The sequence below is a fragment of the Ambystoma mexicanum genome, chromosome 3p, assembly GCF_040938575.1.
Source record: "Ambystoma mexicanum isolate Mex_15411 chromosome 3p, UKY_AmexF1_1, whole genome shotgun sequence".
NCBI classification, from domain to species: Eukaryota; Metazoa; Chordata; class Amphibia; order Caudata; family Ambystomatidae; genus Ambystoma; species Ambystoma mexicanum.
The window spans coordinates 15272458-15344546 of record NC_090925.1 but is presented as its reverse complement, the minus strand read 5'-3'; the positions used below and the strand labels follow the sequence as shown (position 1 = coordinate 15344546).

At 51.2% G+C, this 72089-nt stretch overlaps 1 long non-coding RNA gene across 1 annotated transcript; it reads right to left on the bottom strand.

The window, feature by feature from the left end:
- Positions 1–34076: 34076 nt before the first annotated feature.
- On the bottom strand, positions 34077–48572 carry LOC138580077 (uncharacterized). Its single transcript, XR_011304170.1, has 2 exons — positions 48450–48572; positions 34077–36775 (listed from the first exon to the last, which is right to left on the bottom strand). It is a non-coding gene; the product is annotated as an uncharacterized lncRNA (long non-coding RNA).
- Between the last annotated feature and the right edge of the window lie 23517 nt (positions 48573–72089).

Here is a 72089-nt window from a genome sequence, read left to right as displayed (position 1 = left end):
CCTCCCGTCAGCTACCTGTAGTCATTACTCTCTGGACAGCAGTTCAAGAGGGCGCACAATTTGGTCAGGCAGTATCTGGAAAATGTCATCCATCAGTGGCGTAGGTTCTTCCTCCCTGGGTAGATGGAGGCTTTCTACGGTGGAAAGGGGACGGGATGTAGGAGTAAGGAAACACTACTGTAATCTGAGATTGAAGTCTCCTCTCCTCTATACACCCTCCTTCCATTCTCCTAAAATATGTGGTTAGTCCTCCCGCTCCTCTCAGCAGGTTAGGTTCCTCCTCCCTGGGTAGATGGAGGCTTTCTACTCTCACATAGGTATGGTGGAAAGGGGATGGGATGTAGGAGTAAGGAAACACTACTGTAATCTGAGATTGAAGTCTCCTCTCCTCCATACACCCTCCTTCCATTCTACTAAAATATGTGGTTAGTCCTCCCGCTCCTCTCAGCAGGTTAGGTTCCTCCTTCCTGGGTAGATGGAGGCTTTCTATGGTGGAAAGGGGACGGGATGTAGGAGTAAGGAAACACGACTGTAATCTGAGATTGAAGTCTCCTCTCCTCCATACACCCTCCTTCCATCCTCCTAAAATATGTGGTTAGTTCTCCCGCTCCTCTCAGCGGTGAAGGTCCCTCCTCCTTGTGTAGATGGAGGCTTTCTACTCTCCCATAAGTATGGTGGAAAGGGGACGGGATGTAGGAGTAAAGAAACACTACTGTAATCTGAGATTGAAATCTCCTCTCCTCCATACACCTTCCTTCCATTCTCTGAAGATATGTGGCTAGTCCTCCCGCTCCTCTCAGCGGTGAAGGGACTTGGGGAAAGGAGCATGAGGGGTGGAGTTGAGGGTTTTACCATGCTGGGTGGCCCGCTCTGAATGAAAATGTTTAAAGAGGGAGCATGCGCTTTGCTGGCACCGGTCCTGTCTTTGCCTGGCAGGAACTCCCATAACTATAGAAAAAAGGGGACTTCGGACTAGGACTACAGTAATCACTACAGTGACTAACTTTTCCTTTGCACAATCAAACAATCGCAATTATTAAGTACGTAGCACATTTATTACTTGAAGTGATTCGTTTTTTATGAGGTTAGAGCCACCACTTCCAACAAAACAGTGAGCATCTAACAACAAATAGTTATTATTACTGTATTTATTGAGTGCGGATCTGGCTTCCAAAAGCAGCGGAGCGCTTTACAGAGGTATACAACAATCCAAATACACAACAGAGCACTTTACACAGGTTTACAACAATCCAGATACATAACAGAGCGCTTTTAGAGGTATACAACAGTACAAATGCATAACTGTTGATTTGCAGAGATAACAACAGAACCGATATACAGCGAGGGTAGGACGGGTGGCAGGGAGGAGAGGGTCGGGCGGTCTCTTATTTTATGTTATTTTAGATTGATTGACGTGTATAAAGCATACTTCTGCCCCTGTATGTCCATGTAGTGGTGTGGGTTGGTGTCTGTTATGATATGATATGATATGGCATTTGTAACGCGCCTATACACAGGTGTTTCAAGGCGCGACGAGGCAGGGAGGGGAGGAACAAGGGGAGACAGACAACGATCCTACTAGGCCAGGTGTCATTCAGATCGCGCAAGTGCAGGGGTGTGGGAGGGGGAAAAGTGCAAGGGGAAGGGGAGGGGGGGAAGTGCAGTACAAGGTAGGTGGCGTAAAGTAATAAATAAATAGGGCCAGCTGGTGGCAAGTGCAAGGTAAGTGCAGAACAAGTGCTGGAAAAGGGGGGGGGGGCTGTAGGGATACAGAGACAGTCCCGCAGTGCAGAGGGGTTCCAGGGCATCAGTGCAAGTGGAGAGTGACTGGGCCCAGGACCGAGGCTGTTAAGAGTGGTCCAGTTGCAGAATCAGTGCAGTTTCAGTGAAGAATATTAGATGTTCAGCAGGGGAGAGGGAGAGAGAAAGCAGAAGCAAAGAGGAAGGTTTTGAGGTGCTTCCGGAACCAGAGATGGTTCTCCTCAAGTTTCAGGGCGGCAGGAAGGCTGTTCTAGAGGGAGGCCCCTGCCGCGGAGAGAGATCTACCCCCAGCTCGTTGCTTCGAGAAGCGGCTGACCCTGAGGGAGTTGGAGGCGGATGAGCGAAGGGCTCGGGAAGGAAGATATTTGGGAAGAGAGAGTTGAAGGTATTTAGGACCCAGGCCCCAGAAGGCCTTGTGGACAATGCAGAGGGTTTTGAACTTTATCCTCGCAGCCACTGGGAGCCAGTGTAGAGATTTCAGTCCTGGAGAGATACGGTCCCTGGGCTTGAGGCCAAGGACAAGTCTCGCAGTTCTGTTCTGGATGAGTTGCAGGGGGCGGAGAGTGGAGGCAGGCAGATTAAGATAGAGGCTGTTACAGTAATCCAGCTTCGAGAGAACCAGGGCTCGGGAGACAGTGAGCTTCTGGGGGAAGGAGAGGAAGGGAAGAATACCTCTGAGGAGGTGCAGCTGGTAGTGTGACTTCTTAGCGACGTCAGAAATATGAGGAGAGAAGGAGAGTGTGTAGTCGAAGATGACCCCAAGGTTTTTTGCATTGCAGGTAGGAGCAGGGAGGGGGCCAAGGGAGGCAGGCCAGAGAGCTGCAGGGAAGGAGGGAGTGGGTGTACCGATGAGTAGAATCTCAGTCTTACTGGCATTAAGGCAGAGGTCATTGGCGGCACACCATTCCTGGATAGCAGACAGACAGTCAGAGATGAGGGAAGGAGAGGGGGAGGCTGAGGGTAGCCTGAAAATGAGCTGGGTATCGTCCGCATAGCACTGGAAATTAGGGCAGAGAGCGGCGATGCGGTGGGCAAGGAGTGCCAGATACTGGTTGAACAGCCAGGGAGAAAGATTAGATCCCTGGGGGACACCACAGGTGGAGAAAAAGATGTCGGAGAGGAAGGACCCCAGTTGGACCTGGGAGGGTCGATTTGAAAGGAAAGAGGTCAGCCACGCCAGAGCTTGACCAGTGATACCAAGGTTTTCACGGAGACGGTTGAGCAGGATGGCATGGTTGACAGTGTCAAAGGCAGAGGAGAGATCGAGCAGAATGAGAACACACGGAGTGTTGGAATCGAGGTTCAAGAGCAGGTCTTCACGGATGTTCAGGAGAGCAGTTTCCGTGCTTCTGGCAGCTCTGAAACCAGATTGATGGTCATGAAGACTACCAACAGATTCAGCATGGAGGTTAAGCTGGGAGATGGCCAGTTTCTCCAGGAGCTTGCCCAGGAAGGGAGTGATGGAGATAGGGCGATAGTTAGCCGGGCAGGTGGGGTCGGAAGAGGGTTTCTTGAGAAGAGGGTGCACAAGGGAGTGCTTGAGGGGGGAAGGGAAGACTCCAGAGGCGAAGGAGTGGTTGCAAAAGTCAGCCAGGGCAGGAGCCAGGGAGTCGATGTGGTCCTTGATAGTTTTGGAGGAACAGGGGTGAACCTGTTTAGACGAGACTTTCATAGATCGGACTTGTCTGGAAACCTCGTCAGCAGAGAAAAGTGGAAAGGCAGAGAAAGAGGGAGGAGGAGTGACTGCAGAAGGGCCAGAGGAAGAGCCGGGAAGGGAGGGAGGGAGGTGAGAGGAGGAGAGCGAGGACAGGATGTCCTGAGTTTTAGAGATGAAGTGAGAGGCCATTGCAGTGCAGAGGGCCTGGGAGGGGACAGGAGAGGTAGAGACTGCAGCAGGGTTGGCCAGCTCCTTGCAGATTTTAAAGAGTTCGGCAGAGTTGTTAGATGCCGCAGAGATGCGGGCTTGGATAAGGGCTCTCTTCTTGGTGAGAACGGAGAGCCGGTACTGCCTTTGGAGCAGGCGGCAGGCCAGTTTGTCAGAGGATGAACATGAAGCACGCCATTTCCTCTCTGCAACCCTGCACTTGCGTTTTAGGGTGGCGAGATCCGAGTCATACCAGGAGTTACATTTGGCTTTGGGCTTCAGGCGGATTCTCATGACGGGGGCAAGGATATCAAGAGTAACAGATATAGCAGAGTGGAGCATGGAGAGGGCTGTGTCAGGGTGGGAGTCAGCCGAAGGGGCAGGGGGGGGCGAGAAGGTAGCAGCGAAAGCCTCAACTGACACAAGCTTCATGGGACGGATGACCGAGAAGGTGGGTGGCAGTGAAGAGGGTGGCTTTGCCTGTGGGGTAGGGAGGGTGAGGTGGGAGGATAGGAGAAAGTGATCACTCCAGGAGAGAGGAGTGGAGAGAGGGACGGAGAGGGGAAGGTCAGAAGAGATCAGAGCATCAAGAGTGTGCCCAGCAGAGTGAGTAGGCCCAGACGGGAGAATAGAGAGTGAGAGAGAGTCGCAGAGGTCACGAAAGAGAGCAGTGGGGGGACTGGAGGCATCAAGGTGGATGTTGAAGTCGCCCAGAAAGAGGAGTTGGGTGGTTGAGGACAGGAGTGAGGAGGAGAGGTCAGCCCACTCAGAGAGGAAGGAGGAAATTTGACCAGGTGGCCGATAGATAGTAGCCACGGTAAGGGAATGGCTAGGAGAGAGAGAGAGTCGGCAGACAAGACATTCAAAAGAGGAGTAGGTCTGCGTAGGAGTGACAATGGCAGGAATCCACTCAGGGAAGATAAGGTCTGTTGGTCTTGTAGTTGGGAACCGTGGTCTTTGTTGGCAGGAATCCCCCAGGCTTAGAATGCGTTTTCCTAAGTCCAGCCTAGACAAGCGAATACAGATAGTGTACCTGTGAAGGAGATTCTGGGCACTTCCAATGGGGTGAACAAGGACACGGATTGCCTTTTCAAGCTCCCCGATAAGGCTGGGGTGGTTTTGGGTCATCTACTGGTCACCCATACAGGCAACAGTCACAGAGAAGTCTACAATTACCTTGGCTTTTCAAAGCCACATCCCAGAAGCACCCTGGCGCAAGAAGAGCAGCACTTCACCACTGTACAGCTCCCCTGTTATCTGAGCACCACGCACTCCCTTTCTTTCCCAAAGCACCATTTTATTTTTTTTTTTAGTTTTTTTTTTTAGTTTTTGTAGAGCGCCGGTAGCCCACGGGCATCAGGGCGTTTAAACATACGCAACAGATACTACGTGACATACGACATTTAAAAGGGTCTACTAACCACCAGAAGGCCTCTGAGAGACATCGTCACCCGATTTCTCATCTGAAAAGGTGAGTCTTCAGCACCTTCCTAAAGGTGGAGTGATTAGTTTCCAACCTCAGGGGTTCAGGGATGCTGTTCCACAATTTGGGAGCCAGTACAAGAAAAGATCTGCCCAGCCCGGTTTTCAGCTTAAACTTGGGCACGATCAATAGGCATTTGCCCCCTGATCATAGATTTCTCCTGGGATTGTAGGGCACTACACTCGTTTTCAGGTAGGCGGGCGCTGTGCCATAGAGGCACTTGTGAACCAGGCAGCGAGCCTTGAACTTTATACGTTCTTCTACTCTCAGCCAGTGTAAAGAGAGCCTCTCTTCCGTAACATGATCTTTCCTCTTCAAATTTTTCACTAACCTGACCGCCTTGTTTTGGATCACCTGAAAGCTGGAAAGATCCTTGGAAGAGGCCCCCAACAGCAGGGCATTCCCGTAGTCGAGTCTAGAGAGGATGATGGCTCTGGCTATCGTTGCCCTATTTCCCTCATTCAGCAGTGGTTTGATGGCTTTCATCAGCCTGAGATAATAAGCTGTGTTTTTCTGGAGGAAACTGGTCTGGGCATGCGAGTCGACCGCAGCATCGACCATCATCCCTAGTGTCTTCACCTTAGGGACCACCTGAATTGTGGCGTTCTTGATTTGGAAGGTGTTATACTCTGCCCCCAATTTTTCCAGCTGACGACTGAAGCCAAACAACATCAGTTCAGTTTTGGAGTCGTTCAAGCACATCCAGTTTACCTGCATCCAGTCGTCAATGATCTTATAAACCCTGGTGATCACTTCACTGTCTGTGGTGTGATTCCTACCCCCTAACTCCAGTATGAGTTGGGTGTCATCTGCGTAGTTTGTAAACGACACTCCGGCTTTCACCAATAGGCTACACAAGGTGCGCATATAGATGTTGAACAACATTGGTGATAAGCTGGCCCCTTGAGGTACTCCGAATAGGATATCACAAGTGTCGGAGAAACTGTTACCCCAGTGTACTCTCGCTTGGCGGTTGGAAAGAAAGGACAGAAGCCAATTAATGGCCCCCTCCGAGCAACCAACATTCTCTCTGAGAGCCTTGATAAGGAGGGGGTGATCCACCAGATCAAATGCGGCGCTAAGGTCTAGCAGCATCAACATCCCCAACTTGTTGTCATCCAGCATAGTCAACATCCGATTCTGCAAATCCAGCATGGCTGTTTCGGTGCTGTGGAATGCTCTGAAGCCAGATTGTTGCTGGTGCAGGGTTTCCTGGTTCTCTACGAATTGTTGGAGTTGCTGAGTGGCTGCCTTATCCAACAGTTTACGAATGAAGTTTGAATTGGTTATGGTGCGGAGGTTCCCGGGATCTTTGGGATCTAGGCCCACTCTTTTAACCAGTGGAGAAATAGTGACTTTCTTCAGATCTTTAGGCACCATGCCCTCTTGAAATGAAGCATTTACTATTCTCCGGAGGTGAGAGCAAAGATATCCTTGTGTTGGAGAATGATGCCGGGGGGCAGATTGTTTTCAGCGCAAGTGGTGGGTTTCATGTTGTTTAGCACCTCCAACATGCCTGCCTCTGAGATGGGGTCGAAATTGAAGAGCTGCTCTCTGGCAGTAGTCTTAACTTTTATGGGGCAGTTCTCCTGTTTAGGAGAAGTTCTGGCTTTGATAATGTTTTGTCTCGCCTTTTCCGTTTTTGCTTGGAATGCATTTAGCACCGTATTACAGTCCTCCTCAGAAGGTGCGAAAGGGGGAGTAAGAGATACAGGCTTTTCAATATTCTTCAAGATATTGAAGAGTTTACTTGTGTTGTTGTCAGCTTGCCCGATTTCTGTGTTAAAGAAATTAGCCTTAGCTGCCTTAATTTTGTCTTTATATTCCTTATCCTTCCCTTTCCAGCTCGCTTTACTCTCTGCCGATTTATCTGTGATCCATTTCCTTTCCAAAGTCCGTTTTTCCTTCTTCAGTGCAAGAAGCTCTGGAGTATACCATTTTTGGCTATTGCTGATTCTCCTAGTTAGCTTAGTGGTAAGCGGTGCCACGGATTCTACTAACTCAGATAAATGCTTATTATATTTGTCAAGCAGATCAATACAAGAGTCGTGATCCTGAAAGGAGCACAGAATTTTGTCTAAGCAGGGCTTGAGCTGCCGCTCATTTACATTTTTAAAGTTTCTAATTGATACCTTGATATGGGGGTTATGCTTATGAGCATAACAGGGCAGTTTTAGGTTGGCCGAGATCAGGTGATGGTCACTCCAGATGCAGGGAGTTGTATTGCATTTTTGTATTATAATGTTGTGACCACACAGCCAGTCTAACTGGTTACCCTGAGGGGTGGTGGAGTCTTTATTAAAAACTGTGAAGTCGAGGTTATTCAGAGCTTTTTCCAGTGCTATGGCCCCTTTGTCCTTCTTATTGCCTCGCCAGAGGTTCCAATCTCCCATAACGACTGTTGACACATTTTCGGATCTCAGTGTGCTTAGGTGAGAGCAAAGTCCCAGAGAGAAGTCTGAGACCAATGATGGTGGTCTGTAGATAACTATCAAGTTAAGGCAATTGTTGGGGGAAAAATCAGTTTCAGGTGCAATGCTTCACACCCGCTGAATCCTACAGATACCTTGAAGAGTTTAAGGCTGTTCTTGGCAATAATAGCTACCCCGCCTCCCCTTCCCTGCACTCTATTATCATAGTAAATAGTGTAGTTTTCTGGAATGGCCTGCTCACATGTAGGCCCCACTGGGTCTTTGAGCCAGGTTTCAGTTATACACAGTATATCAAAATCGTGAGAGGATATCATGTCATTTATGTTGATAGCATGCTTAGTTAGGGAGCGTGTGTTAAGAAGCCCAATGTTCAGGCTTATCCACTTCTCCATCTCCTCCCACCGAGTATCGGTAAATGAGACCCCCTCCCCCTTGTGACTAGTGGCCTCCTCCCCCTCCCTCGGGCTTACTTGTGATTCTATGATTTGCGCCTGCATATCCATATCCCTGTTTACCTAGTCACAGGGTGCGCCGAGAGACCCTGAGAAACCCGTAGAGCAGGGTGGAAACAAAGGTCCCTGCTCCGAGTAACACCAAACGTCCACACGTCCGGCCACGGACCGGCACAGACCGGCTTGCCCCTTTCGCGCCGGCGCGTTCGCGCCGGGTTTGAACTAATGAGGCAGACAGAAACTACAAAGCTGCTGGGAAGTGTAGTTCCACTGCCCAGACAGCACAAGTAGGGAAGTTGCAGTCAAATTGTGCAGAGTAAAATACAATTCAGTAATCACGTTATCAGCTTAACTAAGCTAACAATGGTGCAAGCAGTCTAAAATGATTTCAATTTAAGTGCAAGTGAGAATAAAATGAATGGCAATAATAACTATTAAAAAACAGTGTTAAAATTACCAGAAGCGGCAAAATACACTGTCCCTTTAAGGAATGGACACTGAGCAGTCCCAGTGACGTTCAGGTAGGGTTTCTTTAAAAAAAAAAAAAAACTGTATTTATTGTTGGCATAACAACTGAAAGCGCGTGGTAGGATATGGCATACGAAAACAGCGGGTACACATTAACATTTATAATAACAGACGTTTACAGTAGCAATTATGATTCAATTATATTCATCTGCCCGGTCTACAGTCTGGTTGCTGCCTCCTGCAGCAGCTTCTGCAATATCGCAGAGGTATTTCCCGAGGGGGCCCCATATGTCTTTCGGTCTGGAGGTAGTTTGAATGCCATGGGTGTAGGTTTCTTTGCATTCTTGGTCATTGATCAAGTCTCGCAGCCATTCCTGAAGGGTGGGAGGATTCCTAGATTTCCACTTCTTGAGAATACACCGTTTGGCCACAGCTCCTGCCACTGCAAAGAGCCTGCTTACTTTCGGCGGGGCCTTCCCTATGTCTCCCAGTAGATATTTCTGCGGCATAGCCGGAATTCGAATGTCTAGTATATCACCCATGGTTCCGGAGACTTCCTCCCAGAATTGCCTGGTTGGTGGGCAGTGCCAGTACATATGTATAGCATCTGCTACAGGTGTGCCGCACTTGGGACATTTTGCTTGCTTGGAAGGGTCGAATTTGGTAAGTTTGTTAGGGGTGATATGTAGTTAATTTAAAATTTTGAATTGGATCAATCGGAGATTAGCGTTCAGCGAGACGGATTTTGTGTATCTGCAGTAATTTGTCCAGTGTTGTTCATCTATGTCGATGTTCAGATCTTTCTCCCATTTGGTCTTCATCTAATTTTTGGACAGAGAGTGTGTCTGTACCGCTCTGTATAATGTGGAAATGCTGCCTTTAAAGCCATCTTGTGTCAGGACCTCCATCAGGAATGTATGTACAGGCGGCTCCTCCGGGAATGACGGCCAAGTCTTCCTGCAGGTTGCCTTCAACTGGTGGTATTGCATTGCAGAGAACAGACCGGGTCCTACTTTGCTTTGGACTTCAGCCATCGTTACGAACCTTCCCCCTGGGAATAGGTCTCCCAATTTGGCTTCCTCCTCTGAGTCCCATCTCCTCTGTAACATTGGGTCTTTTGTGGGTTCGAGGTTGGGGTAACGCCACAGGGGGTAATGGGGCCAGTATGGGACTTCGCATCCCACCTTCATGAGAATCTTTGACCAGGCACGTACTGTGGTCGAGAGAGGGTCCGCCAGTAACCTCTCCTCTTTAATCCTGGCGACCATCATGAATGTTCACGGGATTAGCAGCAAACTCCTCGGCTCGGACATGCGTATATTGCTCCGAGGTACTGGACCAGTATTTCGCAAAGTGCGCCTGAACGGCATGATAGTTTAGAAGGAAGTCTGGGGCTGCGAGGCCTCCGGTGTCATGGTTTTCACAGAGTTTGGGCCAGCTGATTCTTGCAATGCCTCCACCCCAAACAAAATTTGTCGCTAGCCTCTGTAATATGTAGAAGAAGTTCTTGCCCGGCCAGATGGGGATGCCGCAGAACAAATATAGCAGGTTAGGGACCACTAGCATCTACACTAGGGATATCCGGCCGTACATGGATATTGGTAGTCTGATCCAGATACCGAGTTTACTTTTCAATTGATTCAAGAGCGGCTCGTAGTTGTTAAGATATACAGTGTGTTTGTCCATCGCTAAGATGATACCAAGGTACCGAGCTGTGTTGGGGGACCAGGGGAATTGGGTAGTGGCGTCCGACTGTTTCGTAGCCTTGGTCCGGAGGACTATTTCGGATTTGGACTGGTTATTTTGGACCCAGAGTATTTCGTGAATTCCGCTATGTCCTGCATCATTGGGGGCAAGTTGACGTCCGGGTCACGAATATAAAGCATGGTGTCGTCTGCATATAGTGAAATAAATTGAGGTGATCCCATGATGCGGATCCCCCTCCAGGCGTGTCTGTGTCGTAGGGCCACTGCCTTGCCCTCTATTGTAAGAGCAAAAATCAATGGGGACAGGGGGCATCCCTTTCTAGTGCCCTTCAGTAGATCAAAGCTAGGTGAGATGGTCCCGTCGGTACGGGCTGTGGGGTTGTGGTATAGCAATTGTATAGCTCGCATAATGCCTGGACCGAAACCCATCTTCTTCAGTATAGCGTACATGAACTCCCATGAGATAGAGTCAAAAGCCTTTTCGGCATCCTGCGTGATTGCCACTGTTTTGGCCTCAGGATTCAGTTGAGAGGAAATGGCAAAAAACCTTCGCAGCTTCAGGGCAGTAGAGCGAGATGGTATGAATCCAGACTGATCTGGTTGGACTAGATAGTTCATGTATGTTTTCAGTCTATTGGCAATGGCTTTGGTGAACATTTTTGTGTCATCATTAATGAGGGACAGAGGTCTGTATGATGCTGGTTCATGTGGGGGTTTATGTGGCTTTAGCAGGACCGTGATGATCGCCTCCCTTGAGATGTCGGCAGGGACCCAGACTCCAAGGACACCTCCCACACCTCTAGCAGCTTGGGGGCAACTCTGTTATGAATGCTTTATAAAAGTCTACTGGTATGCCGCCCGATCAAGGCCTCTTGCCCGCCTTGAGGTCTTTAATTGCTTAATTAATTTCTTTGAGGGTCATAGGAAGATCCAGGTTGATTTCCTGCTCTGAAGTTAGGGTGGGGAGCAGAAAGGAATTTAAGTATATACGGAGTTCTTCATCTGACACTTGATCTGAATTTGTATACAGATGAGTATAGAATTTAAGGAAGACTTCGCTCACCTTGCTGCGATCTGTTTGTGTCACGCCCTTGTCGTCTAAGATACTGGTGATGGGCCTATGCCCCTGTTCAGCCTTGATGAGTTGAGCCAGCATTTTGCCTGTCTTGTTGCCTTCTCCGTATCTCCTGGCTTTGATGGGTTGTGGCATATACCAAACCTCCTTTTCTGCCCATGTGTCGAACATTGTCATGGCGTTTTATAGCGGGGCCAATGTGAGCGGCCCTGGTGCATTGATGTAGGCTACCTCTGTTGTTTGGACATTGGCCTTGGCTAGGGACAGTTCTGTGCGTATTTCTCGCAGTGTGCCATGAACCTTGGAGATCATGTGATCTCTCAGCCACACCTTGAAGGTCTCCCATACCGTTTTACAGGAGCTGACGGACCCATCATTGCGTTCGAAGAACTCGGTCAGCTCAATTCTCAATGGTTCTATCAGGGTGTCGTCTCGGAGCAGGCCAGGTGGCATTCTCCATGAGCGGGGCACCAGGGAGGGAATACCCAGATGAATTTCCAGTAGCACCGGTGAGTGGTCTGATAGGGTTCGAGACAATATGGTGCATTCGTTGATCCCCGAGACGCTGTCCGCAGAGCACAGCCAGTAATCTATCCTAGAGCTTGAGGAGTGAATGTATGAATGGAACGTGTAGTCTCTCTGAAAGGGATGTACATCTCCTCTGCGTAGCGAAGGATCGGTCGAGTGTTGGATCTAGAATGTTATTGAGGTCACACCCACATAACAATTTCGGCTCCCCCACCGGCATAATTAGAGCTAGGATTTGTTGGTAAAATTCTGGACTGTCAATGTTGGGGCCGTATGTGTTAATGATAATCATCTCTTGTTCTTGGAGGGTACCCCATACAATAACAAATCTACCCTCCGCATCGATCTTGGATTTAGATGTCCAGAAACCTATCCTACGGTGAATGACCATTACCACCCCTCTGGATTGAGATGAGGAGTCTGTGGTAAATATCTGTTGCCCCCAGGCATGTGCGAAGTTAACAGACATTCTCTCTGTGGCATGTGTCTCTTGAAGTAAAAGGATGTCTGTTCTATGTAAAGTGGCATAGGCCAGGATCTTCCTAGCTTTAATCAGGTTTGCTGACATTTCAGGTTAAAAGTCTGGTACCCTTAGTGCTGTGCCCCACTGCCATGTGAGCTGCCCGATATTGGGTGTATTTTGTCAATGCTACTGTGGCGAGTCCCGCTATTTTGGTCTAAAGCCAGGCTTTTATAATAAACTAACTCCCCAACTCCCCTCCCACCCCCCAACCATTAACAACAATCATGTATTCACGTGGGCCGGTAGTATTGACTATCGCCCCATACAGGCAACATGCCTGTCTTGCCTCCCCCCACACCCTCACCATCCCCCCAATCGGGTGGTGTACCCCATCTAACTAACTGCAATTTTGCAACAATGGAGGTGGCATGTTCCGTCGCCACGCCCGGAGTGGTAGAGTCTAAAAATGTTGGAGCCTCTATGGTGTATTTCTCCCTATGAGGTTTATATGTGAGTTTATCTGAATGGCTGGGTCTTCACTGTGTGGGGTAGCGGTCAAGTTTTCCCGGCAGTGGCAGGGATATTTGTTTCGACATACGTCATAGCATCCTCCAGTGTTTCAAAGAAATGGGTCCTGCCAGCATGCTGGATGCAGAGTTTAGCAGGAAACAACATGGCATAAACAACTTTTCTCTCTCATAATAGTCTCTTCACGTTGTCGAATGAGCGTCTGGCCGACTGTACCCCTGTCGAGAAGTCCGGATATATGTGGATACGATTAGAATCGTATGACAAGGAGCCCTTTGCACACGCAAGCCTCAGGATAAGGTTCCGATCTCGATAATTGAGCAAGCACGCTTTAATTGTTCGGACCAGTGCACCTGGTTTCGGATAGGGAGCCAGCGCTCTGTGAGCCCTTTCGACTAGGAATTGGCTTGAGAATTTGTTGTCAGGAAACAGCGTGCAAAGTACCTCCTCAAGGAATTGCTCCATAGGAATGTTGAGTTTGGATTCTGCAATCCCGACCACACGTACATTGTTGCATCGTGGCGTCGTGATCGGGATTCTAGGTCCTCGCATTTTGCCCTGTGGGTTTTAATGTCTTTGTGAATGTCCACAATTGCCTTGCTCTGTGAAGTGAACGTGTCCTCTAGAGGGCTTACTCTGTCTTCTGCCTCGGAAACCCTGGCGTTCACCTTCCATATGTCAGATCGTATGGAAGCTATGTTATCTCCGATATCGTCAAGCTTATTGTATATGGATGAATCCACCCTGCTACAATACAGGGGATCCCGATCAGGAGGTTAGGGGCTGCTCTGCCAAAGGAGCTTATGACTCCGGTGGTTTCAGGCGTTCCGAGTGTCCTTGTTGTAATGAAGTTGCACAGTTATACACGGATATCCAGCATGGTATCTCCTGATGAGTCTGGGGATCACAAATGTTACCTGCACCTCCAGAGCGGGCAATGGTAGATCATGTGTGGGCTCTGTGCAGCTCAGCCAGATACTGAAGTTTGCCTCCCACATGTTAGATGAGCCGTGGCATAATATGGTGGAGTTTGCAATACGCCTGGTCCCGTTCTGCGAGGCGCCCCGCCCCCCCGGTGATGAGCTTCCCCAGAGTGGGGGGGTCAGCTGCAGTGTGTTATGCAGCGAGGGGAGGGGGGGGGGGCTATGCCCAATCAGGGTGAGAGTCCTTAGCTATGGGTACGGCGGTGCTATGGCTGCCCGCTGGTCTTGTGCATACATGCCGAGGGTTTCTATATGGGCACGTACCTCACAGGTGTTACGGCTTCCCCTGTGGGGTGTAAACTGGCTGCAGCAGCTTGGGGGTCTGGCGCAGGGCCGCGGACGCCGCGTGGTCAGCTGGCACCTAGATGTTCAGCTGGCTAGGAGCGCATATGTTTCCGGGGAGCGGACTAGTGTGGGCGTAGTCCTTGCGCTCAGCCCCACGGTTTTCCAGCACCTGCTGCCACCCGGAATGGAGTTTGCTGGCTCTCCGAACAGGGTTGTGTCCAGTGTGTGGGTGCAGCTGCTGGTCTCTTCGCAGGGATCGCGAGCTGAGCTGGATGGTGTATGACCACCACAAGCGGAGTGCAGGGCTCTTGTCGTAGGGTGTCTGAAGATTGGCACGCAGCCCTCCGACCGTTTGTTTCCACTGCCAAAGATCAGGAGGGCGTTTTCTGAGGATCGGGGGCACGTTTCAGTCGGAAAGTCAGACAGGCTGCTCACAGAGGTTTCCGATCCCCTTTACTGCGAAAAAAGCTTATCACTGCAGAGGTGGTCCGCAGGATTTATGTGGTCAGGAGTTCGTAGGCTACGGAGCTCACAGGTCAGGTGGCCATTTTCTATGGCGCACAACTAGGTGGTTTTTTTAGTTAGCGGTCGTTCATGCATTGTAGCAGAAGCAGGTATTAGTTGCTGTCAGTTACTAGGGCTCTTTGTGTTTTCTGCTCTTGATGCATTATCTGGTTTGGACAGGGATGGCAGCAGGGCTTCCTGAGGCTAGGGATTTATGGGGACTTGTGACTCCACTGATCCTGTTGGCTTAGGGACGATGCAGTACCTCAGCAACTTCGCCTCTCTGTTATGACCATGCTTAGGACAGTCCATAGTAGGCAGATTTTGTAGATTCTGATAGAGACCCTTCATGATGAGTCTTCTGGTTGGTGTCTTGCTCAGTGCTTCAGACTCCTCCCTGGGTATTTGTGTAAGAGAGCAGACCCTGCACTTTTAAGGTACATTGTGGCTGGGGGTGGAACCCATGTGCCAATCTGAGTTACATCCAACAAACACATTCTGAGGGCACCCAATCACGGGGGCCACCAAATTCAACTTCTGCCGGCCACTTTCCAGGCCCTGGCTATCTGATGTAGGCAGTGGCCATGACTCCATATTCCAGGCCCTGGCTATCTGATGTAGGCAGTAGCCATGACCCCATATTCCAGGCCCTGGCTATCTGATGTAGGCAGTAGCCATGACCCCATATTCCAGGCCCTGGCTATCTGATGTAGGCAGTAGCCATGACCCCATATTCCAGGCCCTGGCTATCTGATGTAGGCCGTAGCCATGACCCCATATTCCAGGCCCTGGCCATCTGATGTACGCAGTAGCCATGACCCCATATTCCAGGCCCTGGCCATCTGATGTATGCAGTAGCCATGACCCCATATTCCAGACCCTGGCTATCTGATGTAGGCAGTAGCCATGACCCCATATTCCAGGCCCTGGCCATCTGATGTACGCAGTAGCCATGACACCATATTCCAGGCTCTGGCCATCTGATGTACGCAGTAGCCATGACCCCATATTCCAGGCCCTGGCTATCTGATGTAGGCAGTAGCCATGACCCCATATTCCAGGCCCTGGCTATCTGATGTAGGCAGTAGCCATGACCCCATATTCCAGGCCCTGGCCATCTGATGTAGGCAGTAGCCATGACCCCATATGTCCAGATCTTTATTCCAATCCCTCACTGTTAGGAATAATGTCTGGGCATTGGGTTTCATAGTGGATTGGAAGGGATCCTGGCAAGGACACCTTCAGGAGGCTGGAGCTCACTAGAATCACAAAATGGTTGTGCATTCAAACTGGGTAACTGAAGGACCCTGATCCCGAGGGGCGTATGGTTCCTCACATGGCTCGAATAGTGGTTGTGTCTCTTATTAGGCCTTCCACAAAGTAGTGTGGGATCAACAACACACAAATGCTTATTAAAATTATTGTCACAAGTATTTCTTCAGTATCTCCCACTTTAATCGGGAAAAAAGATCCCGACGGGCCACCTTTCCCGAAAGGAAGATCCCTGAATTTGTGCATGTTGGCGCGGATACAAAAGATTTAATGGCGGACCGTCAATATTAGGAGGGAGGTGGGCAGTAGGTGTAAAAACTAGAGCTGGGTATCTGTATTACTACCCGCTATATGATTGGGGTAGAGGCACAGAAGCACCCCAGCCAAGGCTCTCAATTGGCAGCATCAGGTAAGCAGCCAAGGCTGAGACTCAAGGAAGGTGATGCAGGCTGGCTATTAGTTACAGTGAATACCCAAGCCCCCCATAAGGGACTGTCCACGCACTACGTTATGTGCTAGCCAAATAAAGTCAGCTGGGTATATACAAATAAATAAGACTCACTTTGTACTGAGAAATCTAATCGAATACGTAACTCAATATATGCAGTTCCACGTGGTAGCACGTTCTAGGTGGAAAAGTCTTTTCACCATAAAACTGATTTAGAAAGACCGCTCTGTGACCGCACAAAGCAGTCTTTCTAAATGGAACTGCCACGCTCCTGCCGCACACGAGTGCGGCAGGGGCTGACAGGCTCACCGGGACCCAGAAGCACAGGACGAGGAGAATGGGTAAGTGTGTGGGGTGCGTGTGTGTTGTGTGTATGTATATGTTTTGGTTGTGGTGTAGGGTGGGGGGAGAGGGCTGGGGGTGAAATTTCCCAGGAGAGGGTGGGGAGGGGGCAAAACAGGGGGGCACAATGGGTGGCTCAGGGGGGTGAAACTCCCCAAATATTTTTTTATTTAAAATGCATTTTAAAGGTCTCGAGAGAAAGAGAAAAATACCTTAACAATGCTGTGTTTAAGATTAAAAAAACATCAGGCTTTGTAAATTAGTCTTTCTCTCTTGAGACCTTCAAAATTATGTCTTTTCACATAGAACCCAGTAGCACAGTTACCTTTAGATTCAGTTTTAATGCACCAACTGCTGACAGTTATTAAAAAGCATTACAATTATTAGGCAATTGTTAACCTCATAGACATTAACGTAGATATGTAGGCATTACTTATAACATTTTCAGAATGCTTTATTTGAGAATAAAAAGGTAATACTGTGTGAGGATCCCTCCACCTGGTCACTCTGGAAAAGGTATGTTACACTTTGCTTTTAAAACAATGCCCAGTCCTGATTATGCTGAGTAATTGTCTGCTTTTGTTTCCTCAGATTCTACCATTCTAACGTACCTGGGAAGCCACAGGAGAACAGGACCCAAAATGAATCTGGACCCTTGGATGAACCCCGAGGATGGAAGATGCTCTTCCTGATCACAGTACCTTGGGTGCCATGAGGGCGAAGTGGTGGAGTTTCTCGGTTTTACTCAGTAATGCCCCTGCAGGATGGAGCCCCTCTGGAAAGAGTTGCTCGGACGTCGGTGTCGAGCAGGAAAAGGGCACCAAGCAGTGTCAGAAAGTCAGCAGTAACAGCCTGTTGCAGTGGTCTCCTCGATGAAGTTACGCCGGCTGTGGATGTCCCAAGAAGGTGAAACTTTCTGTGGACCTCGACAAGGCTCGGGAGGTGAGGATAAGTTCTTTGGTTTCTGTGAATGACCTTCCATGGCAGCAGTTGCAGAAGTAGGTGTCTTGTTTCTTCAGTTCACCGTTTGGTTCTTTGGTGCTGCCACCACAGCACAGATCGCAGGATGGCTTCTGGCAACTTGGACTCAAGCACTGGACTTCTCTGCGGGCCACCACCAAGTTTGGACCCTCAGGGACTCGATCTTCAGTTCAGAATGGCGGGAAACCCACTGGCAGGCATGTCTTTGGCTCAAGATGTCTGGACATTCCTCTTCACGACCCACAAAGATATTGAAGCAGGATGGCAGGTACACAGGACTGGCTTCCAGGACACTTCCGATGAAGAGCAGCAGTTGCACAATGTCCCCTCTGTGCAACGGGAAGAGGTTGCCTGTCCAGGTCCTCACTAGTTCAGTCTTTGAATGAGCACAGCAGCCTTTGGATTTGTTGAAGAGTTGCAAACCCCTATGCCCGATCCAATGGAGCGAGAAGGAACAAGTTACTTACCTGTAACTGTTGTTCTCCAGCATGGGTCTGGCATGGATTTACATGCTCATGAATATTCCCCGTCGTCAGGCTGGGAATCCTCGGTATAGAAAAGAATCAGTATCAGTTTTGAAGGTTCATTCATACGTTCGTGTTCCATTTCATGGTTTGACACCAGACCATGAATACTGTGAATTCAGGTGGAGAAACCACTGATGTCAGTTGTTTCATTACTCAATCATGCACTTGTCTTGCCTGTTTCAGTCAATTGTCAAAAGCTTAACATGACTTTGTGTTCCTTGGGAGTCACTACTTGTTGCTTGTGGAATGAAGGTCAAAGTTAATGTTGAGGACCCAAGGGAATGCTACTAGGCTCTAGAGTTGTATTTGATGTGCATTTATAGACCATGCTACATGTGTAGGAGGTCGGGATGTTTACGGGTCACACAGGTAGGTCACGATAGTAGTAGGTCAGGTTGCCGGAACATGTGTGGCAAGGTATTAAGGTGTCTTTCCCTAAACTCCCCCTACCTATCCAATCCTGCTACCCTAACACTCTTTCCTGTTCCCCTTCTTCTCCTTTCCTATCCACAACCTCTCCCTAATCCCTCTCCCCCCCCCCATTGGCTGCCACGTGGTCACCTGTAACACCAACATCAGGAACCCGTGCCAACCACAGTGGGAGGGCGGAATCCATTTGGCTTCTGTGGTTCGGGAGAGGGTGCCGATATCCTTCCATTTTCTGGTTGTGACATCCTCACTGCAGCACACCACACTGTCTAGAGGGGAGATAGCGTGTTATTCCTAGTCACCGATTCCTCCAATGCTTTTAATAAAACTGAGGAAAATATTTTGCTTGTGGTGTCTACGAATGATATGATATGGCATTTATAACGTGAATGCAATAAGCCAATAGCTTTGGGGATCTTTGCTTCTACCTTTTATTTAAAATAAATAGGGATACATGTTACCTTCGTCTGTGACTCTGGAAGTATATGGGTGTTTACAATATTGAGCGTCATTAGTGGCAACATTGGGTAGACTGTCCACGCACAGAACTCGGGATAGTTAGTCCCAGCTATCTGCAGAATCCCAGATCTCAAAACATCTACTGGCCCTTTTTAAATGTGGTCCACATATGTATTCTTAATTGTAACGTCGATTACGTCAAACCTCCCACAAATATAAGCTTCCCATTCATAGGCCAGCATCTGATTGATCTGATCTTTAAGGTCATTGCCATTTGCCAGATGTCAAGTTTGTCTTTTGTGTCTTTTGTTGATGTAGACCATTTCAGGCCATTGCTGTACAGTGTTCGTGTTGTACCTTTCCAGAAAATGTGTGTATGCAATTCTCCTTTATGCAAAACAAAAACACCTTTCTTAAGTGCACCTTTACATCTTCTAAATTAACGCAATGTGATGCTCTTAAAATTCTGATTTGTCATTTTACATGACTTCATCTCATAGTCCCCTTCCTTGATGGTGGTAGCAGTAATTAACAAGTATGCCGCAAATCCAGGCATATTTGAGCAGTTGTTCAAAAGATTCTTAACCCACTGAGAGAATGGCCAAGGGTGTGTAACCGGTTATTCATAAACGATCCGTTCGTATAATGAATTTTTAAGAGCTAAAATGCTCCTTCATTTTCTCTTTTCTGTCCACTTAATACAGTTGCCCTTGACATTAAGATCTGTCCCACAGGAGCTTTTCAGCTCTGGGATCTCATTGCAACAGTTGTCATTCTCATTTTGGGCACACAGAGAGCCCTGGGGTCAGAGTGATCGACAGACAAGTGTATCTGCTTTATGCTTACACAAGAAACAAATACATAAACAAGTCAGGCCTTTGTGCTTTGCTGGCTACGGGTAACCTTCCCTGGATGGTTCCAATCAATTCTGCCATTCAACATTAACAAATTGAATTATATAGAAAATCGCACCACAATCTCCCCTACATTCTCACAACCTTTTGTCTCAGACTTACTTCCTGAATCGGACAATTAGGATCAGGACTTCCCTCTTTGAAGTTTGTTAGCAAGAAAGGATATTTCACATTCAAATCCCCTGCGAGAATAACAAGTGCTAATTTGAATTCAGTAGCCCAACATTATAGAATTTCCTTGATCATATTTCTAATTTGTGTTGTCAATTCATAACCGAGGGATCACGTGTTGTTAATACTAATACGTCCTGTGCACCAAGCACTTTGCGCACTGAAATTCTGATTGGTTATACATAATCAGAAAATGGGCATAATAGATAATTTTACGTGAAAGATCCTGTAATTGCTGTTAGTAGCCCTCCACTGGGTCTACCGGGCTTGAAGAAGACTTTAATACCATCCATATATATAGATTTACATTGCCACATTTCCTATAATAATACAATGCCATGCTTATTGTATTAGGTCCTTGGGAAAACACATAATGTTGACCTCTTGAGATCCATGACAATAGAAGGACCTTCTTCTCTGATTTGCTATTGGGGACTCAAACACATTTCTGATTTTACTTTGGCAGGCCACAATCTCCTATCATCGTTGGGTGTAGAGCCTCTCATGCTTTTTTTCTAATACACTGCCACATAGAGTTTGCGTTGCGCCCTTAACCCAGCTTATTCTCAAAGAATCCCCAGATCTCGCGTCTGCTTCAGCACCTGTGTAAGCCATCTTTGCCCCTCCCTGATTACAATTGTGTTGCGTACATAGGTTTGTTATATGGGTCATAGGAACCATATCATCTCCTACTTGTAAAATAATGATCAATTTGTTTTACCATTAATGTTGCGCTATCTACAGATATTGACAGGCTATGAAAAGTGTATGATTAAGTTGTGGAGAATCAGGTTAACTTTGACCCTCAAAATGTTGCGCAGAAGGCTATACCATTATATTTGGTATTTATCGATCTAAAGGCAGCCTTCGAAAACATCGACCGTAACCTTCTATGGGGAGCTTTGAATAAACTCAGGCTCCCACCACAGTTGGTAAATTGCATTAAGGCACTTTACACACACAATTCTGCTGTTGTGAGATGGGGCAGCAAGACAAGGCAGTGTAATGACACCCTATTTATTCCCCTTATTTATTAATGACCTTGCTAAACTAGTACTAGCGACCACGGCAGACGCCCCTTTAATAAACAAAGAGCGCAATAATATCCACTCTTTAATTACCTACCACACCACAAGGCTTGAAAACGTTTTTTCTGAATTTGTCCAGAAATGTAACAAAAAATACAACTGGTGGTAAACGATTAATAAACAAAAATTATAATCTACCATAAGAAGAAACTCCCCCCAATAGCTGGGCGGAGTTACCATTGGACATGTTGATCATTACAGCTATCTGGGGGTTCAGTTTGATAATAAAGGAGATTGGAATTTCCAACTGCAAAAGAGTAATTTGATATTGAATAGACAAGCTTCTCCAAAAACTAGAGGGCGCTGCAATTGATGATACCATATGTGAATAAGGCACAAACTCAAATAGTAGTATTGTATGTGGGCGAGCTCTGAGGGAATTTTCAAATTGCAAAAATGAAAGCCAGTAAAAATATGTTTTTCAAAACGTTATATGGGTTACCTATGGGTACCCATGGTACTGCGGTCAGAATGGAGTTAGGTCAGACCGGCATTGATTATCACGTACAACTGAAACCAATATTATGTGTTAAACTGTGGACTAGCAATGCAGTTATCTTGGGATGCCTCCGTCAATACCCTTTTTCTTTGGAGCTAGGCGGTCCAACTTCACCTTTCTGAGTATTGCTTGGGACTGGGCCCGTCAGAAATATATATATATATGTAGGGTTGCTTTATACCTTGGTATAAAGTTGATGGAGTGCACTCCAAAAAGCAGTTCAGCGAGGCTGTTCCACACCGAACCCAGAGTTCAAAAAACCAAGAAACTCCAAGCATCAAAAAATATACTTTAATAGATAAATGTCATAGACAAAAGAAAAGTGCACGAAAACAACGCGTTTCGCGGCAGACTGGCCGCTTGGTCAAGTTATATATACATAATATGTAGAGCCTCACCTCCTCCTTGATGCAATTATTTGTTCTTCTTTATGCAGTTTTTCTTGGGACTGTGCCTGTCTGTCTCTCCCTGCACCTGTTTCAGTTGATGCTGCGGTGCGCTCTTGAAACCACTAGGTGGCGTGCCGTAATTTCATTCCTCTGTGATCAGAGGAAACATATGATGGACAATAGGAGCTCTCCGCTTGATCAATTAGTTATAATATGCCCCTCAGTGCACTCCATGCGTAATTACAACCTCTCACTCTGTCCACGGAGGTTCGCAATGGCGCCGGAACCTCTGAGATCCCGGCGCGAACTTCCGTGGAGCACTACCTCCTACCGAGGCTTAGAACGCCGAAGCTTTCGCACGTCTCGTTCCACAATGCGGATAAGCTCCACCAAACAGTATCTGCGCTGCACAGTTGACGTCGCGCTGCGCTTCCTACACAGTTTCAATCTTTAATTATCTATATAATCACAATCACGCATAAAGAAATTGAAAATGTCACTTTGCTCAGCTGCTCGAGCAACAAAGAAAGAGGAGGAATTCAGGAAGTTGATGGTGTTTATGGTGGACTGTGGAACGTGATTGGATTAGAGGGATCACATGAAGGAATGAATTTATGGAGAACAAACTACAGATTCACTCATGTTATCATGGTCTATGTAGTTCATGGTCAGTTTGTTGTTCATTCAGTTTTATTTTTGGCTGCTTGAGAAGTAAAGAGTAGAACTGAGCATAATCCTTCGCCTCCGAATCTTGACATAGAATTACATCATCTCACCTGTAGCACAAAACTACCACTCTCTTTTGAATTAATCGTTCACAATTGCTTTGATAAGCTCCACCCATAGGACACACATTGTTATTGTTATTGTTATTTTGCATTTATATAGCGCCTTATATACCATTGGTATGGTCTGAAGGCGCTGGTAGGTTGAACGCCCTCGGGAACCGAAGTTCAGGTCAGTATAGAGAGTAGAGGGAGTCCAAAAGTGCGTGTGCGCACTAGGTATGTGTGCAGCTGGTGCGGAAATCGAGTGGTAGCTGCTTCTTAGTTGTAGGTGTGGTGGTTGAGAGGTCAGGAGTATGTGTTTGCTCTGGTCGGTTTTACCCAGAACGAGTGTGGCTGCGTTAGGCCTGAGGAGAACGCCTGACTGGGGGGTGTGAATCCAGCAATGATTACTTAGAGTGATGTGGAGTAAGAGGGAGATGTGGATATGAGAACAGTTATACCGAATGGTGTCATAGTATCTCTGTGTTCTAGATGAGTGGTGGTGTAAGAGGGAGAGTAAGCGTGGGGTGTGGTAATGATGTATGTTTTCAATTGCACATATTCGTCCGTTCCTCATATTCGTCCGCTCCACACATTCGTTCAGTCATTATCATCGTCTAGTTCACACCCTCGTACACTTCTAAACGCTGCTGGGAACAGTTCTGAATTCAACTTTCACAGAGAGGCTATTGGGTGCAACTTTCAAGTGTAACTGGGTATACTTCTAAAATGCTATTGGGTAAACTTCTAAATGCAGGTGGGAACCGTTTTACAATCAGCTTTCAGATAGGCTATTGGGTGCAGCTTCTAAATGCAATTGGGTATATTTCTAAAATGCTGTTGGATACACTTCTAATTGCAAGAGGGTACAATTCTAATTCAACTTTCTCTGAGGAGGTGCGGGGTACAGTTCTAGTTGCAAGGGGGAACAGTTCTTAATTCAACTTTCACAGAGAGGCTATTGGGTGCAAACTTTCAGGTGCAACTGGGTACACTTCTAAATGCAAGTGGGAACAGTTCTAAATTTCAGCTTTCACAGAGAGGCTATTGGGTGCAGCTTCTGAATGCAATTGGGTACACTTCTAAATGCCGTTGGGTACATTTCTACATGTAAGAGAGAACAGTTCTAAATCAACTTTCTCACAGAGGCTAACCGGCGCAACTTCCAACTCTAATTAGATACACTTCCAGGAGCAGGTGTGAGCGGTTCTAATGCGGGTGGTAACGGATTTAAATTCAACTTTCGCAGAAAGGCTATTGGGCGCAGCTTCTAAATGCAATTGGGTACAATTCTAATGCAGGTGAGGACAATTCTAAATTCGACTTTCTCAGAGAGGCTATTGGGTGCAGCTTCTAAATGCAATTGGGTAGACTTCTAAATGCCGTTGGGTACACTTCTACATGCAAGAGGGAACAATTCTAATTCAACTTTCTCAGAGAGGCTATCCGGCGCAACTTCCAACTGCAATTGGGTACACTTCTAAATGGAGGTGGGAGCAGTTCTAATGTGGGTGGTAACAGATCTAAATTCAACTTTCACAGAGGCTATTGGGCGCAGCCTCTAAATGCGACTGAGTACACTTCTAAATGCAGGTGGGAACAATTTTAAATTCAACTCACAGAGAGGCTAATTGGGGACAGCTTCTAAATGCAAATTCTAGTGTATCTTTCTCAGAGGGCTATCCGGCGTACTTCTAAATGCTAACATTCACAATTCCATCTAAGAGTGGACTTGCTAACATTCACAATTCCATCTAAGAGTGGACATGCTAACATTCACAATTCCATCTAAGAGTGGACATGCTAACATTCACAATTCCATCTAAGAGTGGACATGCTAACATTCACAGTTCCATCAAGGAGTGGACATGCTAACATTCACAATTCCATCTAAGAGTGGACATGCTAACATTCACAGTTCCATCTAAGAGTGGACATGCTAACATTCACAATTCCATCTAAGAGTGGACATGCTAACATTCACAGTTCCATCTAAGAGTGGACATGCTAATATTCACAATTCCATCCAAGAGTGGACATGCTAATATTCACAGTTCCATCTAAGAGTGGACATGCTAACATTCACAATTCCATCCAAGAGTGGACATGCTAACATTCACAATTCCATCCAAGAGTGGACATGCTAACATTCACAATTCCATCTAAGAGTGGACATGCTAACAACATGCTAACATTCACAATTCCATCTAAGAGTGGACATGCTAACATTCACAATTCCATCTAAGAACATGCTAACATTCACAATTCCATCTAAGAACATGCTAACATTCACAATTCCATCAAAGAGTGGACATGCTAACATTCACAATTCCATCTAAGAGTGGACATGCTAACATTCACAATTCCATCCAAGAGTGGACATGCTAATACTCACAATTCCATCCAAGAGTGGACATGCTAACATTCACAATTCCATCTAAGAGTGGACATGCTAACATTCACAATTCCATCAAGGAGTGGACATGCTAACATTCACAATTCCATCAAGGAGTGGACATGCTAACATTCACAATTCCATCTAAGAACATGCTAACATTCACAATTCCATCTAAGAGTGGACATGCTAACATTCACAATTCCATCTAAGAGTGGACATGCTAATACTCACAATTCCATCCAAGAGTGGACATGCTAATACTCACAATTCCATCCAAGAGTGGACATGCTAACATTCACAATTCCATCTAAGAACATGCTAACATTCACAATTCCATCTAAGAGTGGACATGCTAACATTCACAATTCCATCTAAGAGTGGACATGCTAACATTCACAATTCCATCTAAGAGTGGACATGCTAATACTCACAATTCCATCCAAGAGTGGACATGCTAATACTCACAATTCCATCCAAGAGTGGACATGCTAACATTCACAATTCCATCTAAGAACATGCTAACATTCACAATTCCATCTAAGAGTGGACATGCTAACATTCACAATTCCATCTAAGAGTGGACATGCTAACATTCACAATTCCATCTAAGAGTGGACATGCTAATACTCACAATTCCATCTAAGAGTGGACATGCTAACATTCACAATTCCATCAAGGAGTGGACATGCTAACATTCACAATTCCATCTAAGAGTGGACATGCTAATACTCACAATTCCATCCAAGAGTGGACATGCTAACATTCACAATTCCATCTAAGAGTGGACATGCTAACATTCACAATTCCATCAAGGAGTGGACATGCTAATATTCACAATTCCATCTAAGAGTGGACATGCTAACATTCACAATTCCATCTAAGAGTGGACATGCTAACATTCACAATTCCATCAAGGAGTGGACATGCTAACATTCACAATTCCATCAAGGAGTGGACATGCTAACATTCACAATTCCATCAAGGAGTGGACATGCTAACATTCACAATTCCATCTAAGAACATGCTAACATTCACAATTCCATCTAAGAGTGGACATGCTAGTATTATGGCCCTCTATGTTATTGGTAGGTAAGATAGAGTGGCGGGGGTTTTCTGGAGTAGAGTGATTGCTCTACTCCCCACCCATGCCACACTCACGGTTTTTGTTGGTGTTTGTTGGCTTCCTTGGCGTCCCCTGCGGACACCTGCTGACACATCCTGGAGCCGCATCTGTAGGAGCCACCCTTTACCTTGGGGCCCTTCGCCAGAGGGGCTGCCGGGCAGAGGGCTGCCCTGGGAAAGTCGGGGATAAAGGGGAGGTGGACGAATCAGGGCAAGGGGAGGACAAAGGGGGCGGGACTGAGGGAGGAAAGCTGCCGTGCAGAAGGGAGGCAGCAAGGGCCTCCTGGCCCCAAAATGGTGGCATGGGGGGGGGCAGGGGCACAGAAATTCCTATGTGGGGGGCATCTGGGGTCGGCTTGCCCTGCGCAGCACTCACCTGCTTCCCGATGGTAAAGGAAGCAGGGAGGCTGCCGCGGGTCGCTAGACCCGAGCCCACGGGCCCAGTTAGCCAATGGGGAACGGGGGGCGGGATGGAAGGCGGGAGCAGGGATCCAGGAAGGAGCGGGGAGAGGGGACGCAAAGAGGGTACAGGGGCCTGGGGGCACAGGGGCCTGGGGGCACAGAAATTCCTTTGTGGGGGCATCTGGGGTCGGCTTGCCCTGCGCAGCACTCACCTGCTTCCCGATGGTAAAGGAAGCAGGGAGGCTGCCGCGGGTCGCTAGACCCGAGCCCACGGGCCCAGTTAGCCAATGGGGAACGGGGGGCGGGATGGAAGGCGGGAGCAGGGATCCAGGAAGGAGCGGGGAGAGGGGACGCAAAGAGGGAGGGTACAGGGGCCTGGGGGCACAGAAATTCCTTTGTGGGGGCATCTGGGGTCGGCTTGCCCTGCGCAGCACTCACCTGCTTCCCGATGGTAAAGGAAGCAGGGAGGCTGCCGCGGGTCGCTAGACCCGAGCCCACGGGCCCAGTTAGCCAATGGGGAACGGGGGGTGGGATGGAAGGCGGGAGCAGGGATCCATGAAGGAGCGGGGAGAGGGGACGCAAAGAGGGTACAGGGGCCTGGGGGCACAGAAATTCCTTTGTGGGGGCATCTGGGGTCGGCTTGCCCTGCGCAGCACTCACCTGCTTCCCGATGGTAAAGGAAGCAGGGAGGCTGCCGCGGGTCCCTAGACCCGAGCCCACGGGCCCAGTTAGCCAATGGGGAACGGGGGGCGGGATGGAAGGCGGGAGCAGGGATCCAGGAAGGAGCGGGGAGAGGGGACGCAAAGAGGGTACAGGGGCCTGGGGGCACAGAAATTCCTTTGTGGGGGCATCTGGGGTCGGCCTGCCCTGCGCAGCACTCACCTGCAATCAGTACTGTAGTATATTTGTGGGATATAACTTGCCTCCTTTTAGTGAACGCTTTATAAAGGATTGTGTAATAAATTAATACGTGTTTTACCAAGAAACGTAGAGAGTGTCTATTTGAATACTTGTGATTGTAGACCTGTGTAACAGCACTTGCAGCTCGCATTCCCTCTTGAGATAAGCCTGACTGCTCAGCCCTGCTACTAAAAACTGTAGTACAGGCTTGTACCAAAGGTTGGTTTTGCTTACACCTGTAGTCCCAATTGTATGTGGTGGTCCTAGAGAGTACTTATTACTGCCTGCAATTCTGCCTAACACTGGACTAGGCCACAGATGGCAGTGAAAACCACACCTGGATGCACAGGGCCAATATAAACCTTCAACACTTCCATTCAACCAATATATAAATCCGTACTCACCTGCATCACTGGGTCAAGGGCTTCACTGAATTTCTCTTGCTGGGACACAGGTGGTTAGCTTTACACCGACGCATGGACTAACACATCACTTGTCACATAGATGGTTCTGCCTACTTATCTCTAGCTCTTTCTCCAGAATACCACTTTTTCTTTCAATCTCATCTTACTTATCTCCCAATTTCCATTCTCTTTCAAGCTCTTCTCAAATCTCTCTATCACGAGCATCATTACAGCTCATACTTTTATGTTGACTTATACCGTGCAACACTACCACCCAGGGGCAGTCTCCAGGTGCTCATAGGCTCTGTAAGAAAGAGGACGGGGTTGGTTAGTGAGGATAGAGGAATAGGATGGGTCCAGAACCAGGAGAAACTGGCATCTGTGTGTGTCGAGTTGCCGATGGGTTGCTTGCGTGCACTGGCTTGTTGTATCCGTAAGGGTGAGGCCCAATGCCTGGGTTGTTTGTTGTGTCGGGTGTGTGTTTATGTGTGCATTGGCTGGTATTTAAGGTAATGGTTGTGCGCACTGGCTTGTGTCTGTTGGGGTTGTTGTATGTGTGTTAGTGATGTGGGGGTGGGGGGGTATTTGTGTGTAGTTTGGCTAGCCCATGGACGTGTATAGTACAAGGGTGGTGTGTAGGAGGGGAGCAGGATGGTTATTTTGGGTACTCTCAATGTTCTTCTAGGTGGCTAATCTGTACTTTCTATCTAAATGTGACACGTGGTTAATCTTCACAAATCTTCCTAAATGTGACACATGGCTAATCTTACAAATTACACTGTCTCTAGGTATTTGAGAGTTCCCCCACTCAAACAAATTAGATAACTATAGACAAAGATTGTGAAATAAAACTTCTTCGGCTGTCCAAGTAAAATCCTGCTCAGGAAAATGTAGGTTATGTAACTATGATATCTCCATTACTTATTTTTTTTCAAACAGTAAATTCTTAGTAAAAATGCATGAGTTTCAGAAATTGTGGCTTTCCATGTACACCAAGTGTATAGTGTTCTACTTATGTACCAGGTCCCATGTTTATATCAATAACTCCTCTTATATGTGATTCTGTCATCCTCCGCGAGGGACTTAAAAGGTTGTAATGTTCCTTGCTCTGTCTTATATAAACATTTTCAATACAACTTTATAGACCCATTATCTTCATGAGGCCTCCCTTAGCAAACCGCCATCAAAAAAGTTTGGCGCATATAGATGCTTAGCTCTCTGGTGACCCAACATTGTTACCCTCCCCTTATGCCGTTATAATTTGTTCCACTAGTATTATTAATTATTTCTCACATGATAGTCATGTGATATGCCACTGGCTGCTGTATTTTGGAACACAGTACAGTCACAGACTAAATATTCAGCAAAAGGGCTTCAAACTGGTATGGGGTTCAGACTGCAGGTTTATTAGACACTAGGGTGGGAGTAAGACCACAAACGGAAATAAGGGTGAAAGTGACAGCGCAGAAGGACCATGGGACAACACAAGCACGCGAAAAGGAAGAGCCCTGGTCTAGAAAAGGACTGTGGTTCCAAATCCAATTATTTTGGACTGTAGCAGTTCCTGCTCAGTGGTAGCCATCCTAAAGGGATCACACATAAAACTACTGTTGACTCCCCAGTATCCAGGACTCTTTTGCAAAGTTTGCTAGTGAATGTGGGTCTGGATGGGCTTGGGCCACCGTCTGTATTGAGATGATTTCGGCTTAATCGATCCAGGGTGGATTTTCAAGCTAATGTTAGTGTTGGTCATACACACCCAGATCAGAGGAGTAGACATTTGATTTTCATAGGGAGGGGGGTGGTGCACACCATTTTAGTATGTCCCAATATCCCATTGAAAGTATAGGCACTTTCAGCGCAGGTGGGCTTTCCTGGAATTGGGGGTGGGGGGAGAGTTTGCACATTTGAAATCCAGCAGGAGCTTGAGCATCAAACATGGTTCCTCCCAAGCTCGTAAGCTTGAACCTTGGTTGAACCAGTTTGAGGGTCATGGAATCGTAATCAAGAGACTTCAGGCGATCTGCCACATATTGCGGGGCATCACTGTTACGACACTTGAAATATAAGTATACTAAGAGATAGTAGAGTGTGTGTGACATAGTGTTTAATCGGGAGCCAGTGGAGTTCCCTCCTAGCTTCCGTGACATGGTCTCTCCTAGACAGGCCATGAACGGGACGAACAGCACCAGTCTCTGTAACTCTAAGTGCCCCAATATTAGCTTTCGAGTAACTTTTACAGTAGTCTAGACAGGAGTTTATCAAAGCAGTGGCTAATAAGGATGGTTTTTAGTGAAATATAGGGGTGAATATAGTTAGTGACAGAATCACATGAAGTTCGAACATGGGCGATCTGAGGCTTCATGGAAAGTTCGGAGTCCAAAATGACACCCAAGGGTTTACCCTTCTTGGCAACTTTAATTGTATTCCCTGCAATAAAAAAAACTGTTGTAATCTGGCCCAGGTTTTTTGATTTTCTGACCTGACGCAGTAATCAGAGGTTTGGTTTTCTCTGCATTCAAAGGGAATTTGTAACCATCCATTCATGAATGGACTCATAGATTGAATTGATTGCATCCTGCCTATAACATCCAGATAGTTCCAACATGTCCTGGGTGTCATCGGCATAGTCAGTGCACTGGACACCCAGGTCGTCTAGGAGGGCAAGGAGGGGTATATTATAGATATTGAACAATGTAGGGGATATACAAGATCCCTGAGGAACCCCACAGGTAACCAATGTGGGAGTTGAACTTGCATTGTCCAAAGCTACCCTGGCATTTCTAGGTCCAAGGAAAGACTAAATCCACTGGGACCCTAAACTGGAACAATATGCCTGCTCGCCTAACCTATCCTCCAGCAAGGAATGGTCAGTTAAGTCAAAGGCGGCAGAAAGGTTGAGCAGCATCAGAAGGGCAGGCTGGCCTTTATCCACGATGCTGGCAAGATTGGATTTCAAGTCCAGCATCGCAGTCTTCGTACCATGCCTAGATCTAGAACCCGACTGTCGGGGATGGAATATATTGTTGCTCTCTATATATTCCTGAAGCTGTCCATAAGCGACACGGTCCAAAATGTTAAGTTAAAAAAAAAAGGGGACATTCGTTAGGGGACAATAATGTTTTGCTATGGTGGAATCCAGGCCTCCTTGAGAACCAAAGGTACTTCCTGCTTCAGTAAAAGAAACATTAACACATCTGGTCATCCAAGGAGCAAGAGTTTAAAAATGCTAGAAGGACAGCTCTCCCCGTGGCATGGGGTAGGTTTAATTCCTACAACAATTTCGCAAAGCTGAGTCTCGGAACAAGGTTTAAACTCAAGTAAGGAGTGTACGCGTTCCTTGTTAGAGGAAGATAATAAAGAATTAATGGAACTTGGTGAATTTTCCGTGAGCTTAGGGAGTTCATTTTGCTGCGCCGCTGTGGCTTGTTGGAGGCTGGAAATGCGGTTATTGAACTCATCATGAATTGCCTGACACCAGGCAGAGTCTTTGGGGGGAATATTTACCCTCAAACTCTTTAAGAATTAGAAAAAGCTCACTTGTGTTGGATTTGCAGAAGAAATCCGATGGTTAAAGCTGTGTGATTTTACATCAACAATGGCCTTTTTCAAGTTTTTTACTGTTTGTTCAGCTTGCACCAATCCTTGTCAGCTTTCCGTTTTATACGCCAAAGGGTGACGATTGTGTCGCCAAACCAGGGGTCTCTCGCAGGATTTAACGTTTACTAATTTACCTTTTTTCGGTGCAAGATCCTCCACAATATCATTAATAACTGAGGGAAGATGTAGAGCAATACTATTGGGGTCATTAAAGGAGCCCACCGGAATAAGCCCGGCTAAAGAGTTGGCTGACAACTTCTGTGGCGTGACATTCTTCAGGTTTCTTGCCACATGGCTTACAGCTTCCAGGATCTGTGAAGTCATCTGGTCCAAGTCTTTAATGAACCATGTGGTTCAGGATCTCAACAAGATTATTTCCCTTGGTGGGCCTGCTATCCGCCCAAACTCTTAGGGCCGTCAGGAGTTTGGCCCTGCCATCCTCTGGGCCAAGGTTACCCAGGCTTTCCACTTAATTAGCCCTGGCACCCTGGTCATAAACCAGATCAAGCCACACTTGGCTTGTTTGCCACTTAGTACCACTGCCAGCCCTTTGCCCTCTCAACTTGGCCAATACAGATTTACTCGTCTGTACTGCTTCTTCCACTCTCTACTTCTTGTTGACCCTATCCATCTTCAACCTCTTCCTTCATCAGTTGACCTTCTTTTTCCTCTAGCTATGTCTTTGCTCCAAACTCTTGACTTCACCTTTCCTTCTTCTCATCTGCATCGCATTTCTCCCTTCCTCTTCTTTCTCTCTGCTCTTGATCTCCTTCAAGTCCTTCCATTCCTTGACGCTTTCTTCACAATTCCTGCATGCACCTCGTCATCATTGACTTTTCTCCTGTCCATCCATACTTGTGCTCATTAGGGGATTGGGGGCAATGAGGGTTGGACTGGGGCCACATGGGACCTACGTGCAGTGGGCACATTTGGTTGGGTGCTGGTCAATGTACTCCCTTCTGGTCTTGGTGTATCGCATAGGGTTTTCTTGAATTGTTGACCCACAGGCCAAGGCTTTAAAGGAACCTTTTGGAGCCATACAGCTATGTTATGTTGGCCGCCTGATCCTACCATTGTTATCTCTGGTTTTAGTACATATCGCCTGCCTCGAACTGCTGCCTCCCATGTCACACAAGCTCTCCTGTAGTTTGAAATCTTAGAAACATCACACTCATCTGCGCGGTCTATTCCATGGACTATGTTCACAGCGGTTCTCGCTTCTGTATTATGCTTGCGGATCACAATCCCAGTCTGTGGTGTCTAGTGCTCGAGTACCTCATCCTAACAACGATGGTGGTATGGATGCCCTGATTTATGAGGCTGGAGGGCCCTGGGGAGGAGAGGTGGGTGTGCTGCATTGAAGGGTTAACATCACAGAGTGGGAGGCTATTGCTGGACCTCACCCCACCTAACAGTCTCAGAAAACTGACTTTGCTACAGTACACAGGTAATAAGATAGTGGACCCTCTCAAACCGGGTACAGAATTAGGGCCACTAGGTTTGGTGGCTCTTAAAGAACCTGAACTTTACAATTGTCAGGGCGAAGTTCCTTTTGGCTAGAACATAGTAACAAGTGGCTCGACCCCTAGCAAGCTTCCCTCAATGCTATTTCCAGGATTGTTCAACAGCAAGCACAATGTAAGTGCAGAAAGACAATAACGTCTGTAAAATTTGCCAAAGTGTCAATCACATCATCAAATACTTGTCTGAAGCTGGGATGGAGCGGGAAGTCCTCACCCCAAAGAGAAGTCCTACAGTGCAGACAGGAGCACATGGGTCCTTCATTGACTGCCAGCAACATTAGAAATGTTCTCTTTGGTTGACGAGTTTGCATAAGGATAGAAATACTGTGCAGTGATCACAGTGAGCATTGGGAGATCATGATGCCCACAGTGTGATAGCCCTCCCTCTAAAAAGAAATTCAAAAACCAGTGCAGTCTGCTTCAGAACCTGAAGGCCTGGCATGTGTTGCAGGGGACTAGCTATGTCTAGCTACAACCATAGTGCTTACAGAAGGCTCATTCACACTCTGGGGTACAGTCCTAAGTCTTGGATCTCTCTGCCCACCTGCAGCCGGATCTGGCCATCTGGACTGCTTGGAATGGCCAGTTCGGCGTCACGCGGCTCATAACATGGCCTAGATCTAGTTCCATATTCATTAAAACATCACAATGGACTCTTTTGTATTTTACCGGTGTGGTGTTTGGTGCAGGGGGCCAAATGTTACCAGCACACCTGCTGCGGTCGTTACAGAACCCAGAGGTGTTATTCACCCAGCATGAACTGTATTCCAGCTTGGATCGCCCTACCAGCCTGCTTGGCTCGTTTGAACGGCCGGTGCAGAACCACCCGACTTGTCAAGCTTTTAACAGTGCTTATGTTAATACAGATATCAGGCCACTGTTGTAAAGTAAGTTCCAGGAGGCAGCAGGCAAGTTCATTCAAGTTCCTTTTATTAAGATGTTACAAGTAAGTAGTCAAGAGGGGACCCACTGGCACCCACCGCCCAGGATAGCCCTGGCCAACTGCCTGAGCTGGAACACAGTTCACATACAAACATTCCAGGCCCTCATCAACGTTCTCACGGTGGCATCACTCCCTCGTGCATAAAAGGGATCAAGACATGACACACCTCCCTTCTTCCATAAAACAAAAATATATATTGGATACATGCAGAGGTAGGCTGCCAGTACCTAAATCCAACCACCACCACCACCAGCCTGCCCGAATAACATCACAGCGCCAACAACCAACCCAAGTAAAACAAACACCTCCTGCCTAGGACTGCCACTCCTGGACCTTGTTTCGGCCACGACCAAGCACAACCCGGCTACATCCAATGGGCTACAAACACCACAATCTCAACCAACTAAACAGAAACAAAACTCCTCCTACAAGGGTCCACCACCCCCAGATCTCGCGACTGCCACTCTCAAGCACTAAACCAAAATCAAGAGTACACACACCCCGACATCGGGCCTTACCACACAGGAAGCAGAACAAAGTCACCAAAAGACCTGCCTGGTGCAATAGACATTCACCCGAACTCCATGCAGAGAAAAAACAAACAAACAACTCCCCATCCCAAACCACTGGCCAGGCAGGTGGCACCTTCTCCACGGAACAAGAACCTACGTACACCTATATGATACCACTACCAGCCCCCCCTCCCCCGCAGGCTGCAGCTGCAATCCTGAGCAGGGAACTCCTAGGTCATCCCCAAGGGGAGAACACTGACCCACATTCTGCCTGCGTGATAGGCCAAAGCATTCAGGAGGGTTCCAGTTCGTAGCAGTTTGCTCTATTGTATCACCACTCCCCATTCCACTCTGGCTAATCAAGAGGCCAGACAAGGGCTGCACACAGAACTAACCTAGATAAGAAAAGAAAATGAAAAACGCTCAAAGCATTTCGGTCGAAATAGCCATCACCAGGAACACAACAAAAATAGGCTCAAATCCTACTTCTAGTCCAAAAACAACCAATCAGCATAAAATCCCAATAACCCAGTGCACCCTTTCAAAAGCGAAACACCCATATCTGCCCTGCTCATGGCATAGTCCCAGAGGGAGACTGATCACGCAGTTTGAGCTCCAGCTGTTTCACCAATAGACTGGGTTGGCGAATCTTAAGGACTGGCATCTGTCTAACATCTGGAAATGCGAGAACATGAACACAATCTGTGGAAGAGACACACGTGGACAAACATACACACTTCTGGCTTTGCAGGGCTTCCATCGGTCTGGTCTGTACAATGCTTTCAAGGGAGCGGGATCCGACGGAAGAGGGGTCGTGATGGACCCAGGCTATGAGGACAAATGAGTTCTGATCTCCACTCTGCTAATTCAGAAGCTCTGCTGTGGGTGCCGAGCAATGCTTCCGGAATGTACTTGTGTTCCCGCCGCTAGCCATTGACTAGTGAGAACGGACTCTCGGCGAGTAAGAAATGGTGTGCTGTGTATGTAATGATATGTTATTTATATAGCGCCTTTATCCAAAGCGTCGAATTGAGTTGGCAAGTGACTTTTCATGGCTGGCTTGTAGCTTGCAACTATCGATTTGTACCCGATTGTCCCATGTTTGACCCAATCCACCCAGACATTATAAAATGCAGTTTAGAACTGGGGTCCATTCACAAGGAGACAGCTGTTGTGAAAACGGGCTCCCCTTTGCTCCCTGTGCAGCGGGCAGCACTGTGTATAGCACTAAGGAGGACCACGCCCACCGGGATACAGGTATTGCATTGCTGGGTTTACTGGTCTTCCCCTGCAAAGTAAATGGTTTTAACTGGTCATTCTGATCTGAAGTCTGGCTGCCTGCACTTGGTCTGAAGTTGGTCGGCCCCATTGGGTAATAAAGGCTGCACATGCTGACTGTGCTGGGGGGACCCCATTGTAAACCCTGGTGGTATGCACAGGCTTGGCTATTCTTCCTAGCCATTGGTAAACACTGCTGTATGTACAGGCTCGGCCATTCATCCTAGCCATTGGTAAACACTGGTGTATGCACTGACCACCAGGATACACTGAATGCAGACAAATTTCCAGACCCTCAGGGCTGGCTCCATGAGGAAATGGCAGAAATCTCTGCAACACGCTCTCTGCCAAGCCGATCCGACTGGTTATTTGCACAGATGTGTTTAATCTTGACCCTTTGCTGGCCAGATTTTCTCCACACACCGTGCAACCTTAGCAGACACATCCTCTGTTGCTTTCTGCAAGACATCTAATTGGCCTTCAAGGCGCTGCAGCATGGCCAAAATGGCAGCGCTTGGGCCATCCTCCATGGAAGGTTTCCGATCATGCTCCGTTGGAAGTTCCTCGCGCTGCTCGGCTGCTACAGGAGTCACTCTTTCACTAACACTTGAGCATTGGGTCTCTTCCTGTTCATCCACTTTGTGGCAGCGGTCCTTCGTGCCAGACACTGGTGGCTTTCTGACCACTTCACCAGCCGCTGGGTCGGCAGAGGCTTGGCTGGGGGACTTACTCTGGCCAGTTGTTGCAGAGGAAAGGTTGCTGATAGGACAACCTGGCGGCGCTTCCTGTAGCGACTCGGTGGAACATTGTGCCTTTCTTTTTCTACTTGTAGCGCTTACTGTGCTTCTTCTGGTTTCGACGTTCATGTCTCAGGCCTGCACAGGGGTAGGGGGGGTTTGGGGGGGGGGGAGAAAAAGAGAAGAGAACTTCGTCACTTAAACCAATCTGAAGCATGGCATTTCACCAAATGGGTCCATCTTGTCTAACTCGTCATTTACATTTGGTAAAAACAATGATTAACTTTAGGGCCTCGCTCCATGATTATCCCTCTTAGAGAACCTCAGAAGTCTTTCTTTACACTTCTCTTAGTCCCATGGTTCTAGCAGATGCTTTTTTGAACCAGCCCATGTGATGAACAACTAACTGGTGCTGGATAAGCTTCCATGGACGTCTGCAAGCTTCCGCTCAGAGACCAACACCATCTCAATGGAAGACCAGGCAGCATCCAGTGAGTGCTCGCCCAAAGACAAGGTAAAGCGACGTGGAGGCCTGTGCTCTGGATGTAGGCTCTATATGCACTGATCACACCGGTCTTCCACATCCTTTTCTGCAAGAATCAGACCGCTGCGCGGCTCCTGCCAGACTCTGAAAGCAATCAGACATCCATGGGACGGATCACTTTACGGCTGCACTAATCACTCAAATGCATGCCGAGCACACGCTAGCTGCCGCTCTCCAGCCACGAAGAGATTCACCTATGCATTCCGATCTGGCTAGTTACTAAAGCGGCTTAATTTCAATGTGGACTAATGTTCCACCACATACAGGGTCAATACCAGACTGTGACGTGCACAGATTGAACTTGAATCATTGACAGAATGATGTCCATTCAGGAGAACCTCTAACAAGCCTTAGACCTCCACTCTCAATTAAAGATTTGAACTGTGCAGAGCCCTCCGCCATAGCATGGCAGCACACTCACTTAACAGGCTTTTTTCCATAAGCCTTTTGTCGTCCTGATGGTTGCCTGAACAAGACAGGCTCATTCAGAAGCACACTACGGCCGAAACACACCTCTGTAACCACTTTACCCTTTGTGTCATTTACTCACACTGTCTCATTACATTTTGTTGTCTCATTCTCTTGTTTTGAAATTGCACGAATTGTCATAACCTGTTTTCTACAGCAGTAGGTGTTCATTCATTTAATGTCAATATGTACTAACACATTCAAACTAATCTTCTCGAATATGTCTTTTATACAAGCAACATGTACTTTGTCCATGTCCAGCCAGCAATACTATGTTCTGTGTATTAAGTGTGCCATTAGACCAATAGGTCTCCTTTTGAACATAAAACATTTGTTGAAGAAAAAGATATGCCTACTACGATACATTAATGAGCCCATGGGGATTTTCAATTAGGCAAAACTGGCCCTTTTCATTTTGTTACTTACTGTAGAGCCCTCTGGGCAGAACACAGTCTCAACCAGGAGCTCTTCTAAATTTTACTGCATACCACAACAGAAATGTGGCAAGATGGGGCAAATAAGATATTAGAGCGCTTGCTGGGAGGTGTAGGGCACGATGGGGGAGCCCAAAGAACACCGCACCCAGCACCCATGCCTCTGCCCTAACCCAGAATCACCCCTTCCTGTTTCAAAGACTGCGCCTCTGCAGGGTGTCTGGGAAAAGGAATGGAGAGGGAACCTACGTTCCCCCTTGAAGTTCCTGCTTGATGGATAGCGGGCCACTTTCATGTGGGTGGGGAGGAGGGCGGTGACTGGGAGCCCTTTTCTACTCTCAATGGGAGCAACCCGCCACATTATACATGTCTTGAACATTTGAGCTACACCGATGGCTTGGAGAACACAGTATGTCATGGCTGCTTCCCACGTGCTTCTTATTTCCTTTTCATCATCACATAACTTTACTCGGCGTAAGCCATAAAAGTTTGCACAAAAAAAAGAACACATCAAAATAAACTCAGATGCAAATGCGAACACCCCAAGTGAATGTCCCAATACAGGAAATAACCTCAAGGTATCGTAGAAGGAGCAGACACCCCGATCCAGAATGGGCGAAGAGCGGTGGGTCATGGTGTGGTGTCAACAGGCTGTGGGCCTGGGATTCTGATGGTAAAGGCCTCTGGTGGGGCTCTGCTCCCCATCGGGACAGTATAGGTCACTGTAGCGGGGCCCACATAGCTTGGGGCCAAGCTCAAATAAGGAGTTCAACCAGGGGCGACAGCTGTGTCCGGCCAGTATCACTGAATTCATTCTAACAGGAGTCCTGTTCTCCTGGTCCCTGCCCTGACTCTTGGTACTGCTAGGATGTGGCCCCTTGTGATGGGTTGGCACCCACTCAGCACCCGGGTCCAAGGAATACATTTATTTAGGAGGGCAGCCTAGGGGAGTGCTCGCATTCCGAGGGGCCTGTGGCTGGGGAAGCGGCGAGTAGAGCCTGTGGCTGGGGAAGCAGCGAGCAGGGCCTGTGGCTGGGGAAGCGGCGAGCGGGGAAGCTGCGAGTGGGGCCTGTGGAAGCTGTGAGTGGGGCCTGTGGCTGGGGAAGCTGCGAGTGGAGCCCGTGGCTGGGGGAAGCTGCGAGTGGAGCCCGTGGCTGGGGGGGAAGCTGCAAGTGGGGCCCGTGGCTGGGGGGGAAGCTGCAAGTGGGGCCCGTGGCTGGGGGGGAAGCTGCAAGTGGGGCCCGTGGCTGTAGGAAGCTGCGAGTTGGGCCTGTGGCTGGGAAAGCGGTGAGTGGGGCCTGTGGCTGTGGGGGAAGCTGCGAGTGGGGCCTGTGGCTGTGGGGGAAGCTGCGAGTGGGGCCTGTGGCTGGGGGGGGGAGCTGCGAGTGGTGCCTGCGGCTGGGGGGGGGAGCTGCGAGTGGGGCTTGTGGCTGGGTGGGAAGCTGCGAGTGGGGCCTGCGGCTGGGTGGGAAGCTGCGAGTGGGGCCTGCGGCTGGGGGGAAAGCTGCGAGTGGGGCCTGCGGCTGGGGGGGGAAGCTGCGAGTGGAGCCTGCGGCTGGGGGGGAAGCTGCGAGTGGGGCCTGCAGCTGGGGGGGAAGCTGTGAGTGGGGGCTGGGGGGAAGCTGCGAGTGGGGGCTGGGGGGAAGCTGCGAGTGGGGCCTGTGGCTGGGGGGGAAGCTGCGAGTGGGCCTGTGGCTGGGGGGGGAAGATGCGAGTGGGCCTGTGGCTGGGGGGGAAGCTGCGAGTGGGCCTGTGGCTGGGGGGGGAAGCTGCGAGTGGGTCCTGTGGCTGGGGGAAGCTGCGATTGGGGCCTGCGGCTGGGGGGGAAGCTGCGAGTGGGGCCTGCGGCTGGGGGGGAAGCTGCGAGTGGGGCCTGTGGCTGGGGGGGAAGCTGCGAGTGGGGCCTGTGGCTGGGGGGGAAGCTGCAAGTGGGGCCTGTGGCTGGGGGGGAAGCTGCAAGTGGGGCCTGTGGCTGGGGGGAAGCTGCAAGTGGGGTATGTGGCTCGGGGAAGCTGCAAGTCGGGCCTGTGGCCGGGGGGAAGCTGCAAGTCGGGCCTGTGGCCGGGGGGAAGCTGCGAGTGGGGCCTGTGGCCGGGGGGAAGCTGCAAGTGGGGCCTGTGGCTGGGGGAAGCTGCAAGTGGGGCCCGTGGTTGGGGGGAAGCTGCAAGTGGGGCCCGTGGCTGGGGGGGAAGCTGCAAGTGGGGGCCGTGGCTGGGGGGGAAGCTGCAAGTGGGGCCCGTGGCTGGGGGGGGGCTGCAAATGGGGCCCGTGGCTGGGGGGGATGCTGCAAGTGGTGCCCGTGGCTGGGGGGATGCTGCAAGTGGTGCCCGTGGCTGGGGGGGAGCTGCAAGTGGTGCCCGTGGCTGGGGGGGGGAAGCTGCGAGTGGGGCCTGGGGCTGGGGAAGCGGTGAGTGGGTCTGGGGCTGGGGGGGAAGCTGCAAGTGGGGCCCGTGGCTGGGGGGGGAAGCTGCAAGTGGGGCCCGTGGCTGGGGGGGGAAGCTGCAAGTGGGGCCCATGGCTGGGGGGAAGCTGCAAGTGGGGCCCGTGGCTGGGGGGGGGGCTGCAAATGGGGCCCGTGGCTGGGGGGGGGATGCTGCAAGTGGTGCCCGTGGCTGGGGGGGGATGCTGCAAGTGGGGCCCGTGGCTGGGGGAGGGAAGCTGCGAATGGGGCCTGGGGCTGGGGAAGCGGTGAGTGGGGCTGGGGCTGGGGGGGGGGAGCTGCAAGTGGGGCCTGGGGCTGGGGCTGGGGGGGGGGGAAGCTGCAAGTGGGGCCCATGGCTGGGGGGAAGCTGCAAGTGGGGCCCATGGCTGGGGGAAGCTGCAAGTGGGGCCCGTGGCTGGGGGGGGAAGCTGCAAGTGGGGCCCGTGGCTGGGGGGGGAAGCTGCAAGTGGGGCCCATTGCTGGGGGGGGAAGCTGCAAGTGGGGCCCATTGCTGGGGGGGATGCTGCAAGTGGGGCCCGTGGCTGGGGGGATGCTGCAAGTGGGGCCCGTGGCTGGGGGGGATGCTGAGAGTGGGGCCCGTGGCTGGGGGGGGATGCTGAGAGTGGGGCCCGTGGCTGGGGGGAGCTGCGAGTGGGGCCCGGGGCTGGGGGGGAAGCTGCGAGTGGGGCCCGGGGCTGGGGGGGGAAGCTGCAAGTGGGGCCTGTGGCTGGGGGGGGAAGCTGCAAGTGGGGCCTGTGGCTGGGGCTGGGGGAAGCGGTGAGTGGGCCTGGGGCAGGGGGGGGAAGCTGCAAGTGGGGCCCGTGGCTGGGGGGAAGCTGCAAGTGGGGGCTGGGGAAGCGGTGAGTGGGCCTGGGGGGGAAGCTGTGAGTGGGGCCTGGGGCTGGGGGGGAAGCTGCGAGTGGGGCCTGGGGAAGCGGTGAGTGGGCCTGGGGGGGAAGCTGCGAGTGGGCCCGTGGCCGGGGGGGAGCTGCGAGTGGGGCCTGTGGCTGGGGGGGGAAGCTGCAAGTGGGGCCCGTGGCTGGGGGGGAAGCTGCAAGTGGGGCCCGTGGCTGGGGGGAGGGAAGCTGCAAGTGGGGCCCGTGGCTGGGGGGGGGAAGCAGCAAGTGGGGCCCGTGGCTGGGGGGGGATGCTGCAAGTGGGGCCCGTGGCTGGGGGGGGAAGCTGCGAGTGGGGCCCGTGGCTGGGGGGGGAAGCTGCGAGTGGGGCCTGTGGCTGGGGGAAGCTGCAAGTGGGGCCCGTGGCTGGGGGGGAAGCTGCAAGTGGGGCCTGTGGCTGGGGGAGAAGCTGCAAGTGGGGCCCGTGGCTGGGGGGGAAGCTGCGAGTGGAGCCTGGGGCTGGGGAAGCGGTGAGTGGGCCTGGGGCTGGGGGGGAAGCTGCGAGTGGGGCCTGGGGCTGGGGAAGCGGTGAGTGGGCCTGGGGGGAAGCTGCGAGTGGGGCCTGGGGCTGGGGAAGCGGTTGGTGGGCCTGGGGGGGAAGCTGCAAGTGGGGCCCGTGGCTGGGGGGGAAGCTGCGAGTGGGGCCTGTGGCTGGGGGGGAAGCTGCGAGTGGGGCCTGTGGCTGGGGGGGAAGCTGTGAGTGGGGCCCGTGGCTGGGGGGATGGTGCAAGTGGGGCCCGTGGCTGGGGGGGGAAGCTGCGAGTGGGGCCCGTGGCTGGGGGGGAAGCTGCGAGTGGGGCCCGTGGCTGAGGGGGAAGCTGCGAGTGGGGCCTGTGGCTGGGGGGGAAGCTGCGAGTGGGGCCCGTGGCTGGGGGGGAAGCTGCAAGTGGGGCCTGTGGCTGGGGGAGAAGCTGCAAGTGGGGCCTGTGGCTGGGGGGGAAGCTGCAAGTGGGGCCTGGGGCTGGGAAAGCGGTCAGTGGGCCTGGGGCTGGGGGGGGAAGCTGCGAATGGGGCCTGGGGCTGGGGAAGCGGTGAGTGGGCCTGGGGCTGGGGGGGAAGCTGCAAGTGGGGCCCGTGGCTGGGGGGGAAGATGCGAGTGGGGGCTGGGGAAGCGGTGAGTGGGCCTGGGGGGGAAGCTGTGAGTGGGGCCTGGGGCTGGGGGGGAAGCTGCGAGTGGGGCCTGGGGCTGGGGAAGCGGTGAGTGGGCCTGGGGGGGAAGCTGCGAGTGGGCCCGTGGCCGGGGGGAGCTGCGAGTGGGGCCTGTGGCTGGGGGGGAAGCTGCAAGTGGGGCCCGTGGCTGGGCGGGGGAAGCTGCAAGTGGGGCCCGTGGCTGGGGGGGAAGCTGCAAGTGGGGCCCGTGGCTGGGGGGAAGCTGCAAGTGGGGCCTGTGGCTGGGGGGAAGCTGCAAGTGGGGCCCGTGGCTGGGGGGGGGAAGCTGCAAGTGGGGCCCGTGGCTGGGGGGGGAAGCTGCAAGTGGGGCCCGTGGCTGGGGGGGGAAGCTGCAAGTGGGGCCCGGGGCTGGGGGGGGAAGCTGCGAGTGGGGACTGGGGCTGGGGAAGCGGTGAGTGGGCCCGGGGCTGGGGGGGAAGCTGCAAGTGGGGCCCGTGGCTGGGGGGGAAGCTGCGAGTGGGGGCTGGGGAAGCGGTGAGTGGGCCTGGGGGGAAGCTGCGAGTGGGGCCTGGGGCTGGGGGGGAAGCTGCGAGTGGGGCCTGGGGCTGGGGAAGCGGTGAGTTGGCCTGGGGGGGAAGCTGCGAGTGGGCCTGTGGCCGGGGGGGAAGCTGCGAGTGGGGCCTGTGGCTGGGGGGGAAGCTGCAAGTGGGGCCTGTGGCTGGGGGGGAAGCTGCAAGTGGGGCCTGTGGCTCGGGGAAGCTGCAAGTGGGGCCTGTGGCTCGGGGAAGCTGCAAGTGGGGCCTGTGGCCGGGGGGGAAGCTGCGAGTGGGGCCCGTGGCTGGGGGGGAAGCTGCAAGTGGGGCCCGTGGCTGGGGGGGGAAGCTGCAAGTGGGGCCCTGGCTGGGGGGGAAGCTGCAAGTGGGGCCCGTGGCTGGGGGGGGGCTGCAAATGGGGCCCGTGGCTGGGGGGGATGCTGCAAGTGGTGCCTGTGGCTGGGGGAGAAGCTGCAAGTGGGGCCTGTGGCTGGGGGGGGGGAAGCTGCGAGTGGGGCCTGTGGCTGGAGGAAGCTGCAAGTGGGGCCCGTGGCTGGGGGGGAAGCTGCAAGTGGGGCCCGTGGCTGGGGTAGAAGCTGCAAGTGGGGCCTGTGGCTGGGGTAGAAGCTGCAAGTGGGGCCTGGGGCTGGGGGGGGAAGCTGCGAATGGGGCCTGGGGCTGGGGAAGCGGTGAGTGGGCCCGTGGCTGGGGGGGAAGCTGCAAGTGGGGCCTGTGGCCGGGGGGAAGCTGCGAGTGGGGCCTGTGGCCGGGGGGAAGCTGCAAGTGGGGCCTGTGGCTGGGGGAAGCTGCAAGTGGGGCCCGTGGTTGGGGGGGAAGCTGCAAGTGGGGCCCGTGGCTGGGGGGGAAGCAGCAAGTGGGGCCGTGGCTGGGGGGAAGCTGCAAGTGGGGCCCGTGGCTGGGGGGGCTGCAAATGGGGCCCGTGGCTGGGGGGGATGCTGCAAGTGGTGCCCGTGGCTGGGGGGGAGCTGCAAGTGGGGCCTGGGGCTGGGGAAGCGGTGAGTAGGTCTGGGGCTGGGGAGGAAGCTGCAAGTGGGGCCCGTGGCTGGGGGGGAAGCTGCAAGTGGGGCCCGTGGCTGGGGGGGGAAGCTGCAAGTGGGGCCCGTGGCTGGGGGGATGCTGCAAGTGGGGCCCGTGGCTGGGGGGATGCTGCAAGTGGGGCCCGTGGCTGGGGGGGAAGCTGCAAGTGGGGGCCGTGGCTGGGGGGGAAGCTGCAAGTGGGGCCGTGGCTGGGGGGGGAAGCTGCAAGTGGGGCCCGTGGCTGGGGGGGCTGCAAATGGGGCCCGTGGCTGGGGGGGGATGCTGCAAGTGGTGCCCGTGGCTGGGGGGGAGCTGCAAGTGGGGCCCGTGGCTGGGGGAGGGAAGCTGCGAATGGGGGCTGGGGAAGCGGTGAGTGGGTCTGGGGCTGGGGGGGGAAGCTGCAAGTGGGGCCCCTGGCTGGGGGGGAAGCTGCAAGTGGGGCCCATGGCTGGGGGGGGGGGGGAAGCTGCAAGTGGGGCCCGTGGCTGGGGGGGAAGCTGAGAGTGGGGCCCGTGGCTGGGGGGGGAAGCTGAGAGTGGGGCCCGTGGCTGGGGGGGGAAGCTGCAAGTGGGGCCCGTGGCTGGGGGGAATGCTGCAAGTGGGGCCCGTGGCTGGGGGGGATGCTGCGAGTGGGGCCCGTGGCTGGGGGGGGGATGCTGCGAGTGGGGCCCGTGGCTGGGGGGAGCTGCGAGTGGGGCCCGGGGCTGGGGGGGAAGCAGCGAGTGGGGCCCGGGGCTGGGGGGGGAAGCTGCAAGTGGGGCCTGTGGCTGGGGGGGAAGCTGCAAGTGGGGCCTGTGGCTGGGGCTGGGGAAGCGGTGAGTGGGCTTGGGGCTGGGGGGGAAGCTGCAAGTGGGGCCCGTGGCTGGGGGGGAAGCTGCAAGTGGGGGCTGGGGAAGCGGTGAGTGGGCCTGGGGGGGAAGCTGTGAGTGGGGCCTGGGGCTGGGGAAGCGGTGAGTGGGCCTAGGGGGGAAGCTGCGAGTGGGCCCGTGGCCGGGGGGGAGCTGCGAGTGGGGCCTGTGGCTGGGGGGGGGAAGCTGCAAGTGGGGCCCGTGGCTGGGGGGGGAGCTGCAAGTGGGGCCCGTGGCTGGGGGGAGGGAAGCTGCAAGTGGGGCCCGTGGCTGGGGGGGGGAGCAGCAAGTGGGGCCCGTGGCTGGGGGGGAAGCTGCGAGTGGGGCCCGTGGCTGGGGGGGGAAGCTGCGAGTGGGGCCTGTGGCTGGGGGAAGCTGCAAGCGGGGCCCGTGGCTGGGGGGGAAGCTGCAAGTGGGGCCTGTGGCTGGGGGAGAAGCTGCAAGTGGGGCCCGTGGCTGGGGGGGAAGCTGCGAGTGGAGCCTGGGGCTGGGGAAGCGGTGAGTGGGCCTGGGGCTGGGGGGGAAGCTGCGAGTGGGGCCTGGGGCTGGGGAAGCGGTGAGTGGGCCTGGGGGGAAGCTGCGAGTGGGGCCTGGGGCTGGGGAAGCGGTTGGTGGGCCTAGGGCTGGGGGGGAAGCTGCAAGTGGGGCCCGTGGCTGGGGGGGAAGCTGCGAGTGGGGCCTGTGGCTGGGGGGGAAGCTGTGAGTGGGGCCCGTGGCTGGGGGGATGCTGCAAGTGGGGCCCGTGGCTGGGGGGGAAGCTGCGAGTGGGGCCCGTGGCTGGGGGGAAGCTGCAAGTGGGGCCCGTGGCTGGGGGGGAAGCTGCAAGTGGGGCCCGTGGCTGGGGGGGAAGCTGCGAGTGGGGCCCGTGGCTGGGGGAGAAGCTGCAAGTGGGGCCTGTGGCTGGGGGGGAAGCTGAAAGTGGGGCCTGGGGCTGGGGAAGCGGTCAGTGGGCCTGGGGCTGGGGGGGGAAGCTGCGAATGGGCCCTGGGGCTGGGGAAGCGGTGAGTGGGCCTGGGGCTGGGGGGGAAGCTGCAAGTGGGGCCCCTGGCTGGGGGGAAGATGCAAGTGGGGGCTGGGGAAGCGGTGAGTGGGCCTGGGGGGGAAGCTGTGAGTGGGGCCTGGCGCTGGGGGGAAAGCTGCGAGTGGGGCCTGGGGCTGGGGAAGCGGTGAGTGGGCCTGGGGGGGAAGCTGCGAGTGGGCCCGTGGCCGGGGGGAGCTGCGAGTGGGGCCTGTGGCTGGGGGGGAAGCTGCAAGTGGGGCCCGTGGCTGGGGGGGGGAGCTGCAAGTGGGGCCCGTGGCTGGGGGGGGGAAGCTGCAAGTGGGGCCCGTGGCTGGGGGGGGCTGCAAATGGGGCCCGTGGCTGGGGGGGGAAGCTGCAAGTGGGGCCCGTGGCTGGGGGGGAAGATGCGAGTGGGGGCTGGGAAAGCGGTGAGTGGGCCTGGGGGGGAAGCTGTGAGTGGGGCCTGGCGCTGGGGGGAAAGCTGCGAGTGGGGCCTGGGGCTGGAAGCGGTGAGTGGGCCTGGGGGGGAAGCTGCGAGTGGGCCCGTGGCCGGGGGGAGCTGCGAGTGGGGCCTGTGGCTGGGGGGGAAGCTGCAAGTGGGGCCCGTGGCTGGGGGGGAAGCTGCAAGTGGGGCCCGTGGCTGGGGGGGAAGCTGCAAGTGGGGCCCGTGGCTGGGGGGGGAGCTGCAAGTGGGGCCCGTGGCTGGGGGGGGGGAGCTGCAAGTGGGGCCCGTGGCTGGGGGGGGGAGCCGCGAGTGGGGCCCGTGGCTGGGGGAGAAGCCGCGAGTGGGGCCCGGGGCTGGGGGGGAAGCTGCGAGTGGGGACTGGGGCTGGGGGGGGAAGCTGCAAGTGGGGCCCGTGGCTGGGGGGGATGCTGCAAGTGGGGCCCGTGGCTGGGGGGATGCTGCAAGTGGGGCCCGTGGCTGGGGGGGGATGCTGCAAGTGGGGCCCGTGGCTGGGGGGGATGCTGCAAGTGGGGCCCGTGGCTGGGGGGGAAGCTGCGAGTGGGGCATGCGGCTGGGGGGAAGCTGCGAGTGGGGCCTGTGGCTGGGGGAAGCTGCAAGTGGGGCCCGTGGCTGGGGGGGAAGCTGCAAGTGGGGCCCGTGGCTGGGGGGAAGCTGCAAGTGGGGCCCGTGGCTGGGATTTTCTGTGTTTCTATGGTGGGGCAGGCGTCCTGGGCCTCAGAGAGTGAGTGCCGCAGGCTTCTGCTGACCCTCGCTCGGGTCTCCCGAGATCTGCGTTGAGAGTGCGCATCCGGTGTCCCACGAAGGCCCTGTATGCAGGGGGTGTGGCCACAGTATTTCTTTTTTGAATTAAAGTGCATATAGTTTAATATAAAACCTTTTACACTAATAATATGCAATCATTTAATTAATTTAAATAATAAAGCAGTTATTAATAAAAAAAACATCAATAAAACATATTCCCAATCATTCACGAGATAAGGCACATACATATCATGAGGAACATTAAAAGAGAGAACCATCAGTTCAGTAATAAGGAGACGGCGCACACACACATCAGTGTGGCATCATGCAGGCGGCACACACATCAGTGTGGCATCATGCAGGCGGCACACACACATCAGTGTGGCATCATGCAGGCGGCACACACACATCAGTGTGGTATCACACACATCAGTGTGGCATCATGCAGGCGGCACACACACATCAGTGTGGCAACATGCAGGCGGCACACACATCAGTGTGGCATCATGCAGGCGGCACACACATCAGTGTGGCATCATGCAGGCGGCACACACATCAGTGTGGCATCATGCAGGCGGCACACACACATCAGTGTGGCATCATGCAGGCGGCACACACATCAGTGTGGCATCATGCAGGCGGCTCACACACATCAGTGTGGCATCATGCAGGCGGCACACACATCAGTGTGGCATCATGCAGGCGGCTCACACACATCAGTGTGGCATCATGCAGGCGGCACACACATCAGTGTGGCATCATGCAGGCGGCACACACACATCAGTGTGGCAAAGGCGTCTGATGCCATTTTCCGCGGTGTGCTTTCCTGGGGAGATCCTTTCCAGGCGTGTAATGGAGCAGGCGGGTCTGCTGTTGCTGCCGCCCCCGCTCCCCCCCCCAGGCGCCCCCGGGGAATTGCTGTCCGAGTTTACACTGCATGCTGTGGGAAGATGCTGAGGCGGGGCAGCACAGACACAGTGCTCGCGCGCCACTGCCTTTCCTGGCCTGGCATCTAATGTGCCACCCCTGGGCACATGCAGAATGGGGCACACACTATGCCAGCGAGCAGCTGCACGCGGTGCAGTGCTGTGGGCTCCCCTGGCGGTGCAGGCAGGGGTCCCGTCTACACGCCTGTGACCCCCAGCAGGCCATGTAGCACCGATGGGCGATGGCAGAGGCTGCAGCCTGAGCTGAGGGCACAGAGCCAGCCCAGCTCACCTCCTGCTGCGGGAACTTGGGGATATATTCTCCCCATCCCCCATGCAGGCACAGACCCTTCAAGGGGGAACGCTCCCCCGTGCCCCCCACTTACCAGCTCCTCTCCTATTATATTTCTTATTTCCAGGGGCGGAGCTTCTCCGGGGAAGGGCCAGACAGGAAGTCACGGAGGCGGAAGCGGAAGCCTCGGCGAGTCACTTCCTGCCGTGGGTGTCAAAGGTCGGAGGAAAATGGCTGCTTTCCGGAAGTCGTGCAGGACGTACCAAAATACTTCACATTCTCGCCGTCATGCGACTACCCATACCCCCTAACTGCCACCCCCACTGCAGATTCACGAGTCTTTCACACTTATTCAGGCCCACACAGCAAAGCTTAATGTACACCACTACTGTCCACAGTGTTATGTGTGTGTAAGTGCATACTTGCCAACCCTACAGATTTCAGTGACAGATCCTATTGCTTTTTACAGGGGCAAGTCATTTATGTGACTTTAAGGCAGGCTGCAGGGCAAAGCATGCAACACATTAATTAGTCTGTCTATGTGGTGGGCGGGTAAGTGGTTACTTTGAGTGATGGGGTCAGACCAGTCCACTGACCCGACAGCTACATGACCCCTTAGGTGAACCACCAGTGGAGGCAAGTGGCAGAGCGTACCACCATCACACAGCATCTGCCTATCAGAATGAGGAGGGTATCAGTCTCCATGTTCATTTATTCATCTTGCACTGCAGGAATAAATATGCATGCCCTGGCTGCTGCTACAGAACAGTGCCAACATTGCCCCCCCAGCTCTGTGTGATTACCTTCTGTGAAGTTAGGTAATTGAATTCAGTGTTAACTTACCATCTAGAATTATACATTTTAAACATTTGAACATCTTTCCATGTTGTGCTGTTTGATGGGTTATGTATTTTACAATGCTCCAGTGGGGCCCACAATGTTTTGTATTTTCCTGTGATGTCATTGTTATGCAAACTATAATTTTTGAAACTTGAAAAATCCTACATCTTTTTGGTCACAGAATGTTGACAAATATGCAAGTGTATTGCCCCTATAAGACGGGCCAGGAGCTCCTGCATGCACGTGCCTCAAAATGGCTGCATACTCCAACAATGGAAGTCCTATGTCTGTCTCTCATTTCCGCCTGCAGCCTGCAGGCCCCGACTTTGTGATCACGGTCCTGCAAGTCCCTGCTGCTCTGGGCCCCCGTGGATCAGCCTGGCGCACTGGATCCACCCATGCCAACCTCCATCTAGGATGCTCCAGCATCCATGGTAACCCGAGCACCAAGGCCGTGTCATCACGGCCAACAAGGTCCCACCCTGCAACAACCATAAATCCCGGTGACCCCCAGCAATCAAACAGGATACTGGCCGCCCAGCACCTGTGAGGTCAGCCACATGCCCACTGCTGGCCACACGAAAATGGCGACAAGGAGGAAAGACCCCTTTGGTGTGGTCGCCCGCTCGCCCAAGGGGGAAGAGAGGTGACCGCATCCATCGCCGCAGAACTAGGGAGAGCACACCCAGCACCGTCAAACTTCACCACAGCCACGTCCCTCAGACAAGAGGGTGCTCGTGCGGCCGGGGTAGATCTTAAACCGCAGCCCCTGTGGCACCCACAGCCACTGAGGCATCTGCCGCCACGCCTTTGGCTTTGCTCCCTTCGGAGGGAGAAAGTGCCTAGCTCCGCAATGGGAGCTCTGTAACAATATAAAATGGAAGGTGACTGCCTGGCCCGCCCCCCTCCACGAGTGGCATGTTCCGATGGTAGAGAAGAAATGTTCCCTGAGAAGAAAGAAGACGCTGAGTGGCTTCTGCCACGGCGTGAAGAGTGAGCGATGCAGGCGGCGCTGCCTCAATGAATAGAAGTCCCACCAAGAGGAGAATGACGCTCGCTCGGTGGTGGAGCTGTCCAGAAAGTGAGTGCCGGCCTCATGATAACCTCCATGTAGGCACAGTGTTAGCCGTGCTCGTGGAGCCCTGGGCTGCCCATTGGTGAAATGTAAGATGTTGCAGTGCCGGAACTCAGGAGAACAAGCCCCACAGTGTATATATTGTTCCTGAGCCAGCTGGTGGTGAAAGTAATGAAGCTCCACGCGTCAGCGCAAGGAAAAGAAAATACATTGCCCTCGCCATATCCCAGGGCCATCGAGGGGAAGGGTGCAGTGCTCTAGTAAGAGGGTGCAAAAAAAATAAATATATATATCCTGCCTAAGGGGAAATGCTGTACTCTGAGCCGGAGCAATCGTAAATCAACAATGCAGCATATGCCTACAATCTCGCTGGGCCGGCAGCCCCCACATTGTTCCCAGACCGCTGGCGGTCATCAAATGAAGCACTGAAGACACTGGGCCCATCAGTGGTGAAGTGGAAAAAAAAAAGAACAGAAAGTGATGGAGGTGTGTATGTAACCTGCGCCTGCCCTACAAGAACTGGGATAAGGTAATGGGGAAGTTTAACTAACATTGGGTTGCAGCTCTCATGAGTGCTTGTGCGCCCTCCTATGGCAGTAATACTCCTGCCTGGGGGAGGGAAAGTACCCTCAGTGTCATGGCAACAACCCCAGCCTAAGAAGGGGTGATAAGGTGAACATTATGTGCCCGTGCATTGGAGCAGTGAGAACAGCGGTAGTAAATGGGAGAGGGCGTGGCCAGCAGTCATGCAGTGAAGCTGCTTTAGTTCAGGGCTTTCGTATGAACCTTCTATTAATGGGCTACAACACTGGTAAATGCGATTAAACTACCTTGAAACTGCTGTGGTCTAAAGCTGATTAAGTCGGGAGAGGTGTATCGGTGGCCAGACTCCGAGAAATTTGCTGGAGGAAAATGAGGGAGCCGGCGCCAGAACACATCCAAGACGGCCGCCGGGACGGAGGAGTTGCCACATAGGCTGACGCCTCCGGAAGCAGACCGAGCCGCAGTGAGACAGACGCTGCAGAGCTAGGCGGAGAAGGTGTGGCACTGTCCTTCCCGCTGCGCTTCACTTTGCTCCTGCTGAGAAGGCCATCACGGGTCAGGGGAGGAACCCTCCGTCTCATGATCCGTCACCGCTGGGACAGACGAGGCGATAGACAAGCGCTGGTGCCCGACTGGAGATCCAGCAACTCAAGGCGAAGGCGCGTGCCGGCTCCCCGCGCTGTGTCTGGGGAGTGGAGATGGAGACTAGAGTGACTCCGGAGGATCGGGGCTGCTCCTGGAGGTGTGCTGGGCTCCGGCCTCCCAGCCCTCCGCTCCGGTCGAGAGCGAACATTCGCGGGCGCTCCATTTAATGTCGAGCTCCCACTGACACCCAACAAGCTGCGACAGTGAAGACACCTGTCGCAGCAGTGAGAGGCCGGTAAGGAGGGGGGAGGACAGGGTACACGCGCCGGACATTGGAGACAGATTACAATCGGCGAAGAGAAAAAGTGCCCCCCCACCTTCTGCCTCATTGACTATACCAGCCCAATTCACGGGCTGAACATCAAGCAAGTAAAACTATTGAAGTGGGGTGGGGGATTGAGTCAAACCCATGCCCAGATAGGCTGCAATCAACAATCAATCTGCAATTCAGATTGCTGGTCACGCAGGAGGCAGCCTAAGTGAATGGACTACAACTGAGGCACGGAAAGTGCAAAGTGGGACAAAGTGAGCCATATTTATCCTAGACCTGGAAAGATAAGGAAAGGAGTAAATTTCGCCCAACCCAAAAGACTGGTAAAGAACCCCCACTTAACAACCACAATCCGATCAGAAACTGGAGCAACCCCTATATGCAAGAAAGGAAAGCGAGATCCTGTTACTGGAAGTTGCACCACTAAGCCAGCGCTATAAGGGCAAGACATCCATAGTGAGACCAACAACTCATTGCAGCACACCCTTGAGGTGCTGGGTTCGCGCAAGTCAAGGAAGCTAGATGTTAAAAACCGCACAGCATCATATAAGCTACACGGACACCTGAGGCTGGACGGTGGAATAACTCAAGCAGAAATTGCCGCCACCTACGGATCACCTCGTTAAGTGTAATTGACAGCAATAAGCGACAATATCGCTCAACCCCCAGTGTACGTGCCAAGCTCCCACAACCTGGAAAGCACGTTGCATGTAGGCTGCTCGCCAACCAGATACCTTGAAGGGTCCCGTCGCAGTGTATAGCCGATAACCCACACTGCAAGCAGGAGCAGAGAACACTTTGAAGCGGGGAACGAACAGAACAGAATGATGTGAACAGTGAAGGAATATATAACTGGCTCCAAAGTAGAGAACACAGCTGCATACACAGTCCTGCAAACCACAGATGCTGCCATTGAGGGTAGTAATAATAAAGTAAGATCCCACTCTGTGAAACCCCGCAGCACTACCCTTCATTAGACGCCACGACCCAGAAGCATTAAAAATCCAGGTCTCTGAAATGCACCCATGTGTCGATCCTGTCAGACCCCCTTCCCCCGGGACAAAAGAAACCTCTGTACCGTCACGACACCGGACCAACATGGGGAAGGACAAACCAAGGAAAACCTCCACACAAAGCAGTATAGAACAATACTCAACAACACCCATGTCCCACTCACCGGAGCGTCCAGCATCAATTGAATCTGACAACATGGAGGATGATATCTCCCTCAGGGACGTGATGAGTGCTATTGCCAGCTCCAGAACATCAATGGAGAAGAAAATGGACAGTATTGGTGCCGATGTGTCCCTACTGAGACACGGCCTACAAAAATTGACCTTGCGTACCGGAGAAGCCGAGGCCCGCATCTCAGAAGCAGAGGACAGCCTGCGGGGGGTCAACAGACGTATGTCCGGAATGATAGATCGCATCAAAATCCTGGAAGCAAGAATCGATGACAATGAAGGGAGATCCAGGCGCAACAATATCTGCATACTTGGCCTCCCTGAAAAGACAGAAGGGGCAAGCATGGAGCTGTTCCTCGAGGAGTGGCTCACAGACATATTTGATGCAAAATCCTTCTCCATTTTCTTCTGAATTGAGCGGGCACATCGTATTCCAACCGGTAAAGTCATGCCAGGGGCGCCACCGTGCTCAGTCATTGCAAGATTCCTGAATTACAGGGACAGGGACACTGTACTACAGATGGCAAGATCAAAAGGGTCCATCACTTACAACAGATCGAAAATCGCTTTCTTCCCTGACTTCACCAAGGAGGTGCAAAAAGCACATCAATCATTTGACCCGCTCAAAAAACGGCTGCAGGCACTAGGAACAAAATATGGCCTGATCTTTCCTGCCCAGCTCAAAATATTCCACAATGGAACCACAGTGCACTTCACAGACCTGAAAGAAGCGTGGAATTGGGCGGAGAGACGCATAGCAGGCGAATGGAGCGCTAAAAAGAGAACAGGGGGCGAACGTAATGAACTACACCCCGAGAGACCACCGGAGAACAGACCCCAGCAACAACAGGAGGGAATACTGCCACAATGAAATGAATAACAGCAACCTGATAACAATCAAAGCCGACACAATCACTGTAAGCTGAAAAGTAACAGAGCTTCTGCTCTAAACAGTAACACAAATCAAAAAGTATGCAATGGCTGGCGGCCGCACCAGAGCCGCCCCCCCTGATGAGGAAGAGACCACATAGTAGTTAACCAGTTTAGTTCGGATCCGTTTTTAAGTTATGAAGGGACGACAGATACTTCAGTTGGGGGCGAAGTGTGGGGAGGGGCGAGTTGGATATAAGTTCAGAAGATGGAAAAGCTCAATGGAATATCGAAGCATATGAAAAATAGAAACTAAACAAACACTAGCTGATGACTCCCGCCACAAGATGAGCGGGGGCGACACCACTATCCCAGGAAACCTTGATGACACCCAGAATCACGAGCACTGAAGGATAGCAAGACTCGAACACTAAAGCTTCTCACCTGGAACGTGAACGACTTAGGAAACAGCCTGAAAAGACGATTGGTACAACAGGTTTTGAATTGACATAATCCAGACATAGGGCCTCATTACACGGATGGCGCTAAGGGTTTACCGGCACCGGTAAGGGCACCGGTGCCGGTAATCCCTTAGCGCCATACTACGAGGTCCCTCAGCGGGTCCCGCCCTTAACGTGTGGTCCACACGTTAAGGACGGGACACGCTGAGGGACTTCAGGGCAAATAACGGTACCGCTAATAGCGGTACCGTTATTTGCTCCTTCCCCATTCCCATTGAGCCCTATGGCGGTAATTCCCCCCATTCACCAAGGCGAAATCGGTAAAATACCGGCGGCAACCATGGCGCTAATAGCGCCATGGTTACCGCCGTCTGTGTAATGAGGCCCATAGTCTTCCTAACAGAGACTCACTTAGCGGGCACAACCAATGCACTGTTCAACCGCTCCAACTATCGCACAGCAACACAAGCGGGCTTTACGATGGGAGCCAGAGGAGTACTGATACTTGTACACAAAAGATTGCCACTCACCCTCACAAAAACACAGGACACTGGGGGCAGATTCACATATGCCACAGGCACACTCTGGAATAAATCAATATACCTATTGGCGATCTACGCCCCACCTGCACTACAATCCATACTAATTGAGGATATAACACCTTTGTTGTCCGATGATGTCTCTGATATCCTGATCCTTGGAGGTGACTTTAACGATGTCATGAGTAATATACAGGATCGCACACATCTACGCAGCAGAGACCCCAATCGCCGAACCAATCCGGCCTCATTTGTGGAAGCATTTGGCATCAGAGATGTGTGGCGTGACCTGCATCCCGGAGAGCAACAATACTCATATCACTCTGGGGTACATGCATCATTATCACGCTTAGGGCCTCATTACACGGATGGCGCTAAGGGATTACCGGCACCGGTAAGGGCACCGGTGCCGGTAATCCCTTAGCGCCATACTACAAGGTCCCTCAGCGGGTCCCGTCCTTAACGTGGCCAGACCACAAGTTAAGGAAGGGACCCGCTGAGGGACTTCAGGGCAAATAACAGTACCGCTAAAAGCGGTACTGTTATTTGCTCCTTCCCCATTCCCATTGAGCCCTATGGGGGCTCAAATGGGAATGGGGAAGGGCCTTGGTGAATGGGGAATTACAGCCCCGCCAACCTTGGTTGGAATGGGGCAGTAATTCCCCCATTCACCAAGGCGGACTCGGTAAAATACCGGCGGCAACCATGGCGCTAATAGCGCCATGGTTACCGCCGTCCGAGGCCCACAGACTACTTCTTTGTACCAGCAGCAATAATACACACAGCAACACAAGCGGAATACCTCCCAAGAGGCATCTCGGATGACTCCCCTCTACTCATGTCGATAACTACATGTAAACCAACCCCCCCACCGACATGGAGATTGAACAATTATCATCTGGGCTCCCCTGAACTAGTAGAACGCCTACAAAATGCTAGCTCGACATATTTTGAACTAAATGAAGGATCGGTAGACTGTCCCATTACACTATGGGAAGCCTACAAACCGGTGCTACGAGGGGAAATCATTTTCTGGACTGCAGCACAAAAGAGAAAACATCTAGAATCAGTGGAGGAGGCAGAAGCGAATGTAAAACAAGCGGAGGCAACACACCTAATCCAAGACTGCGTTGACACAAACAGAGCCCTAATCCTGGCTCAGAAAAAAACTCCAAAACATTGCATTGGTCAACGCAAAACAAGCACACAGAGCAATGAAAGCCAGAATCTATGAAACGGGTGACAAGGCGGGGAAGATGCTTGCCTGGCTCGAACAGAGGGACGAGGGGCATAACCAAGTAAGAATGATCACATCCCACCAATCGGAACCATGCCTGACAGATGCAGAGATAGCTGAAGAGTTCGCTGGGTACTACGAGAAGTTATATAGAGCACCTGCGTCTCCCCCTGAGGGCTCTATGTTGGAGGAGATCTCCCTCCCCTCTCTAAATACCGAACAAATTGCTACCCTAGAAAAGGAAATCACGGAAGATGAAATCATAGCCGCTATGATGCAGCTCCAGTCTGGGAAAACACCCGGGCCGAATGGCTTTCCCATAGAAACATGGAAGAAGATAGGAGGTAACGAACTGGCCCCCCACCTGCTCAAAATGTACCAACAAGCCCGAATCACAGGCAGCCTGCCAGCAGACCTAAGAAAGGCCACAGTAATTGTAATACCCAAAGCAAACAAGCCCCCAGACAAGTGTAGTTCATATAGACCGATCTCCCTTATTAACACCGAGGCGAAGATACTGGCCAAATTATTAGCGACACGCCTACAACAGGTCATCTTTGATTCACCCAGACCAATGTGGCTTCATACCTGGCAGGTCTACACAATGAATATTCGGAGAATACACTTAGCCATTGAACGCGCCCAGACCCTGAATGTTCCCCTGGGAGTCCTCGCAATAGACTTTGAGAAGGAATTTGATTCTATCCACTGGGAGGCACTCTGGGAGATCATGCGTAAAATGGGGTCCGAGAACAATTCCTATCCTGGGTCCAACTACTGTACATCGCACCAATGGCCGAGGTCAGGGTGAATAGCTGGACGTCTCGATCCTTCGCCTTGGGAAAAATTAGCCATGGAAACACTTGCTCAGCTCCTAAGAGATGCACCCGCATGTAGAGGAATCCCGGGGGGGCGGGACTGGGAAGACAAAGTTTTATTATACGCAGATGACCTGTTGATATACATGCGTGACCCCAAGACGGCATGTGTGGTAGTGATGCAACTACTACAAAAATACGGGGCCTTTAGTGGCCTGAAAGTGAACTGGTCCAAATCCACAATATGTGCACTAAACCAACTAGGCATGGAACCCCCAGAGCCCTGCCCATATAAAACAGCCCCCAACCACTTTCAGTACCTGGGTATCAAGATCACAAGAAACCTTAATGATTACACGTCCAACAATTTACAACCCATCACAGACCGGATTGAGGGGGATGTGCAACATTGGATGTCTCTCCCACTGACCCTGTTGGGTCGAGCTGCACTGTTTTAAAATGCTAACACTCCCTCGTTCTCTGTACATAGTTCAGAATACCCCACTCCACATACCTGGGAAGACGTTCCAAAAAATAGACTGCACACTCAGAAAACTTCTATGGGGAGGTGGACGACCGAGAATAGCCCTCCGAACACTGCAAAGATCGATCTGTGAAGGCGGCATTTGCTTACCAAGGCTACAGTCATACTACTGGGCTAGCCAAATGTCGGTAATAAATGATGCACAGCATGCAGAAACCACGCTGCCGCACGTGCAAACATCACCCCCCCCTGAAGTTATATGCTGCAGCACCCAGAGTAAGTCCCAGAAAAATTGCATCACAGACACCTCGTATCTGGAGGGAGTCTCACACCTTTATAGGGTGGGAAGACAAGGTCACACCAATACAGCCGCTATGGAACAATAGGAATCTCCCCAAGTTAACCAAATTGCCGGAATGGCCTACATGGGTGAGATGTGGTATAGGCAAGGTGGAGGACATCGCAGAAAATGGCAATATTAGACCCTTTGATGACCTGGGTCTGTCCTTTAACCTCCCAGAGTCGGAAAAATACCATTATACACAGCTTCAACATGCATTACAACAGCATCTCCCTGCCCTCTCCAACATGTCAGATAGTACCCCAATGGAACAAAACATAATCACAGACCATATTCAAGCAAAAGTCATCACAGTGATGTACAATGTTATAACCTCCTTTGCCACACCAGAACTGACACAGCTGAAGACAAAATGGGAAGAGGAGGTTGGGGAAATCATGCCAGAAGACTGGGTGCAGATCCTAATGTACCCCCGAGAAATCGCCATCTCGACTAGACTACGGCTAGTCCAACTTAAAATATTACACAGGATCTACTACCCGAGAGTGGCCTTATACCGCTGGGGTAAATTAGCGGAACCCAACTGTTTACGCTGTCGTGAGCAGGAGGGAACCTTTTCTCATATATTATGGGAATGCCCACATATCAGTCACTACTGGCAACAGTGCTGTGATAGCCTTACGAAGGTCCTACAACAAACAATCCCCAGAGACCCTAAACTACTGCTACTAGGAGCAGACAGCGAGATAGATCTGTCAAGATATGAAAAGCTATGCTTCATGACTGCAACTGCGATCATCAAAAGGAATATAGCCCAACTCTGGGGAGCAGCACAATCGCCACAGGTAGACCAGTGGATCACTGATGTACAAATCTGTATAGCCATTGAAAGAAGAGTGTATGAAGCCAAGGGATGCCCCGAAAAGGCGGACAAGATCTGGCAACGCTGGGAAGACATGATATGAACTCTCAAACTTCAAGGTCTTGACAGCATGAGATATGGGATATGAACACTGCAGCGTAGATCTCACCATAAGACATATTATGCAATGTATGCAATCTCTATGAGCACGTATTCCATCGAATGTTATTGTTATTGTGATCTGGCCCGATAGGGACCAGCAGTTGTATGTTACAAAAACCAATAAAATACGATATTAAAAAAAAATAATAATAATAAAGCAGTCCTAGTGGAGTCTCGTCAAAATAAAATGGCCTATACTAAAAAACCTATTGCCATTCCTTACCGCTAAATACAAATAGGGTGGGGTAGTGTTCATGAAAAAAGAAAGAAGCGTTCACAAAATTATATGTCAGGATGTCAGGCCTTTGGCCTCCTTTGCCCACATTTTCAGCACGAGACAAGGCGGTTCACTCGAGTAAAGCACACACTATGGCTTCTTCAGCATGAGGATACAGTTCCATTACCAGCATCAGGGCCTTCTGTACCCAGGTCTCTTTACTTCAAAGTGTCTTGATTCAGAAGGCCTGATATACCAAAACAAAACACAAAGTTTCTTTTCTCTTATACGCACTAAATTCCTGTGATTAACCTTGGATCCGCCTCAGCCGGGCTGAGATCCCTTTCATATCATGGTCGTTACTGTGGATTGCCCTCTTCTGGGCTTAGATACCCCTTTTCACAATGTTCAGAGAATATTCTCTCTCGAATGAGTCACAGACAGTTCACCCCAGATCCTCCTCAGCCGGGCTCAGATCCTTCCTCTTACACAATTAGTCTTCCTCAGCTGGGCTCGGACCAATTTTCAGTTCGCATTAAACCATTGAAGACTTTTGAATGTGCACAGGCCTTAGTTAGACCCATTGCAGGACCACTTTGATATCCAATTTCCCTTCTCCACAATTGCCAGCCCATTCGATACCTAACAGAGACCTTTGAATGAGCACCCACGTGGCACCGGACCACTCTGTCTATGGTATCTTTCTTGGCTTCCAAAAGTTCAGTCACTCCACTGGTTTTATATTATTTTCGAGGATGTTCATTGCATACTTTTCACACACAGTTCTCTTTCGATTTCTTCATACAATGTTGCCGCTTGCAACCTTGGTTCTAACACAGGCTGATCTCGTATCAGTCTCTCCGACTCACCGGCTGTGCTGTCTTTACTTGCGTTGCTTTGTTGTGGGAGCCAAGGACAGTACCATGGCGGCAACCGTTCCTCCTCGCCTTGATTATCGATGCGGGAGAGCCCCGGGTACCTCCGACACACAATGCAGGTTTCTTAGGCTTTGGTCCCCGGTCTAAGGTTTCTTATTTTCCAAGGTTCACAAAAGTAACATTCTGAAAATGTCAAGGGCACTTTCCTCCTTGCAACCCTCTCTGGTCTCGCCGTCTTTCTCCTTGTATTATACTGCCATCTGGGAACCACTGCTTCCTCGTATGCTTTGCCTTGCTCAGAGTGTGCTTTCGTGCTCCGCCTTTTATCTGTGTGGGAAGGTGTGATGGAAGTCAGGTGTGTGTAATGATCAGTAATTGCCTGACCTTGCCTGACCCTTGTATTGGGACATGTCAGGTATACGGCTCTGGCGTTAGTCCATTTTCGCTCACGGTGAGCTGTCCGTGAGAAAGTGATTGTGTCTGGAAAAGGGGGGGGGTTGATTCCTAAGTATCCTACCTGCTAGGATGGGGAAAAGGTGTTACAGGGAAGGGGATACCACATGTCACTATCCGGTGTCCCACTCCCCGAAGACCCCTCATCCAGGTGATCCTCCCACACTGGTCCACCCCCAGGAACTGGATACAAAAGCGAAGGCCATGCCCTGGCCACCTGGATGACAGATCCCCAGGGAATAGCGGGTGAGACACCTTCAGGTGTCTCACAGCTCCCTCCTGTGCCACTACAGTAAAGTGATACTCCTGCCTGGGGGAGTGGGGCCAAGAAGAGGGGGTGAGTAACATGCTGCCACCCCATGCCCTGTCAACACCCAGAGGCATTCTCGCCTGGGGAAGCCTGAATGTGGCGCAGCCTAGACGCCCTGCTACCCGCGCCTCGCTGCCAGCCCCAATATCAACGGACTGAGCCGATGTGGCCCTGTTTTGATGCTTTCTGAACTGTGCCAATAACTGCCCTTGACCCGTGGTAGTGACGATCCTGAATGGACTCTGAAGCAAAGTGCACTGGTCTCCTGTGGTCCTGCAAGTGCTCAAAGAGGACTCAGTAAACATGTGTTTAGATGCATGTGAGCACGCATGTAAGTTATATGCTTAAAGTGGCCCCAGTTTAAATGGATACGAAGCTGTGATTCCTGCAGTTTGTAGTCATGCTCTATATGGTGCCAATAGCTAACAATGGAGTCCTTCAGTGGTTGACACAAGGTTTATGCATCGCTCTAAATGACCCACATCATTATGGACACAACACAGGTGGGCTTCTGCATACCGCAGAGGCTAAGAAGTTGATGGGAGGAATCAAAAAGATGGTATAATAGATTGGATCTCCATTCAATCTGGTCACTAGATAAAAAGCACTTGCCGGGGGGGACCTTAATGGATAAATAAACTCCATTCAATTGCGATGTTCAAGCCTTCCTTAACCGAATTGAGGTCATAAATCCATTTCTGTTCTAATTTTCTTAGTTTAAGGTCTCTATCCACCCCCCGGGGTGCGCGCGAACAGTTTGGATAATGAACCAGTAGATGCCTTCTTGAGTGTGTTTGGCAGATTTAAAATGAGCCACCAGAAGTTGTCTTGGTTCCTTACACGCAAAAAAGAAATTTAAGGTCAGTCACTTGATATTCCAACCTCAAAACACAGTGGGCCTCATTCCGAGATTGGAGGTAGTCATGGCGCTACTTGCACCATGACTGCCTCCAATAACGGGTCCGGCACCGGTATGGTTCAATGGGGACTTACCGGTGTAGTCCGACCTTTGCGGGACCGGTAAGTCCCCATTGAAAAAGCCATTCCCCATTCCCATTTAAGCCCCCATAGAGCTCAATGGGAATGGGTAGGACGCTAATAACGGTACCGTAAATTGCGGTACCGTTATTAGCTCTGAAGTCCCTTAACGGGTCCCGTCTATAACGCCTGGTCAGACCAGGCATTAAAGGAGGGTCCTGCGGCGCTAAGGGACCTCGTAGTAGGGCGGTAAGGGATTACTGGCACCGGTCTCCTTACCGGTGCTCGGTATCCCTTACCACCCTAATCGGAATGAGGGCCAATGATAAGAATAGGGTACCCTTTTTTAAATGACGGACATTATGGACATTTGTTTGGGTTTTAGATTGTCAGAAAATATGAAAGTCGCGTCAAAACAATATGGTGAACAAAAATTGTGTTAGAAAACCAAGAAGTGTCCTGAAGACAGGTCCAATAGAACACGCCCACAAGATTTTGTTTTGGTTTTAAAATGTTATAATTGTTGTTGTACATCTTTGTCTTTTGATAATATTAAAATATGTATTTTTTTAATGAAAAATTGTGTGCTACCCATGTCTAAATTAGGTATGACAATTACATGTGTTCTGTCGTTGGATATTTGACGCCCTCTGCGTGGCAGGAAGGGTAGCTGTGCTGTGGCATCTCTTGTTGTTACTAGATATATCAGTGAACAAGAACAAGTGACCCATATATCTGATGTCATCAGTGATGTCATCAATGACATGTGTTATCTCATCTTTGATGTCCTGGGTGTTAGCCTTAACAGCGCACGGTGGTGGCGCGGGTTATGGTTGCTTAGCTTACCATAACTGGTGAATTTCAGAGGTTTTTCGGTTTTACTTGTAGCTATAGTGTTCCTTTAACAAAGTTTTTTCATTGAATTTCATAGGTTTTTATTAGTGCAACTTAACATAACGTCCCTTTAACAATGTTTTTTCAGTGAATTTGATGGGTTTTTATTAGTGCAACTTTACCATAACGTCCCTTTAACAAAGTGTTTTCAGTGCACATTATATATATATATATATATATATTTTTTTTTTTTTTTTCTCACAAAAAACTTTGTTAAAGGGACGTTATGGTTAAGTTGCGCTACTAAAAACCTGTGAAATTCCCTAAAAAAAACCATCATCATGACATTATGGTTCACGGTAAAACCGGAAAACCCCTGAAATTCGCCAGTTATGGTAGCCTAAGCAACCATAACTGCCTGCACCACTGTGCACTGCTAACACTAACACCAGCTAAGCAACCATAACTCGCGCCACCACCATGCACTGCTAAGACTAACACCCAGGACATCAAAGATGACATCACAAATATCATTCATGACATCACTGATGACATCACATATCTGGGCCACTTGTTTTATATTGACAAAAACTGGTCAGGTGGGTTTATTTACTGACAGTCAGAAACTAAACTTTCAAAAGGTATTACATTTATAGATATTGCTATTCTCACATGTTCTTACACTACTTTCCTTAGAATGTAATCGGTCCTTATGCTGTACATATATAGGGGAAGAAGCAGGCCTGCAACACAGCCATCATTTTTGTACGTGAATACAATCATGTACATTATACACAGTTGGTATCGATACTGCCTCTTGTTTGCTTACTTTACTCTCCATATATAAGCCCCATATGTTTATGCATTGTAGTCTGTTTATGTTTTGTGTGTATTAGTAGAAATATGTAGCAAGTGATGCGTTATTAGCTACTTAGTACATGTTTCACAGTATGGAAAAGTGTTATGCAGAGGCATACACCGTTTCATTATATAACTTTGGAAAATTTCAAATATAGCACCTCTGTGGTGTATGCTGCAGCCAATACCTACATTTCTGTATGAGTAGGTTCCTGCACTAGAAAGAACACTGCAATGGAATGTTCTTTAGAACACTACATTGCGTGATGAAGTATGTAGTTTATTACACATATTCAGATAATCCCTAATATTTTTTGCCAACATTACATTCACCACCCCTTGTATGAAAGGTAAAAGCGCATGTGATGTCATCAGTGATGTCATGAATGATATTTGTTATGTCCTGGGTGTTAGTCTTAGCAGTGCACGGTGGTGGCGCGAGTTATGGTTGCTTAGCTGGTGTTAGTGTTAACAGTTCACAGTTTTTTTTGTGTGAATTGGACGGGTTTTTAGTACAATTTAAGGGTCGTTTGGTAAACAGTATATAGCTTCCGAAGAATGCCACATGAAAATATACTGTCGTACAGCACCGTGACATGTCCCAGAATCAGTACACCCTTACCGGAACAAAGTATGCCTGTTGGGCAATGTGGAAATAGATTTTATAATCATGTAGGAACGTCCACCTTCAACATTTGCCTTACACAACGCCAACACGTATTGGTATGCAGCGATTGCCAAAGCACTACACATTATATATTGGTAGGGAAAGTTGTACTTATCTGAAAAAGACATCAGCTAAATGCGCAGCAGTGGTGTAATGCAAAAGCATAAGAAACTGAGTTGCTACCTTGCACATAACAGATGAAAAATGTGTTGCCACACATACAGTCACTCATATTATCGTTTGATGCCTTTTTGCGCAATGCCGGTTGCCTGCCATGGCAAAAAATAAAGCCACCCGTAAACAAAGTTAATAATGGGTTAATAACGACCTTGCACAGTATAATTGAAAAAAAAAAAACTTGAATACACTCCTTGTACTACTTATTTCTCTGTAAATTACATAATTACATAGGCGCAATAATCTTTGCCAGCAATAGTCTAAATTACGAATGCAGTAACGTGTGCTACTAAAAAGGACGTTTACTAATCCGAGGCGACTTTGGCAGTAAGTATCACAAAAGAAAATCCTCTTTCAAGATGGCCACCATAGAAAGGGAAGACGGTTAATGCATACATAGACCCTCTTCCCTTTCCATTGTAGGTTGCAAAAAGCACAAGTACGTGGCGTGACGCAGAACCTGTAAATAAACAATCAGCAACGTACAAGTTAATAAGTGTTACGCTCACCTGGTATCCACAGGGACGCCACCCAGCCGGGTTACTCGCTGGTATGCTTCACAGCTTTGCCCTGATGTGGTCTGCGAGGAAGGTTCTGCCTGAAAATACAGGAGGATTGTGTTCAAGACTGACCGACCGGGGTAAGTATCCTCCCTCCACCCCCGTATGATTTCAGTCCCTGTGGCGCCCGCTCCTCACCTTGTGGTAGAATTAGGCGTGCTCTCCATCCTGCCTTCTTTGCGGGGCACGTTGTCTTTCATGGGCGAGTGTGGTCCAGTTACTTCACTGACACCGGCCCGTTTGATATTGTTCAGGTAGGTCTTATTGCTGTTCTTTAGTTTTGTTGCTATCCTGCATGCTGTTGCGTAGCAATTTCAATTGTATACGCATGCGCGAGCCGCATCGAGGCTCGCGCATGCGTAGTGAATAATAAAGGCGGTGCGCCGGCAGTTCGCGCCGGCGACCGGAGCAGACACACGTCTCCGGCGTCCACTCTCTGTGTGCGTGCATGCATGCGTGTGTGTGTGTGCGAGCGAGGCCCCGGCAAGCCCCAAGGCCCATAACACTGGCGACGAGGACGGACACGGAGCCATCCTCCGCTCGGACGGCATCGGAGTGAAGGAACGCTGCTGCGTGTGCATCGATCGGGTGCACACGGACCCACGCGCACGGCCAGCGGCCATTTTCTTTTTCTCTTCTCTACACGCGGATTGCAGTGGTTGCGGCCCGAGAGGGTGCTCGTGCGCCATCTGCCTCCTGCACTGCTCCAGAGAAATTTTTGGAACCACCACAGCCCAGATACCACAGGGTTGTGGTAAAGACAAGAAAGAGAGTGTGATTGCACTCTGAAGACCACCAGTTACCTCGGCTCTTACCAGAGAAGGACCACTGTGAGTACACCATCGGGGAAGAAGGAGAGGAAGAAGAAAATGCTGTCGCCCCAATTCCTCGCAGAATGCACAGTACCCTAGCGCCTATGCCTGAATTTGACACCACGGGCCCCCCATCCAAGTTAGGGCCGAAGTGGATCACATGGGTTAAGAAGCTGGAAATGTTTTTTAGAGAATCGGGGGAAACGGAAGATGAGGCGAAGATTGCCATCATGGTCTATTCTGCAGGGACCGAGGTTCAACGCATTTATGACACTCTCAATATTCCAGCAGCGAATTATGATGCGGTCAAGCAAGCTTTCCGTGACCGCTTCCTTCCTATGGTGAACGTTGACTTCGACAGGTTTGTCATGGGTGCGGAGAAACAATTAGAAGAGGAATCACTGGACCAGTTTTGCGCTCGTCTGAGACAACTAGTGAGCTCCTGCAGATGGGTCAACAAGGAAGAAATGGTTCGTAACCAACTGCTGCAAGGTTGCTGCTCAGGTAAACCGAGGAGACAAGTGCTAAGAGAGCCCGGACTGACTCTGCAGCAAGTTCTGGACATGGGGAGAGCGTACGAACTGGCGGAGGCAAGAGGGGCGAAAATGGACGCTGCTACACGCTCCAGGAAGGAGGAAGAGGCATACGCTATCAGACGCTCGGCCATGGGGGAAGGCAAGATGGACACCAAAGAGAAGTGAAGGGCCCACGACGCAAGGGAATGTCTCATCGTGTTCGTACTGTGGATACGATCTGCCGCATGAGGGAGAGTGCCCAGCAAAGGCAAGGACCTGTGGTCGATGCGGCACACCGGGACACTATGCGAGAGTGTGCAGGGCAACGGCGCCAGTTACAGTCTTGAGAGGACCAGAGAGAGTCGGCAGAGGTGCCGCTGGAAGAGTAAGGGGCGTGTCCTCTGTCGAACAAGGCATGCAAGACCTCAATATCGCGGAAGAGGAGGAGGAAGATGAAGAAATATTTTTCATTTCAAGCATTGCGCAAGGCCCTGGGGACCGTCGACAACCCAAATGCACCGTCAACATTAGCGAGATGCCAATTCCGGTCCTCATAGATACTGGGACGTCCGTCTGCGTACTTGCAACAAAACATTACAATGCTCTTCCTGGCCCACCAAGGCTGACGACTTCCACAGCACGAATCTACGCATTCGGAGGGGACACACCTCTTCCCATCCAGGGAGTGTGTGTGGCCCCGGTCTCTCATGGTCAAAACAGAATAAAGGCGAGGTTTTTCGTCACCAGCGTGAGCCCCCACTCCCTCCTAAGCTGTGCCGCGTCAGAAGCGCTCAACATTGTACACTTCACCCTTGCTGTGTACTTCACAGATCTGGACCGCCTACTACAGCGTTTTGAGAAGATATTCACTGGCATCGGAAAGCTCAAGGCAGAGCCCATATGGTTGCACATAGATGAGTCCGTGAGGCCGACTGCGCTTAAACATCGGCGTATCCCTTTTCATCTCAGGGAACAAGTGGTGAAAGAACTACAGTCACTGGTGGACAAGGACATTATCGAGAGGGTAGATGGACCCACTCCCTGGGTCTCCCCAATTGTGGTGACCCCGAAGCCAAAACAACCGGGGGCAGGCTACCACCAGTTGGAACTCCACCCCGAGTCCAGGTATATTACGACCTTTACGACCCATGAGGGGTTGTATCAATACAAAAGACTTAGCTTTGGGATCTCGTCCGCAGCAGAGGTTTTTCAAAATGCCATCAGGGGGGCATTATCAGGACTTAAAGGGGTCATCAACATGTCAGATGACATCCTAGTGTTTGCAAAATCAGAAGAGGAACATCTGAAGCGCCTCGAGCATACCCTGGAGAGACTGTGCAGTGTAGGTTTAACACTACATAAGGAGAAATGCGAATTTCTGAGGGACAGGCTTGAATTTTTCGGGTTTATATTTCACGCTGGAGGAATTTCCCCGGATCCGGAGAAGGTGAAAGACATCAGAGATGCCTCCCCACCAGCGTCCCCAGCCGAAGTAAGAAGCTTCTTAGGGATGGTCAATTATTGTGGCCGCTTCATCCGAGATCTAGCCTCCCTATCGGAACCACTGAGGGCGCTCACCAGAAATGATGTGGCATGGATGTGGACAGGGAAGGAACAAAGAGCGTTCACCGCCATTAAAAATGCCCTGTCGGAGCAAGAAACTATGGCGTACTTCCACCCCGGTCATGAGTCGCAGATCGTAGTTGATGCTAGCCCGGTAGGGCTGGGAGCGGTCCTCATGCAAGCAGACCAGCAAGGGACCATGAGGCCCATCGCCTATGCCAGCAAGGCCCTGACCGACACAGAGAGGCGTTACTCCCAAATAGAGCGAGAAGCCTTGGCCATACTGTGGGGGTGTAAACATTTCAGAATCTACATTCTGGGGAAGCCAGTTGTGGTGGTAACTGACCACAAACCCCTCATCCCCATACTGTCTGGGTCATCGTCCAAACCACCTCCGCGCATAGAAATGTGGATGTTGGCCCTCATGGAATATGGGGTCAAATTGCTATATCGACCAGGGACACACAACCCGGCTGATTACCTGTCGCGCCATCTGGGTTGTGTGGCGGACTGTGTGGAAGCTGTACATCTAGTTGTGGAGGCTGCCCTGCCTGTAGCCCTGACGCATCAGGAAATTGCAGATGAGTCCAATAACAACGAAGCATTCCGGAAAATAAAAGATGCGGTGGACATCGGGAATGGCGGGAAGTCCTCCTTGACAACTCCCGAAGGACCGCGGAAGCTCGAAGAGATCTACAGGCACTCTGGAAGGCACGCCACGAATTGTCGGTGGCGGATGACGGAATCCTGCTAAGAGGGCACCAGATCGTAACCTCCTTGACAACTCCCGAAGGACCGCGGAAGCTCGAAGAGATCTACAAGCGCTTTGGAAGGCACGCCACGAATTGTCGGTGGCGGATGACGGAATCCTGCTAAGAGGGCACCAGATCGTAATACCAGGAGTGCTGGTTGAGAAAGTCCTACAGCTAGCCCACAAGGGACACCAAGGAATGGCCAAGATGAAAGCTTGGCTCAGATTGAAAGTTTGGTTTCCAGATCTGGAAGGAAGGGTGGAGAAATTTGTGAAGGCCTGTATCCCATGTCAAGCCGCCACACCTGTGGAGAAGGCGCCACCCATTCAGGCCAAGGAGAGGAGTGACCGCCCATGGGGGACTGTTCACGCGGACTTCGGGTCCACGGGCCGAGGCTTATACTTTCTGGTGGTGACAGACCAGTGGTCATGATACCCTGAGGTGGAATTGGTCGAATCCACATGCAGCGAACACACCATTCTGGCCATGGACAAAATATTCGCCACACATGGGTTCCCTCTCGAAATTTGCTCGGACAACGAGGACAGGGGGATAAAGCATCGCAAAGTAACACCATTATGGCCGAGAGCAAATGGCGAGGTGGAGCGATTTATGCAAACGCTCAACAAAGTGTTCCGCATATCCGTGAATGGGGGAGAAGATCTCAGGTGAAATCTGGTCGAGTTCCTAAGAGAATATCACACGACCCCACATCAATCCACCGGAGTGGCCCCCGCAGAGGCCCTCTTCAAAAGAATACCAAGAGGCCTACTACCCGAAGTGGAAGGGAGGACACCAGGAGAAATCGACAACAGTAAAGTGCGCACAGCAAGGGCCACTCTGAATGAGAAAGAGACCGCACGGCGGAGACTACCCGAGAGGGAATTCGCAATAGGAGACACCGTGCTGGTGCGCAACAGGAGGCCGGAGGGGAAGCTATCACTGCCATATGAGCCACAACCATTGGGCGTGACCCACGTCAAAGGGTCGATGGTCACGGTCGCCAATGCAAGAGGGTCTGTGACCAGAAATGTTTCGTTCTTCAAGTGCATAGAACCTGAAACCCCTGGAGCAGCCGTTAGAGATGATCCCGACCCCAGTACGGGAGTGCCGGTGGAAGACGATGGGCCGCCAGAGGCTCTGGCGGCACCCGAGGACCCCGACGCCGGAGCACGCAGGTACCCGAGCCGGACGGGGCGTAAGCCACCGCTGAGGTTCAAAGACTTCATCATGGACCCTACCTCTTAATCAAGGCAGAGGTATCGTGAACGTTATGATGGGCCCGTTGGCCCCATGTTTTGAAAAGGTTATTTTGTTTTGGGGGAAAAGGAGCGATGTTGCGTAGCAATTTCAATTGTATACGCATGCGCGAGCCGCATCGAGGGTCGCGCATGCGTAGTGAATAATAAAGGCGGTGCGCCGGCAGTTCGCGCCGGCGACCGGAGCAGACACACGTCTCCGGCGTCCACTCTCTGTGTGCCTGCATGTATGCGTGTGTGTGTGCGAGCGAGGCCCCGGCACGCCCCAAGGCCCATAACACATGCCTTACTTTGTTTAAAATGTCTCTTTTTCTCCCTTAGGTATGCAGAGCTTCTGCGCGGCGAACTGGCTATGGTTGAGCCCCGCTGGTAAATGATGGCGCATTAAGAGCGCTATGATGCGGTAAGTAAGTGCTATGCGCAGCGCTGCGAAGTCTTTGCTTTGCTAACCTCTGTTTTCCTTCCTTGTAGGTCACAGTGTTCTTCAGCGTGAGTGTAATGTCCGGAGTGGTGCCAGCCGAGAGGCGACCAGCCAGGTAAGCCTTTTGAGCAGTTTGTAATTTGTAAATGTCTCTACTGCTTTCTTTAATGTTGCCTCTATCTTCCTCTTTCAGGTCGTTCTGTCCGGGAGGCGTGCAGATTTGAGGAAGCTGTTATCAGGAGCTGCGAGTGGCTAAAGATGAAGACTGTAGGTAAGATGCTGCTGCTAATGATGTTCCTTTTGTCTCCTTGCAGGTTCTGCTTCTCCGAGGTTCGTGGGTATAGCTGGACACGGTGAGCGTCACTTTGCAAGCTGCAAAGTAACGCGAAGCGTGTTGTCTTGCTCGGGTGTGGTTTAAATAGCCCCAACAAAATAGTCCAGGTAAAGTAGTCCCTAGGCTACCACACCCAAAACAGTAGACCGCATAGCTTGGTTCTTAGGAACCAAGCTATGTGGATGCCTCCATGTTGGCTGACAATACAATAAAGTAGTTCCCAAGCACATTGTTTTTCATGGTGTATGAGCCAGGCGCCATAGGCGCCAGGACTGGCCCCATGAGGGCTTTTGAAGAGGATGCCAGGCTCCAGAGGTCCGAGCCCTGACTCCACCTGGCCAATGGGTTTGCCAGAGGGTGTTTTGGGTGAGGGTCGTGATAGCACTCCTCCCTAAGGCCCCTCCCATGGTGTTCCTTCTGTCTGGCCCAGGTTTGGTTGGGAAGTTCTGATGGAATTTCCCGATTAGACGTGGTGCATGGATATTCTCACTGGGCTGCCAGGATCTATCTTGTGGTCCAAATCCTTTCCAATCGACGAGATAATATAGCTTGGTCCTAGAGTATTTAGAGTCCAAGATATCTTTGACTTTGAATTCTGGTTCTCCGTCAACAAGTATGGGCTTAGGTGGTGTCCCAATCCGTGTGCCGGGTTGCATTGGTTTCAGGAGGGACACATGGAATACCAGGTGGATGTGTAGATTAGGTGGTAAATCCAGTTTCACGGCTGCTGGGTTGATAATTGCCTCAATGGTATAGGGTCCTAAGAATCTGGGATGAAAGGTCCGGGTTTCCTTGATGGGTACTAATTTAGCGGCTAACCAACCTTTGTCTCCTACTTGATAATCAGGGGCCTTTTTCGGTGTTGGTCGGAAAATCTCTTTTGTTTTTCTTCGGCATGAATAAGTTGTTCCTTTGCCCTTTTGAAAGCCTGAGTAATGGTTGTGTGTAGAGTCTTTAGCGCTGGCATTTCCAAGCTGGCTGGAAGGTCTAGTTTAGAGGTACGTTGATGTCTGCCATAAAGGGTATAGAAGGGCTTTTGTCCCGTGCTTGAAAGCAAAGAATTGTTATATGCATATTCGGCTATCCATAGTATGTCTTTCCAATTCCTTTGTTCGTGGTGCAGCATGCTCCGTAAATATTTCTCGAGTGTCTGATTGGTTCTCTCGGTTTGGCCGTCCGTTTGGGGATGGTGATTGGTAGATAGCCGAACGTCGATCTGCGCCATTGCACAACATTTTTTCCAGAAGTTTGAAACAAACTGGCTGCCTCGATCATAGACCAGAAACGAAGGGAAGCCATGTAGCTTAACCACGCCCTCCAGGAAAACTTTTGCTAAAGTGGCTGCGTCTGGGAGGCCTTTGAGAGGAATAAAATGGGCCATTGTCACGGCTCGCTCCCTTCGCTCCCGTTCCCGCCACTTGGGGGCATGTTTTGGGGTTTATTCCCTACTGGACATTTCCTCCGAACCTTATGCTACAGTGTCCTGATGAATTGGGAGCGCTAAAACCTTATTTCCCAAATTACTTCCCATCCGGATCCATTCCAGGTTTTTGGCAGCCAGCATGCTACTGCTACTTTAATCAAATGACTATGCTTCCCAGAATTCCTGGCTCACTGCTTCACCTCCTCCCTTGCAGGACAAGGCTGGGTGGAGGATAGGCACCACCTGTGGCTGCAGGTGCAGCAGGCGGCACGCCTGAGGGGTGTGCTCGTTAAGCAGCTTTAAAAGCCTCAGTTTGCTTCAGTCCAGCGCTGGTCATTGTTGCTGTGTTCCTGTTGTGACTGGTCCCTTGTTCCTTGTTCCTAGCTTTTGTGCCTAGTACCTAGTTCCTGTTCCTTGTTCCTAGCTTTTGT